At 37.2% G+C, this 72,089-nt stretch overlaps 1 long non-coding RNA gene across 1 annotated transcript; it reads left to right on the forward strand.

Annotated features, from left to right (window-relative positions):
* Positions 1-27,966: 27,966 nt before the first annotated feature.
* LOC311433361 lies at positions 27,967-33,502 on the forward strand. Its single transcript, XR_014690709.1, has 4 exons — positions 27,967-28,044; positions 30,269-30,356; positions 30,464-30,517; positions 31,134-33,502. It is a non-coding gene; the product is annotated as an uncharacterized lncRNA (long non-coding RNA).
* The last annotated feature ends 38,587 nt before the right edge of the window (positions 33,503-72,089 follow it).

The following is a 72,089-nucleotide window of genomic DNA, read 5'->3' on the forward strand; positions in this document are numbered from 1 at the left end:
ATATAGATTAGCTCAAAGGATTTTTGTTCCTTTCCACAGTTTTGTTTACATTGTAATTTTCAGTATTTTTCTACTGGAAAGTATGAATAGAAAAGGAAGGCAAAAGAGAGTATGACAGGAAAGAAGCTGAATAATGGCTGATAGCAGAAATAACATAAGTAAGAATAAGGCAGGCAATATAAGTGAAACTTCTGAGTCTTAATACTCTCATTTTTACAGATCCTATCACTGATTTGAGAGTGACATTCACTCTTTGTGATTTACTTCTGCCATAAAGAGAAGGCAGTGGTGACCTTCCTAATATTAGCAAAAAATACCATTTGAAAATTATTTTGAGGTCCTCACTTCTTTACTATACCATTATGTATTCATTTAACAGAGGCTTCAAGTAACAGTCCCAATAGTTAGAAGTTAGTGAGCACTTAGGCTAAAATAACAGTGCAATTGAATCTTTCTTAAAACTTGAACTGGACCTCTGATGCTTTGGTTAATTTTCTTTAGGTGATTTTTCATTTTTATGTGAGCTAAACTTCCTGGTTCCAGTGGGCCATAAAAACAGATGTGCTGAAATACAAACACTACCGGAAGGTTGCTTTTGTGGTATTTCCAGCCTGAAGAAAAGCCAAAGATGTTAGAAATCCTTTGAGAATGCCTATTTCCAGCCTATTTTTGCAGACAGATTTGTCTATTATTCATTTCTTTTATGACTGTAACCAAAGATGGACAGGAAATAGCAGAACTGAAACACACTCTGTCTGTTATTGGGTCACATTCCTACAAGGTGCTGAGCAGAACTGTGCGGACAAAGTTAATAATGTTTCCTGAAGTGTTACTGTATTTTGAAGCTAGGTAACAGTTTGGTTATTTATTTATTTATGAATGTATATATGAACACTCTCAGTGAAAACGGAAGGCTCCTTGTTGTATTCTGTGGGACTGTATGATAGAACCTGTAAGTGGAGCTTGCTGGAAGAAAAATGAGAGAAATTTTATCTGAACTTGATTTAGTTTCAGTCAGAATTTCACTGAAATCAAATAAATGTTGTAGAACATTGTGTTCATGATAAACTTGTAAATTCTGCAGGAAATATATCATTCTGGAATTTCTTTCACCCTATTGAGGTTCAGGCACTTCTAAGAAGATACAGATTTCACACTCACTAGGATTGCAAACATCAGCTGATTCAAGTCACCCTCCAAGGTTATCTAGATCTGGTTCATCTACCTAAAGACAGAAATATAGTTGTTTAAGTTGTCCATCTGATGTAGTGAGATATAACACAGGACTTATGGCATAACTGGGCCCATCCAGTCTGGTTACTTTTACCCATGAGACATGACAGGGCATTGCAAAAAACCTGTATTAAAGGTTTAGGAAGTTCCTGAAGTGTGGAAGATAGCTTTCTGACTTAGCTGGTTAGTGAGCCTAACAAGGAGATGTCCTGCTAGATCTGCTGTTCACGAACAGAGAAGGACTGGTGGGAGATATGGTGGTCAGGAGCTGTCTTGGGCAAAGTGACCACAAAATGGTAGAGATCTCTATTTTTGGTGAAGTCAGGAGGGGGGTCAGCAAAACTGCTGCCTTGGCCTTCCAGAGGACAGACTTTGAGCTGTTCAAGATGCTGGTAGGGAAGGTCCCTTGGAAATCAGTCCTGAAGGGCAGAGGGGTCCAGGAAGGCTGGATGCAAATCGAGAAGGAAGTCTTAAAGGAGAAGGAGCAGTCTGTCCCCTTGTGCCATAAGTTGAGCTGGTGGGGAAGAAGACCAATGTGGCTGAATGGGGAACTTTTGCTGAGTGTCCAGGAGAAAAAGAGAGTTCATGTCTAGTGGAAGAAGGGACAGGTAACTTAGGGAGAGTGCAAGGAAGTTGCCAGCATATGCAGAGAAAAAATCTGGAAGGCTAAAGCCCTGCACAAGCTCAAATTGGCCACTATGGTAAAAGACAACAAAAAAAGTTTTTACAAATATATTAATGGCAAGAGGAGGGCCAAGGAGAATCTCCACCCTTTACTGGATGCAGGAGAACATGACTACCAAGGATAACAAAAAGGCTGAGGTTCTTAATGCCTTCTTTACATCTGTCTTTACTATTCCAGGACCAGATGACCTTGGAGGTCTTTTCCAATCATTAAGATTCTATGATTTTATGAAAGCTACTGATTTGAGATCCTGGATCAAGATTCAGTTCAATAATAAGACACCTTAATCTAAGAACCTACAAATAAATATTCCACTGACATCATAATTGCCTAAGTTCCCATTAAAGAAAGTGAAGATCAGTGATAGATAATGACATAGATGAAACTATAATGGAACCTAGAGAGCTTTTAGCGGACCAGGCACAAAGTGCCTACCTTAGGATAAGGTGAGTTTCTTCCTAAGTGCCTTGACTAGTTTCCAGTGACAATAACAGGAATTCTGACATTGGCCTTGCCTGTAGATAGTCACAGGTAAATGCTTACAATTTTAAGTATGTTGATACAGAATCAAATTCTGTTTCTAATAGTTCATCAACTGAATTTTTCTCTCAGCTACCTTTAGTGTACTGATCTGACATTTGGTTCAGTCAAATTGTGACACCCAGTGCCATTTCAGATATTCCAGGTGTCCCTGATATCATAACTTCCTGCACTGTACAGATGATTAAGGCAACTTTATGGAGCATCACGTAGTACTACCTAAGTTTAGGTGGCTGAATAGTATGCTTGGTCTCCAGCAACCATAACATAAACTTGTTCTTTCAGTTATTCTCACCTAGGCTCCTAGAGTTATTTCAGATGCTATGTGAAAAATGTCTCATGCATCCATGTTGGACTTCAGATGTGAGATCTATGAGAGATCCTTATCTCTCGTAGCAGAGGAGGAACAGCCAGAAGCTAGTTAATAACCTCAATATCTTGGGGATTTTCAGAGCCCTGAAACATCGCTAGTTCCCATATAGTTATCTATATGTAGAACATCCAGAGCTGAGTTTCACTGTATGTCTTAAAAGCGAAATAAAAATTAAGAAGCTGACACTGAGTATTCTTTGATTCAGAGGCAAATTTATTTAATTTTGGGGCTAGAACATAGAATATTTTGCTTTAAAAATTAGGGCACTTCAAGTATTATTTGATTATACAGTTCTTTCTACTGTCAGTACTGTTTCAGATACTCCTTGATTTTACACTATGATCTATGCAGATCAGGAAATTGGGATATTTATTTGTTATTGCATGTAAAACATATGACTTCCTTTTTTTTTTTTTTTTTTTTTTTTTTTCCCTGTTCTAATTTTGCACTGTAGCTTGTAGTCGTTATTTTTAATTCCTCCTAAAAAAAAAAAAAAAAAAGCAAAGAACACTTGAACTCCTGATAGGCAAAGCTGGTAAGGTCTTTTTCCTTCCTTCCTTCCTTCCTTCCTTCCTTCCTTCCTTCCTTCCTTCCTTCCTTCCTTCCTTCCTTCCTTCCTTCCTTCCTTCCTTCCTTCCTTCCTTCCTTCCTTCCTTCCTTCCTTTCTTCCTTTCCTTCTTTCTCTCTCTCTTTCTCTCTCTTTTTTTCCTTAACAAATAAAAAAAAAATAAAAAAGCAACAACAACAAAAACACCCCTAAAAATATGGGCTGTGCAGGTGTGTGTGTTGCTTTTGGTTCATGAACAAAGCACAGGAAATTCACAAACATGAATTGTTGTGAAAGTTATGATTGCAATGTTGAAAGTATGAAAAGCTTACATGTTTATATTTTCTTCTTTAATGTTGATATTAGATACTGTGGAAACTTCAGTTGTAGAAAGACTGAATTTAAGATGCCATTCTGCCATTCCCAGAATGCCAGAAGGGACAATCTAATGATTTACTTTGACCTCCTGTATAACCTAAGCCATAAGACTTCTCTACTTTGAACTATAGCATAACTGTCATTAATATGCCTTATCTTGTTCACAAGGACTCATAATTTTTAGTAAAGCACTACTCTGGTAAATTATCTTCAAAGATAAAATGCCTCTCAAACAAACCTCCAACATTTTCATAAGCTAAATTTATGTAACTTTACTGTACAGGGACTGTTGTGGTGCTGCAGGTTTCTCTGAAATTGATTCTTCTACTGAGAAATGTTGTTTCATATAAATGTTTCTATGGAAGTGACACTAATTTTCTTTTAAATTAAGGGTATTAATGTCTTCAAATTCTTCATTGTAAAACATTGTTTCCAATACTCCAGTCACTGTTCTGTCTTTTCTCTGTGTTATATGAGGTATCAACATCTTTCTTTAAATGTGGACATACAATTGTCTGTAATACTCTATTTTAACTCATACCTATGCCAGATGCTTATGTAAAATAGCCTCTCTGCTAGCACTCTGTTGAGAGATGGAACACTGTAAACATTCCCTGTTTATAAAGGCAAGAATCATGTTAATTCTTAATGACTCATCATCAGAATTTCTCTAAGTCATCATTTGCATCTCTAGGTAGAATCTATTATTCTATAATCATGGTCTCCAACTTTGACTTGTGACTGTTTTTCAGTGTTTTCCTGTGCCTGTTTACCTGCAGTCCAACAAATCCTGTGACACCAACCCAATACAACTATGTTGATCTTCAGCACTTAACTAATCTTGCCATCTTTTGTTCCTAGCACTGACAATAAGCTGAAGATCCTTCATTTCTCTGGTCTGACTGCTCATATAATAAACTTGTCTGGTGCACGCACATTTCCTTTTGCCATATTCCTTTTAAAAACACAGATTTATAGCTAGCCACTTATATATTCTGCATGTGTGTATGAGGGCACATACATGTACATGGACACACATACACATAGACAAACACATCTCATTCTAATTGCTGACTGTTAGTGACTGTTGATTTCAGTCCTAGCATGAAAGTAACAATTCTGTGAAGTCAAACTGATGTATGAGTTCTGGCTCTTTGTGTACTATTTCCTTTCCAGTGTATACCTGCTTTGTCTCAATGAAGCAAAAAGGTCTTTGTTAGAAAATAACTCCTGTTTTGGTTCCGTAGGATATAATTAACATTTGTGGATAAGGAGATGTGAAACATGATTTCATGTTTTGAGTTATGGCCTTCAACCTAAAACCCTAGTGAGTTACATTCATCTTCAGAAAATAGGATCTCTGGTTCATGGAATAGCCATATTTTTGAAGGAATTGGTGATCAAATGCAGATGACAGTGCAGTATTGGTAGTACTGGTAGCTTATTGGATATTGGTAGCTTTTGCTAAGGCAGCAGTGGAGAAAAAAAAAAAAAAAAAAAAAAAAAAGCTGAACAAAGCAATGAGATTTAAGTACCTAAAGCAATGTTATGGTAGGTCACTAATTTTACGGCAAAGGTTCATATCCAGATTTGGTTTAAAATTGTACCTATCAAATGATGTCAGTTTTACGTCGTCATTTACTCCATTTTAGTAAAAGTATAGGCCATTTACCAAATGCAGAGAAGTTCCTGCAGATGTTCAGGGAACCTCCAGGCCAAACGCAACCACTTCACAGTGCATTTAAATACTTGATAGAAATTCTTCAGAGAGCAGAATCTGCAGAAAAATATTGTATCCTTTTGAAACTGAGCCAGAGGAACAGAATTTACTTATATGAATTAAAATCCTTCTCCTTCAGATGTTACCAACTCAGCATGAGGGCACATTACACACTAAGAGACCTTGTGCAATTACAGATTCAAAGGGAAAAGAGTTGCTTTCTGAATTGTCAGTGTTGCTTCCTGTTGTATGCATGATATTCCTTTGAGATTTCTGATCCCATTCCTAACCAGACCCAGTCCTGCTGAATTTATGAGATCTGACAGAAACACAGTTTGAGTGGCATATCTGCAAGTTATTAATATAAACTGCAGAAAATACATGTATCTAGTTGCCAATAGTGTGTATTTCACTCTAATACATATTTCATATATTTTCCAGTAAGCATATAGGTGTTTCTGTAGTATGACTTGTTCCTAAACCTGAAATAAATACCACCTTATTAATAATCACTAAAGTGCTTTCAGTTTGTGATGCAGTATTCTGACTGCTACTTGTGGATGGACTGGTATTTTGAATGGGCTGGATCACCATCTGTCTTGTATGCTATGATGCTAAATAGCTCTGTCCATTTGTAACAAGCTATTGAATTGCTGTTTGAATTCTAAAGGAGTTGAAGAATCTTGTGGTTTTCACTTCATAAAATTTAGGTTATCTAAGCTACTCTACTGAGCCATGTGGGTACAATAACTCCATTACTGGTGCAGAATGTCTATATTTTAAGTTATTATAGCCCTGTTATCTGTTTTCTCATCAACTCTACTAATACCAAGCTGAGACTAAGAAGCCTTCCTCTATAACCTGAATGTTTTCAATACTGCAACAGAAGAGTTTGCCTAAAAGTCAAAGACTTTGTGACTGGAGTAGCTTTACCTTGAAATAAGAAAAACAGTGTTGAAAATGGGTAAATCTCTATTTTGTAAAATCTTATATTGAACTTTCAACATTGAAGAATGTATTTCAACACCTTAGAAACAGGCATTTTGGTTGTTGTTGTTATGGCAATATTGAAATCACTAAGTGTTAGAATGTAGTAAGTGTATTGCAACAGAATCACAGAAATATTATTTTCCTTGTTCCCTAGTTTTTGCTTCTCTAAAATGTGCAAAAAAATATTTTAGGTTGGCCTTGTTGGTCAGTAAAGCTACAGTGTTGTGCATTATTTTGTTTAAATATTTTCACAGATCTGATACGAACCTGTGTGTAAGGAGGCCAGAATTAGTTTTAGAAGCCTATGTAAATTCAGTGGAAATAAATGAGTCTTAAACTAATCAAATGTTTGAATGTATCCTGTCTTAATTTTGCCAGGGCTGGATAAACATCTATGGTGGTTTTACTTAGGTGGGCAGCCAAGCTCCACCACAACTACTCTCTCATTTCCCCTTCTCAAAGGGAAAGGAGACAAAATATAATGAAAAGGACAGGGAGATCACTCACCAATTATTGTCATGGGCAAAACAGACTCAGCATAGAGAGATTAGTAAAATGTATTGCTTATTACTGACAAGATAAAGAAGTGAAAAACAAAGGAAAGAAAACAAAACCACCTACCCCCCACCCACCCTCTTTCATCTCCTCCCCCTGAGTGACACAGGAGAACAGGGGAATGGGGATTGCAATCGGTCTATTGCACCTTGTCTCCACCACTCCTTCACAGTCACACTCTGTCCTGCCCCAATATGGGGTCCCTCCCACGGATGCCGTCCTTCCTGAACTGAGCCTGCAGGGGCTGCCCATAGGCAGCAGCTCTTCAAGAACTGCTCCCACATTGCTCCGTACCACGGGGTCCATCGGTCAGGAGCAAACTGCTCCAGCACAGGTCCCCCACAGGTGGCAGCTCCCCCCAGACCTGCTCCTGCGTGGGCTCCTCTCCATGGGCTGCAGCTCCAGCCCAGGGCCTGCTCCTGTGGGGGCTCTCCATGGGCCGCAGCCTCCTCCAGGCCACATCCACCTGCTCCACTGGGAGCTCCTCCACAGGCTGCAGCATGGAGATCTCCTCCATGTGGGACCCATGGGCTGTCACTCCTCACTCCCAGTTGCTGTTGTGCAGCAGTTTTTTTTCCCCTTCTTAAATCTGCTCTCACAGAGCAACATGGCTTATTGGCTCAGCTCTAGGCAGCAGCGGATCTCTTTGGAGCCATCTGAAACTGGCCCTTATCTAACACGGGGCAGCTTCTGGATTATTTTCACAGAAGAACCTCTGCAGTACCCTGCTACCAAAACCTTGCCATGTAAACCCACTATAATATCTCATTGCCTTCTACAGCCAACAAGGAGAAATCAGCATCACCAGAGAATGATTCGGCTCACACAAGAACTGTAAAGATAGGCAGGAGGAATCTGAGTCCCAGTCAAAGTGCATGGACAAAATTAAATTATTTTAAATTATGCTATTGGTTAAGCAGTGTGACTCAAGGCCTGGTAGTTTCCAATACAAGTTAAAATGACAAGAAGATGTTAGTGATTATGTATCTAAAATAATGGATAACTTCAGTCATCAAAAGTAATGGTGGGCAATGAAAGCAGTAGGAAGAAAACGTCTACGTAGAGGACTTCAGCAATAGAAACATCTCAAGCTGCACATCTGTCCTGGTTTCAGTTAGAACAGAATTAATTAATATGTGCTCGCTTCGGCAGCACATATACTAAAATTGGAACGATACAGAGAAGATTAGCATGGCCCCTGCGCAAGGATGACACGCAAATTCGTGAAGCGTTCCATAAAAACAGGGGGATCTCAGCAGTTGACTGTATTGGAGGCTGAAGTGAGTCTGACTGGGAATGAGTGGGAAAAGCACCGCATTGTGACTGGCCCGGATGCTCCATGTATCCTTGGCATAGACTATCTCAGAAGAGGATATTGCAAGGACCCAAAAGGGTTCCGGTGGGCTTTTGGTATAGCTGCCTTAGAGACAGAAGGCATTAAACAATTATCTACCTTGCCTGGTCTCTCAGAGGACCCCTCTGTTGTGGGGTTGCTGAGGGTCGAAGAACAGCAAGTGCCAATCGCTACCACAACTGTGCACCGGCGGCAATATCGCACTAACCGAGACTCCCTGATTCCCATCCATAAGCTAATTCGTCAATTGGAGAGCGAAGGAGTGATCAGCAAGACTCATTCACCTTTCAATAGTCCCATATGGCCAGTGCGAAAGTCTAGTGGCGAGTGGAGACTAACAGTGGACTATCGTGGCCTGAACGAAGTGACGCCACCACTGAGTGCTGCAGTGCCGGACATGCTGGAACTTCAGTACGAACTTGAATCGAAGGCAGCCAAGTGGTACGCCACAATTGATATCGCTAATGCATTTTTCTCCATCCCTCTAGCAGCAGAGTGCAGGCCACAGTTTGCTTTCACTTGGAGGGGAGTCCAATATACTTGGAATCGACTGCCCCAGAGGTGGAAACACAGCCCTACCATTTGCCATGGGCTGATCCAGTCTGCACTGGAGCAGGGGGAAGCTCCTGACCACCTGCAGTACATCGATGACATTATTGTGTGGGGTGACACAGCAGAGGAAGTTTTCGAGAAAGGGAAGAAAATAGTCCAAATCCTTCTGAAAGCCGGTTTTGCCATAAAACAAAATAAAGTCAAAGGACCTGCACGAGAGATCCAGTTTTTAGGAATAAAATGGCAAGATGGACGTCGTCAAATCCCAATGGATGTGATCAACAAAATAACAGCTATGTCTCCACCAACTAACAAAAAAGAAACACAGACTTTCCTAGGTGTTGTGGGGTTTTGGAGAATGCACATCCCAAATTACAGTCTGATTGTAAACCCGCTCTACCAAGTAACCCGTAAGAAGAATGAGTTTGAATGGGGCCCTGAACAACGACAAGCCTTTGAACAAATTAAGCAGGAAATAGTCCATGCAGTAGCCCTTGGGCCAGTTCGAACAGGACCAGATGTAAAGAATGTGCTCTACACTGCAGCCGGTGAGAACGGCCCCACCTGGAGCCTCTGGCAGAAAGAACCTGGGGAAACTCGAGGTCGGCCCCTGGGGTTTTGGAGCCGGGGATACAGAGGATCTGAGGCCCGCTATACTCCAACTGAAAAGGAGATACTGGCAGCATATGAAGGAGTTCGATCTGCTTCGGAGGTGGTCGGTACTGAAGCGCAGCTCCTCCTAGCACCCCGATTGCCGGTACTAGGCTGGATGTTCAAGGGAAGGGTCTCTTCTACGCATCATGCAACCGATGCTACGTGAAGCAAGTGGGTTGCACTGATCACTCAGCGGGCTCGAATAGGAAACCCCAGTCGCCCAGGAATATTGGAAGTGATTATGGACTGGCCGGAAGGCAAATACTTTGGGATATCATCAGAGGAGGAGGTGAGTCGTGCTGAAGAAGCCCCACTGTACAACCAGTTACCAGAGAATGAAAAGAAATATGCCCTGTTCACTGATGGGTCCTGTCGTATTGTGGGGAAGCATCGGAGATGGAAGGCTGCTGTATGGAGTCCTACACGACGAGTTGCAGAAGCTGCTGAAGGAGAAGGTGAATCGAGTCAGTTTGCAGAAGTGAAAGCCATTCAGCTGGCTTTAGACATTGCTGAACGAGAAAAATGGCCAGTTCTCTGTCTCTACACCGATTCATGGATGGTAGCAAATGCCCTGTGGGGATAGTTACAGCAATGGAAGCAAAACAACTGGCAGCGTAGGGGCAAACCCATCTGGGCTGCTGCATTGTGGCAAGACATTGCTGCTCGGGTAGAGAACCTGGCTGTGAAAGTACGTCACGTAGATGCTCATGTGCCCAAGAATCGGGCTACTGAAGAACATCAAAACAACCAGCAGGTGGATCAGGCTGCTAAGATTGAAGTAGCTCAGGTGGACCTGGATTGGCAGCATAAAGGTGAATTATTTATAGCCCGATGGGCCCATGACACCTCAGGCCATCAAGGTAGAGATGCAACATACAGATGGGCTCGTGATCGAGGGGTGGACCTGACCATGGACGCTATAGCACAGGTTATTCATGACTGTGAAACATGTGCTGCAATCAAGCAAGCCAAATGGTCAAAGCCTCTTTGGTATGGAGGACGATGGCTGAAATATAAATATGGAGAGGCCTGGCAGATTGATTACATCACACTCCCTCAAACTCGCAATGGCAAGCGCCACGTACTTACAATGGTGGAAGCAACCACCGGATGGCTGGAAACATATCCTGTACCTCATGCCACTGCCCGGAACACTATCCTGGGCCTTGAAAAGCAAGTCCTATGGCGACATGGTATCCCAGAAAGAATAGAGTCAGACAATGGAACTCATTTCTGAAACAACCTTATAGACACTTGGGCCAAAGAACATGGTATTGAGTGGGTGTATCACATCCCCTATCATGCACCAGCCTCCGGGAAAGTTGAACGATACAATGGACTGTTAAAGACTACATTGAAAGCAATGGGCGCTGGGATGTTCACAAATTGGGATACGCATTTGGCAAAGGCCACCTGGTTAGTCAATACTAGGGGATCTGCCAACCGAGCTGGACCTGCCCAATCAAACCTGTTACGTACTGTAGATGGGGATAAAGTTCCTGTAGTGCATGTAAAAAATATGCTGGGTAAAACAGTCTGGGCTACTCCTGCCTCAGGAAAAGGCAAACCCATTCGTGGAATTGTTTTCGCTCAGGGACCTGGATACACTTGGTGGGTGATGCAAAAGAACGAAGAGGTCCGGTGTGTACCTCAAGGAGATTTAATACTGGGTGAGAATAGCCCATGAACTGAATTGTACCATGTTAATTGCTATATAATACTGTATGTTATCACTACTATGACTACTGTAGGTGACTAATTAGAATGTCTGGAAAAGAGTGTAACCTGAGCATGACATAAATGGTATGGAATAAGGGGTGGATAGATGTCCTGGTTTCAGTTAGAACAGAATTAATTTTCTTCCTAGTAGCTGGTGGAATGCTGTGTTTTGGCTTAGGATGAGAAGAGTGCTGATAACACCCCGATGTTTTAATTGTTGCAGAGCAGTGCTTATACCAAGCCAAGGACATCTCAGCCTTTCGCTCTGTCCTGCCAGCAGGCAGGCTGGGGGTGCAGTAAGAGCTGGGAGGGGACAGACCCAGGACAGGTGACCCAAATTAGCCAAAGGGGTATTCCATACCATCTGATGTCATGCTAAACAATATATAGGGGTGGCTAGCCGGGGGGAGGGGGGCCGGACTGCTCGGGGTTAGGCTGGGCATCGGTCAGCGGGTGGTGAGCAATTGCATTGTGCATCACTTGTTTGTACATATTGTTATTACTTTCCTATTATCACCATTGTATTATTATTATTATTATTATTGTTATTATTATTTTGTTATTATTATTTTCCTGTCTTATTAAACTGTCTTTATCTCAACTCACGGGCTTCACTTTCCATTTCTCTCCCCCGTCCCAGAGAGGGAGGGGGGAGGGTGAGCGAACGGCTGCGTGGTGTTTAGCTGCCGGCCGGGTTAAACCACGACAACATCTACAAAAGCATTTTATGTTTGAGCATCCCTGAAAAATTTTGAGAGAAGAGCCTGCTTTACTTCTTGAAAACAAGGAGGAAAATTTGGAGCAGAGGTGTGGATGTGGTGAAAACTTGCTCTTGAAGCAATGACCATTCAATGATTATTGAAAGTAAAGCAACTGGAAAGCTTGAGAAAACCCTAAGAAAAAAACCTCAAGTAGTTAAAAGTATGAGAAGCAAATGACAGACCTAAATAGGGTGCATGGAATTTGCTTTTTGAAAAAGTTCATTTCATTCCTTTTCCTGTCTCACTGTGACATGAGTCTATATTTATGGCTCCTTGCTGTTTAGATAATGTCATGGAGTACTGCGTAACCTCTCCGCTTTGAAGGTAAAAGAGAGACAGAAAGATAGAAAAATGGGGGCATGTGTATAAATGCTAAGTTTCTCTGAATGATACTTTTATAAATCTTTCTTAACAGGTGCATTACAGGAAAGATGACAAAACATACAATTGGTGACATGTAATTTCTTATAATTGGAGTGGTTTCATGTTTAGATAAAGCTTAGTTCATATTTACCAAAGAGGAAAAAGCACATGTATTTAATTCATACATTCCAGCTGAAAGAAGTTATCAAGCTTATTTCAGCTGACTTGATATTTTGTCCTGATTTGTGACTCATTTTAAGTTGGAAACTTGCATATGTGGCACTTAGAATGATTTTGAAGGACAAACTTATGAGAGAATGGAGTGGGTGACTAGTGATCAGGTACCCTGTCTTTGAATTATGCCATAGGATTTGCCAGTGGTTAAAAATATCGAATTATATGCTACATTTAATGGACTTCACCTTATCAAGAGGTCTGCTGCATACAAAAATCTGTTTCGTGAGGGAATAATATTCAAGAGCAATGCACTGTGAGTAATTTCTCTTTAAAGTTTTTCCATGGAGAAAATACAATTCATCAAATGTCAAACTATTGTAAGGGTAAATAAACAAGCACATTTAGAGCAAAGAACAGTCTTGATGGCTCAAAGCATACATGAATGGTAAAAGCCTTACAATTGTGTTATAAACAGAAAAAAAAAATGCTTCTAATAAAAACTTGGAGAGTTTTATACTTGTCTGCTTGGTGAGTGAAAAGAATATGTCCAATTCAGGAGCTGATTTCAGCCAAAAAGTTTCTTATAAAATTAAAGCTTGCAAAGCTGGAAATGAACTTTTTGTAAAAGGAAATAGAAACAAGTTATTTTAAGTTCAACAGGTACCTTTAAAGTGAGAAGACTGCATTGGAAAGGAACCCGACACATTCTTTTGTACAACATCTGTCACTTGTTTGAACTGATGCATAACATTTCTTGATCAATGAGTGTGTCTTCTATGTTCATCAGACAGAAAAATAGTAAATAAATACAATCCTTTGCATTCAGTAAATTTTTATTTCTAGACTGTGATATCAACATCTGCTCCATGAAAGAACAGTGTTTTGTATTCAGTTTAAGATTTTTGTTATAAGCAAAACAATAGTGTTGCAATTTAAACTACAAGTAAGCATGGAAGAAATGACATCACTGAGTTTTGAAATTAACTTCTCTTGGTTTCCATATTCAACTTCTTTCCATATTAAGCTAAGTCAGTTTGTAAGCTAGAGGGTGAATATTCTGTAGTACCATGCCTGCAAACTGTACTTACAACCCCAAAATCTAGCATATTTTCTCTCTCTTTCATCCTCATGTGATAAATTTTTTTTACTGTTCATTGGGGCATAGTTAACAAATTGTTAGATGTAGGAACAGAAGGGAATATAGGTTACTTTTCTGTAAACAGGCTCAGTGACAGTGCTGAAAACTTTTTTTCTTATAGGAAAGTACATATAGAAAATAGATGGGTGTATTGCATATCTTAGATAGGAAGAGGTACTTTCATTATGTATTAGCCTACAAAGATATTTTCTTGTGCTTATCAAGCTCAATAAACATTGCTTGGAAAATCAGCATGGTTCAGTGTTAGAAATTATGGACATCTGAATAACAGAATTAGTATTTGGCAACATATGTCCGTTATCTACTTGAAAAGATTATTGGCAAAAGAAACAGGAACACTTTATTAACAAACAGCTTTCTGGAAAGAAACTTAACAGCTATAGTCTTCTCAGTGAGAGTACTAACACACTTTGTTTCAGTGTATCATCGAGTTACTATTTGTATGAATATTTCTGTTTGACTGGGTTTTAGCATGTATGAATGGTGCCAGACTGGGAGCTCTGGAAACCAAGTTTATTTATCCAAAGAAAGCCTACAGCCTCAGCAACCGCAGCAAGAACCAGTGTTCACCTCCTCACACTGAGAGCCTGTTCTGCAGAACTACTAATAAAGTCAGAAAATAGGTCAGCTTCCACATACATTAGCCTTTGGCCTCTCCGCAGAGGCTGCCAACAAGAATGCCAATTAATGACAGCTGTGTTGGACATTTGTTGACTGGGAACAAAACTGAGATTGCAGATTCCTTTCACGCAGCCTACCAAACACCCATCAAATAGCAATTGCTTTTTGACCTTGGACAAGATTAGAAGAATTTTCCAATGAGGAAAACTTCTCAAATGGGGTAGGCTGATCAGTATGAAGAAAAAAATATTTTTCCTCTTTGAAGGAACAAGTTCCTTTTATAAAGATTAACCAAAAATATGTATATTTATAGAAAAAAAAGTATGTAGGTATGTCTGGGAAATTTGTTCTATGTGACAGAAAAGTTGTTTTCTTAAAATTATTTGATTCATTATTCATGCAAATTTTATTAAAAATCTGGTTTGTTTTGAAAGGGATTTTTTTTTCAAGAATATTTTGCACAACAATTTTTCTTTTTTTATTTTTTTGTGTTGGATTGAAAATTTTAGTTTGAAACTATTGAAATTGCATTATATCAGAATGCAACAGAAGCTCTACAAGTGACTTAAAATATCATTTTCTGAGAAGGCAGGCAGCAATTAATTGCCTGAGGAATTTTCAGGACCCTTAAAATGTGTACTCAGCACAGTACTACTTAGGTGAAATATTAAGTGTGGAGTTTAAAAAGATTTTCTTTAAATTATGTTTAAACATATTTGTAATCAAATGATATCTAAAAATACTGCTGACTTCAAGCTGACTTCAGTGGGGCCAGCATCTATCCACATTCTCAGCAAAGTTGTATCTCTGATGCTGTAGTTATTACTTCACATATGAATTCCTACCGATGCACAGACATAAAGTGTAGTTATTACTAGTGCTTTTGAATCAGATATTTAAAAAATTGATTGGTGTTAATATTTGTCCCTTAACAAGACACCTTTCTAAAACATGGCCTAGCAATATGTTGTTTTGAAAGTCTAAAACTAAGACTTTTTCTAAGTCTAAGACAGACGAACACATTACAAAGCAAACTCTAGGGGAGAAAAAGAAATGACAAATAAAGTTGACTATTTTGGAAGTGCAGTTCTGCCTACTTGGAAACTTAACAATTCCATACCATCTCCAAGACGGTGGGTTATATTCAGTCACTTGCTGGAGATCCAAATCCTTATGCCCTAAATCAAGAGCACGATCAACACCATTCCCTAGGGAGAAAGTACATGGCCAAGAGAAAGGAAGTCCTTACAGAATTACATCACGGAGTTTCCTCATTCGTTTGCCCCTCTGGAACAAATGGGGTTGCTGATAAATGACAGTTCCCAGAATATTCTCTGAGACTTCTGCAAATTCACCACAGTCCCTGGGGTGATCAGAAACTCATAAAATCACTTGTCATTCTTGTATTCAACTTCATCTAACTAAATAAAAGCACAAGTATTGGGAGGTTACCTTATTTTTACAGATACTCATCACAAATGTCTTGTTTTCCAAGGAAGTGGAAAAGTGTGGTCAACTCACCACATCTGCTGGGCAATCCAGGCATGAAGAAACAGTCCCATGCCAAGAGATTCTTTCTAGGTTAAAGAACTATTCTGATTAATGCAGGAGAATTATTGTGTACAGCTGAGGGAGAAATATTGAGGCAATATTATGCCAGTTGCATTCATTAACGTCAGTGTATATTATGCTTCAAAAAGATCCTAAGAATTCACAGCAAACTGTAAATATATGAGTCTAGTACAGGAAGGTTGCTTCTATTTTCTATAGAAAATTCTGTTAATTAACAGAAATCTTTTCCTTCCAGAAAACAGTTCATTCCTCTAAAAATGGACAGAGCAATAAGACTGAACAGTGAAGAAGGAAACTGCCAGAAAGATGAATTCCAAGAGTGTGAGGTATACCTCTTGAATCTACTCACTAGAACATTAGGTAAATTGGTGCCGAAAAGTTCTTGGCTGGAAAATTGATTCTTCATCTACAGAAGGCACTTTTGCTAGCATCATGACTATGCAATAAATAGCTTTCTGTTTCTATTCTTATGTTCGTGCTACATTTGACTGAATGCTTTTTTTCTCTGTATCAAAAAGATGCAGTATCTATTGCACTAGTTCAATTTTAATGTCTACCATTTAACCAATAGAGAAAGAAAATATAGAAAAATGAACATGTTATTTTATGATGGCAACTAAATAACTAACTGACAGATGTCATAGTCTTTTTGATGATTTTGGTTAACTAAATAATAAGTAATCAACAGATGGCATAGACTTTTTGATGATTTTTCTTCACGTGACAATTTTAGACACTATCAGATCTCTCTATATGATGACAATACCACCACCAACAAAGAAGAATAACATGAAAAAGTACCCTCAATTGCAAAGACCATATTTGTATATTGCTCTAACATGTGCCGGATTAGGAATGAATGTATACTAAATTCAGGATAAAAATCTGACAATAAGAATTTTAGACTGATAAAAAAATCTTAATGGGTTTATTAGGATACAAGTTATTGATCACTAGATATCTAATGTTGGATTTACTGAAAGCAGTAGATGTTTTACTGTTTTTAGAATGATATCGCTATCTTCTTCTGGCTCTTTCAAGGAATGTGTCATTATCTTACATTTTTTTCTCTTTAATGACAGCTTCCAATTTTAGCAATACATAAAACATAAAAAGGAAAAAAAAAAAAGATAAAAATACATTATAACCTTCACAAACCACACTGAATGTAATGGCTTAGCCGGCAAATACACCCTTATCATGAAATTCATCACAATAAGTAATTAATAAATTTTTACATGTGTTCAGTTATATGATTGTGTATATATATATATAAATAAAAATCAGAGGTTATTCTCTTAAATGTTCCTGTTGTCATGAAGCAAGGAAAATTTTGACACGGCCATGAAGCCCTGAATTAAATTAGGGGATTTTGTGAATTTGGAAATAGTCTATGCTAATCTAACTAAAATTTGTCCTAACCATCCTTTTTGCTTACAATGCTTTGCCAGTTTAGACTTGGATTCATTGTCTTGTCAAGCACCCTTTGACTCTTTCCTGCTGACTAAGTGTATGAGAAACTCTAAATGTGACTAGAGAAATTTTAAATTACTGTTATTCATTCCTTCCAATAGTGCTACATCAAACTGTAAAATAAGCATATATTTAAAAATAACTTAAAAATAAGCATTTATTTAAGGATTTATTTATTTACTCATTTATTTATTTATTTTACAGCACATTTTCACAGACTTTTATAAAATATTCCTGGAATATATGTCAGTATCTCTTTTCCTTAATAATAAGAGTAATAAAAATGCTACTAAGAGTGCAAATTAATCCTTAGTCCATACATGCTTAATCTATCACTGAATGTTATATATGTATAGAAAATTGGATTTTAGGTTGAGGTTCCAAAACAATACATATTTTTTACTGAAGAATCTAGTATCATATTTCAAGATTCCTACTTTTTTTTTTTTTTTTTTTTTTTTTCTTTCCCCTTATTGAAGGTCTTTGCACTGGTTATCAATTAAGGTTGCAGCAAGATGAGAAGAGTTTGAAAAAGCTTTTTATTTTTAGTTCACTGCACTGAAATCACTTTTCTAGGTCAAAGTTTTCCTTAGTATATGTGACTCAGTATGAAGCCAAAAATTCTTTGTTAGTTTTCGGCAGAGGAGTGATGTCAACCATTTGGCTTTTGGAAAGATTTTCAATGGATTCAAGCCACTGGTGGATATGGGAAACTTATTTGGAAAGATGATCCATTTTTTTCATAGACTACATCCAACTTTTCAAATTTCTAATGGTTAATTGAGCATAGCTCATCAGATGGAATTTGTGATTATTAGATCAATGTTGTGTAGCCTGTGCAGAAGAGCTTTTGTCATCCATGGTATATATTTGGTCAAGAGCTTCTTCTTCAAATGTGCTTGGTGAAAAAGATTCTTCAGGTCCCCTTAGATGTCATACTAATCACTGTTTTCAACACTAAAAATTAACACAAGTATTAAAAAAAGTAATTCTATGCAAAGACATTATGCAATAGAGTCTTAAGACACTATCCTGTAGCTCCCCCAGCATCAATAGAAGTTGAGTATTTATAAATCCACATAGCATGTAGCAAAAAAAAAAAAAAAAAAAAAAAAAAAAAAAAAAAAAAAACCACCTAGGAAAAAAACTTTATTTATTTATTTATTTATTTATTTATTTATTTATTGTTTTGATTTACAGAGTTGCTAGTAAGTGCATGACAGTAAGTGTAGTAAATGTAGCTGATGGCTTCGAATTGCTAATGTTAAATACATGTTTAAACCTTTACAAAGCCAAGGCATGTAGAAGTAAAAATGAGGAAACTAAAGGATTAAATGGTAACTTTTTTCTTTTTCTTTTTTTTTTTTTTTTTATAAATATGTGCCTTATAAAGACAGACATGCCATATTATGCCTACTTATTTTAATTTCCAGAAAAGTGAGAATATTCACATCCTTTTTAATAACAGGCTCTAGACAAAGAAACAGGAAAGTAATATACTATCTACATAAGGCATAGACCAACAAATAGTTAAGGAGCTATAACCTGAACAGGGTAGTTTCCAAGTGACAGCTCAAATTATCCTTCTTTTTGATACAATCCAAAAAGTAAAGATAAAACTATAAAACAATCAGATATTAGCTGATGCAAGCAATGCCTTTGAGAGGGAGATCCTGTTAGAGGCAGAGACTGCAGTGAGACTCCAAGAACATAGTTGTCTGGTGAAGGACAGATTTGTTGAATAGAATCTGTCTTAATTTGCAAGAGAGTAAAAGGTTTAGGTCACGTTGACTTGCACAGTATGCCTTACTTTAACAGGCTTCTCTCATTATGGAAGTCCTTTGGAGAAATCAAGAAGACATTAGTTTCAGAGAAACTGCTTTTCTTGTTAGTTACTGGCCACTGTGTCTGGCCTGAAGCAGAAGGAGCCTTGGGACTGCTGTTTTAGAGATGGAGGATAGACTGCAAGCCAGAGATTACACTGAAGAGAAACGTCTTCTCAGAAATGTATTGAACAAGGAACATAAAATAGTCAAGAGTACCACCTGTTTTTAAATTTCAGAAAGCCAAAACCACAAGCAATAAGCAGGATACAATTATGAAGAAGAGACACAGCTGATTGTACTTTATATTTTAAAAACAGAATTTCAGAATTAGGAGAATAAACTCAATATTTGCCTGAGTCTGAGGTTAAATATATTTGTAGTAACATTTCTATGTCTCATTAAATTTCACTTCCAATTCAAACTGTCTTAAATCTGATTGAAAACAGGCTGAGGAACAGTATTTGGGACAGTTGTAAAAGTAAGTAAAAGCACAATTTGTTGGACTGAGGTGCTTAATGGGTTTCCTCAGATACTTTCCTTTACTTAACTGTATTTTATTTTTCTGTGTGTGTTCACATAGGATAGGGAACAAGTCAAAATTAAAGTACATATGAGTCAGGGCTGTCCATCTTGTCTTCTGCACATTTCTAACTTCTGTGTAGATATTTGCAGCTGTCTTCTGTACTTCTGATGTGTTCAGAATATATCAACCGAATTTTCAGTCTGCTTATACTACTTCTTAGGAAGGAAGGGAGGAAGGGAGGAAGGGAGGAAGGGAGGAAGGGAGGAAGGGAGGGATGAAGGGAGGAAGGAAAAAAAAAGGGGAAAAAACGCACATCGTGTCCCTCTTGCTATGCACTTATATTTCTTTCTAGGAGAAACTGGCATGTATGGGGTGGATGCTAGATGCCCACACCACATGGAACCACGACACTCTTGAATGGCCACCCACTCCTGGCAGCCCGACAGCATTCTCATTTGAAGAGTTCAGACTTCCCTGGGATAATTACACTCTGGAGAGAATAAAAACAATGCCTTTCTGATATGGAGAGAGGAGAGAAAGGTCATGTTGAAGGCAAGATTTCTGTCGTTTTGATTATGGAGATTATATTTTCACATCACAGTTTATTTATATCTCCACAAGTCTGTTAACCCATGTATTTCATCCTGTTACACTATTTAGCTTATCAGAAATTAATTTTCACTTACTCTTTTGATTTTACTATATAATGTACTGTGGCTTCTACTGCTTATGCTCTCCTTATACATCTGCTGGCAAACAGACATTATATACAATGTCTTTAATGTAACGGATGCCACGTGAACCCAACAGTACCCAGAAGCATGGACTCATTCAGCTATCATGAAAATTAATGAAGTGGAATGAAAGCCTTCCCAAGGAAAAACTGAATGAAGGGAAAGGGTTTTATTATTATTATTATTATTTTCTGCAGTCATTGAATTCTTTCTGAAGTGCTCATTAGCTACACTTAGTGGATAACACTGCATTTATTTTGGCACAAAGCTGGTGGGCAGAAAGAGTTAGAAGGCAATTTGAAGGATTTAAATAGTTTTAATGCCAGTGGAGGGAGTGCATGGTCTGAGCAAGTGCAAAGGAGAAAACACTGAAGAAATTAGCACACTATTTCCTTTCTGCACTACAGGTGAAAGGGGTGAACCCCGACCTGCAGTAAAACAAGTTTTCTTTTTATATATACATTTTTTTTACAGTTAGTTAGTTCTTGTTGTTTATAACGTTGCTAAGAATAGCCAAAACTTCTGGCTTTTATAGTTGGAGCCAAATGTATTGTGAATAAAGGAGGACAGTGAGTGAAAGATCTCAGGTACCTCTTGTCTGCATAGTGGTGCCATTTGCAGTTACTCATTAATCTTAGGCGATGCAACCTATATATCTCTTTGAAACAAGCAACATGATCCCGTGTCATGTAACATTGCTGTAGAAATATGGATTTACAAATAGTAGAGAGATTTTGGAGCAATGTTTGCATATCTGCAATATTACAAAACCTTGTTAAAACTGAACATAAGAGATATGAGGCATAAGAAACATACCATCCAAGCAAGCTACACTTTGCTGTGTCTGTGCAAAAGGAATATTTAATTTTATGCTTAACAGGCTTGGTCAAATGTTTAATGAAGCCAAAAGGAATTTTTCCATTGACTTAACTGGAATACAGGTCCAACTCAACCTCCTTCAGACTTTAGCTGCAGTCATAGCCAGAAGCAAATCAGTAATACTGCATAGACAACTTAATTCCGTTACTGGTCTGCCAAACTAGACTTCTTACCCATTTCAGCCTCTTCTTAAAGGCATTTGTTGGGAGGCGTAGAAGCTGATGGAAAGCAGAGACTTAACATGACTGCCCATGACAAATGGCAAAAGAGGTTAAAAAAAATAGTTTTTTTTTTTTTTTTTTTATGTCCAGAGCATGTGTGTCTTAGGTTGATTGTGTATGCAAGTATGAAGTAGCAAGAAAGAACACCCTGTAGTGTAACTGAATATTTGATATAAATGTTCACCAAATCAAAACAATACATATAGCTTCAATTCTAAGGTCAAAGGTGAGGACAAGAATTGTAACTGAATGCATATTGATAGCCAGGTAGCCAGCAGTGCAATGGTTTTATTAAAATGTCATTGAACAGCCGTGGGGCTCTGGCAGATTATATCTTTTCCTCTCAAAACTACAGAGGGAAAATACTCCCATCATGTATCAGCTTGAAAAATATGTTATAATGTCCCCCTGAGTACACTGACTCAGCAGAACATTATGTTGTCTGAGCTAATGAACCAAGATACATTTATGGTATGAAAAACAGAGATTCAGCAGTTCATCTCCATCAGGTGTCTATGAATGCAGTGTCAGGAAACACAAAATTTGCTCAGTCAAGGTACAATATTGAAATCAGCCTGAGAAGTGAAGGAGAGTTGTGAGTTCTATAGGTCAGGCCAGAAGTATCACTTTGGGAAAGGCTATAAATTTCGCTTAGTTTTATTGGCTGCTTTCCTAGTTTTTACTGAAGCCTTTTACAAGATCTGACATACATGACATGCCACTAGCTAAAACAGAGCAAAAACAGAGCAGCTGCCCTCAAATACAAGCAAGACTAAGGATTCATTTTAGTTATTAAAAACAAAGCATCCATATTTTTCAAAGTCTTACAAATGTATAATCCCTAATAAATATGTTTCTTTGTGTGATTTTATCTTTGCAATCTAAACAAACACTTTTTTTTTTACTTTTCTTTTTTCGGTTTTTAAGTGGCATCATTAAAGTTAGAAATAACAAAATAACTATTTATGAAAAATAACTTTTAAAAGTGCTAGCACAAAACACATGCAAGTTGTCTTCTGTTTGCGTGGTGAAAAGAAAGTTTTCAAATGTGCCTGAGATATTGGGGTGCCAAATTTCCTTAACATTAGTGGAAACTAATTCTATGTAGCTTCTGAAAATCCCACACCTCCCATTCCCTATGTTTGTGGAATAGATGGAATTTTCTAATGTGAAACATTGTTTGAAAAAGCATATATATTATGCAGAGCACAAGTTTGTATTTCTGACTCAGTAGTCATTTCATCTATAAATAGCTGCTTCAAAGAGAATACAAATCACTGGAGGATTGTGTTGTGATGGGTTGTGGTTTTGAAAACAAGGTTAGTTAACACAAGATAAACATGGAACAAACTGTTCAAGCTTTAAAACAGTTGTCAAAACCTAAATTTCTGAAGAAAGCAAGTGGGAAGATATTCTTTCCAGCAAAAATATGTAAGAGAATATGAGGAAAGGAACGCCTTACAGGCAGTATAAAAAATAGTTCAGCATTCAGTTGTCACCAGAATTCACAGTAGAAACAGGTGTTATAGTCCTTTCTCTAAATACAGTGCAATACAGTTTCTCTAAACACAGTGAAAAATCTGAGGGATATGTGAAATCTCCTGTACATGGTGAAAAAGATAGACTTTTCACAATCAATGCAAAATTAGAATGGTCATCTACCGTCTCTATGTCCAAAATAAATAAACAGATAAATTGGGTTCCTTGTGAATTCCAGAGCTGTCTGAATCAACATCGTTAAAAATACTTTCCCCCACACATGGTCAAGGATCCACCAATATTCCTGGTAAGGAAAGTTACATTGCTCTCAAGATGATCACCATACTGTAGTCTTTTTACAAACTGGGATAATATCAATCCAACTTACGTAAGGATTGCAAGCATTGAAATACTAACTCCTAGTGATTGTTTGCAAATAAGCAGCTTTTGATGCCTTGTGAACTACTGTGACACTCTACTAACTACTACTAACTAACTACTACTAACTCACTACTGTGAGTTGGGGTTACTTTGTTTGGAATGACATTTCAAGAACAGCAAGTGGCTTTCTTTATTGGATCTGAAACATCATTTTTGGGAATGCCATGTGCTGTGAAATATTTGTAGCAGATGATTATCAAACAACTGCATACAAGACAAAAAGGGCTGACCTGACTTGAAACATTATGTAAAATAGATATTTTTTATGTTTTATGATTCTTCCTTAAAAAAGGAAAACATATCTATTTTTAATATTTTCTTCCTTGGGTATACATCTATGTTGGGTTTGGCCAAATGATTTCTTATCGATTTCCTTTTTTTTCTTTATCTTTTAAAGCTTATTTCTTGTTATCTATTCCTGGCCATGCCCTTTTTCCCTGCTATGTGTTGCAACTACTCCATTAAACCCTACTGACTGTGACAGCACTATCCTGTTGCAAGACCCAACATACATTTTTTATGTTCCTGATCATTGCCTGCCATGTCTTCCAGCAAAACAAAGACCTCTTTCAAACTAACATCTCTTATGAAACACCTCTTTGTGATAATCAATTTAGTAATGGTATAACCTCACCTCAGCACATCAGACTTCTGAGCTATGACAGTACAGAAACTCCTCAGGGACTGCATTTTCAGATTGTAGACATAAAACACAAAATCTGTAGCTTAAGTCAGCACACAGCCCTCTGAATGACCAAATTGCATTATCCTGATGATTAAAAAGGAACACATCTTCCTTATTCACAGGCAACAGGTTAAACACCTGAGTTTAAGCCAACAGGAGTTTATCATGAAGAGACAGAAAGCCAAAGAAAACAATGTATCATTTTAATTAGCTGTAATGACCCATAGGTAGTAAAACTGATCCACTTCACCCCTTACACAGCTGCAGTGGTCCTAGTCAAGTCCTTCTCAGGAATATGAACTGATAGTCCAACTTTTCTCTTGTCTACACATTGCTCATATTTGACAAAAGAGTGTCCCAATCAATCCGTTATTCTTAAAAGATGTTCTGCTCTTTGGCTTTTACATTCCCTCCCAGTTCAGTCAATGTCCTGTGCTGAGCATAGGAGTTGCATGAGAGTCTGCACAGTAAATAGCTGAAGATGGCAGAGTGGGTCTTTTACTCCCTTTGGACTCAAAACCAAGAAGCCCTGTTTACTAGGCTTGCTACTGGACAGTCGCATGATGAGTCTGATGCCACCCTTTGTGTTTTGGCTGTTTAGAAAATGATTGTCGATATTCAGATTAGGTGTTGGGTGAGAGCCATCATTGCACTGTACATGTTCTGCAATATAGCCAGGCTGTTGAAATGTTCAGACAGGTTTTGACAGCCCAGTTGCTGATCAAGCCTGAAACAGTGAACATCCTAAAAACATTGTAGAAGGCCCAATTTTTACTGTCTAAAAATCAAAATAAAGGAAAGGAATGGATGACATTCAACTTTAGCATCTATGAACATGACCTGTGCAGTTGTGCTTCTCTTAACTAAATTGCTGGAATGCAGAAGCAACTTCATAAAGTAGATCCATAAGCTTGAGTTGCATAGCTGTCTAAAAAAGTGAGAGAAAGACCTTAAGAAATAAAGGAAAGTGGCTGAAACCTTTCTTATTTATTCTGCAATCCCCAATTAGTATTTTACAATATATCTATTATGATTGTTAGTTGACAAATAAGCAGCATATTACCTACATAGGAAATTAAAAGAAAGGCAAATGAAAAAATATATCCTTTTATCTAGCTAAAGATACTAGAATAAATGGTCTCTGTGATTACCGAACAACAATTAGTTGAATAATCCAGTGAAGAGTTCTTTCTCTTTTGCAGGCTTATTTTTAAAATCCACAGGAAAATTCTTCCTAAATATTTCATGCTAATGTGGAAATTCAATTGCTTTCTAAACCTACAGGCTAAATTAGCTTTACTCTATAAGAAACAAGCTATGCCACGTAAGGAACTAAATATGTTAGTATGTTGCTAGTATGTTGCTTTTTTTTTTTTTTTTTTTTTTTTTGGGGGCGGGGGGGTGTATTTTTTATCAATGTTATAATCTCAGAACTAGTGGAGTGGATAAACAACGCTTATTCACAATCACTAATTTTAAACACAGAGACCAGTCTAAATTAAGCTTCTCTCCTGAGTCATTCTCCAAAGAAGACTGTCTCTGTCTCTTTCCTTCTCTCTCTCTCTTTCTTTTTCCCTAAAGAGTCTGGGGAAGAGATTAGCCCCCATGAATGCTTCCTTTAGTACTAAGTCATGTTTTTCCTGAAAAATTGACTACTTGTATCTTAAACAAAGGCAAATAGGACCTTACTAAATAAATAAATAAATAAATAAAAATCACCCTTCAACTACAAGGAAAAAAAAAAGGAGGTGACCTTTGACAATAACACTCAAACTTGAATACAGCTGAGACATATTATTCGTTTAAATAGGGCATAGAATTAAAGCGGTTATCTGTATTTTTTCTTGTTAATAAAAGTCACATTTGTTTTATTAATTTCTCTCATTTCCAATTTAACTTTAGTAAGGTTGGAAGAACCTAAAGACATAGTAGTCTTGAAAGGATTCCAACAAGTTGTGCTACATACGTGCAAATGTTTTGTCTTTTTTGAAGTTTTTCTCCCTTTTTTCACCAAGCTGTAATAAAACTATGTGCAAAATGTAAATATAAACAGTTGAGGGAGCAGGCTCCTAAATGTGTGCACACTGTTTCCAAACTAGGAGATAACCCATCAAAATACGTTCTGGAATTGGGGTTACTGGTCAGCAAGAGATAAATGAGATTAGAAACTTTATTACATAGTGACTTTTTAACTGTATAAAAAAAATTAAATTAAATTAAATTAAACTTTCCTGTTTTGAGTTGGGGATTTCTAAAGATTTGCTGGAAAACACCCAGAGCCAATGACAGTTTGAAAAAAAAAAAAAAAATCTGCACTATAAAACAGAGACAGTTACATAAATCCTGAGTACGTTGTGTTTATGTACTCTGTTTACATGGTGAGCAACAAAACCTTCCTTAAAGTGTATAGTGTTTAAATGTCTTGAGATGCAACATAGGTTGCATTTTAATCCCTAACATTCTATGATGCTGTCCTGATCTAGGTGTTCTGCCCCAGCAGGGAGACTGAACTAGATGATCTTTCAAGGTCCCTTCCAATCCCTAACATTCTGTGATTCTGTGATCTTAACACAATATTCCATATATCTATGGAGAAAATATGCAAATGTTTCATAACAGTAAAATGATAGTAAAATAACAGTAGAAAGATAATAAATGTCAGACTTTTTCTCCTGAAGTATTTATTTGGTGTTTTAATAAGCAAAATATCAAAAGCTAGCTTCTCTTGTAACTAAATTTTGATGTTTATTCTGGTAACTGTCATCTAAACAATTTAAATATTTAATATTATGTTCACCATACATAGCATTGGAGCAGCATACTAATAAATAATAACAATGATTCGAGTTTACAGCTCACCCAAATCTAATAAAAGGCTCAAAATAAATTAGGATCAAAATATTCAAGCTGTGATTCAGTAAGACCCTTTAAATAAACACATGGGAAAACTATTAGAAACAGGGAGAACTCAGTTTGATAATACATGACATTCCACTTATGGAAAAAAATGCTTTGCTTTATTGCCTAACACAGGAAGCTTTCTGCTACTAGTTAATACCAAAGCACATTCAAAAAAACAAAATGTCAAAACATTACTGTTTTTCCCTATTTGAACTATTCAGATATACAGATCCAAGAGAACTCATGAGTGACAGCAGTGACTTAGAGGAGAAATATGCCATTTTCAGTTACCATACTTGGAATAAGAGATGAAAAAAAGTGATTGTAGCAATAAAATCTGACTCAAGTACTAACCAAATATAAAAGAACGCAGTGAATTTTATTTGAGCAATTTAAAGCACCTTCATAAATATTGATTATGTAAGGACTGCAATTTATGGAGGCAAGAGAGATTAGTAATATTATGCTTACCTTAAAAACTAACACCTGGAAGTGTCTTTACCACAGGAATTTGAATGCAGATATTAAAACACCCAGACTCTTCCCTGTGTCTTCACAGCATGTCAGTAGGAACCATGTGTTATCTAGCTTTATGAATGTAAAAACATTTGTCTGCTTCCAGTGCTCCTTAACTGAGATTCAGTAGGGTTTTCCAGATTTCTAGAATTAAATATTATCAGTACTGTTTGTGTTGTACCATATGGAATGATCACAGCAATGCCAATAGCTCACAGTCAGAAAAGTTACCCAGAAGTTATATGTATACTTATATTTACTATGCAAATCAGGAATAGAAAGTGTTGCAAGTAAACTTTTAAAAAGACATTATTTTCTTTTGTAGGGTGGAATAACATCTCCCAAAATATGTTTGTTTCCCTGTGAAGAATGTCAGAAACACCACACCATCTTGGCAACAGCTATTTCTGAAGGTGAGCAGTGAATATGGGATGAAAAAAGGGAGTGCTAAAAGCTGTGGTAAGCAGCTGGCAGAAATGAATCTCCTCTTCTTGTGCCTCAAAGCTGTGAACTTCTCAACCTGAGTAGGCCAGGGAAGGCAACATTACCTTCTATGCTGAAAATGCCTGGCACGGCCTAGAGGAAACATCAGTAGCAGGAAGCAAAGCAGATTGAAAGTGAAATTTTAACAGGTGATTTGGGAATTGGCTGTGATTTTAACAACTAATTTAACTGACCAGGACCAAATCTTTCTTAGTACTACCCTGAAGAGAGTAATAAAATTCAGAACAAGCAAGTTTGAAAGCAAGGACCATAAGAAGTAAAACAAACTACCATGTCGTGTTGAGCTAAAAACTGTCTAGAAATTAAAATGAGATTAAATACTCTCTGGAAATGTTCCCAATGCAATTAGAATTTCCTGTTGCAACTGAATTGCCACTGATCAAAAAACCTTGGATTTGGCTGTAGAATAAGATAAATTTGTTTTTTGTGTTTATAACCATGATTGCAGAAATCAATATTAGCCAAAGAATATTAAGAAGTAATGTTTTATTGTGGAATGTATGGGAGAGTGGGAAAAAAGATAAGTTAGAAAACTCTGAAGGAGAAAAAGTGTTGTTAATTCTGACAATGAATTTCAACATAGAAAAATTACAGAACTGTGACCTTTTGTAAGTTTTTCAGTATAAAGCCCTTTAAATTTTGCATTAAAGTTGACTATTCAGTTGTCAGCAGGTGTTAAGCCAATTGACAGCAGTAGTAGCTAGAAGAGGCTAATGTGTGCATATTTCTGCCTCTTGACAGCAGGAGGTTTACTGGCTGAGAATCATTCTGACTAATGATTTATAAACAGAAATAATATTAGCTTAATTCTTTTGGTCTGGAACTCAGAAACGATTTTGTTTTGTTTAGCAAATAAAGAATGAAGTAGTGTTCAAAGGTATTTCCAGAGAGCATCTTTCTTTAATTAAAGTGATTGCAATGATCACGACATTTTCAGGCAACATACATACATTTCTACAGAAATTAAAACAATTTGCTTATGAGGTTCTTACACTTTTCTTTTTTCAAAATGTTATCAAGGAGGGAATGGGTGGAAATTGATATTATCTCTACTTAGTGAAATGAGATGGTAGAGAAAGATAGAAGCCAGTGACCATATCAGTATACCAAAATGGAAGTAATTTAAAGGTATTTAACTTTTGCACGTTTCTGCAAAGGAAATATTTTATATGTGTATATATATATATTCCTGAATATAATAGATGAGTTGAAATATGTTTGAGGTTTTTTTCTCCAATACTTTTGAAAATGGAAAAATAAAAAAAAAGAGAGAGCATACCACTTTCAAAAGAAAAATGCAGTTATTTGAGCTTAAAAAAAGAGACAAAATAATCAAGCTATTTGCCAGACTCACTTTTTTTTTTTTTTTTTTTTTTTTTTTGGTCAAGCAACATCACAATTAGGGAACTCAGAACTTTATGAATTAATTAAGTAATTGCTGTTAGTTTTTGCCTTATACATTATAATTTTAAAACACATGCTATATTTACAGTGTATGTCTTGACATCACTCTAACAAACCTCTTCATTTATTTCTTTAGTCATGAAGATAAAATAATGAAAACTTTAAATATAAACAATTATGTAGTGTAGATCTCTAAATATTTCACTTCAATCCCATTGTGTACAGCTTGGTTGCAACCTACCTAATCTGTTTCAGTGTAGAATGAAGCACTTAATGTGGACCCCTTAGTGGATTTACTTTTGAGCATAATGCTTCTAAACTCTGAGATCAGTTTGCAAACTTGGAACAAAAAATTAGAGGCTCAGTATACCCTCTGCTTTTGCACTTTTACCTCTTCTTAGTACATCTTTCTCCATAATCCCTGCAATAATCTCCCCACTTCACCATCAGTCCATGTTCCCATGAACCCAGGATCGTGGCCACCTGGTCTCAGACTTCTGAATAAATTGCTTAGTCATGAAAGAGCTGTGAGAGAGTCTGTTGAAAAGGTATAGGTGTGGTTGTTGGAATTGAATTGTTAGTTAAACATTTTAAGAGGGGAAACATCAACTTGGAAGTGTATATAATATTCATGGAAAAAAATGAGGGAGTCTGCTTAAGGTTGGTTAGAAAGGTTTGGGTTGAGTTGTCAGAGTTACCAGTGTTAATGGATCAATAACAACTCAACAGGTCTAAGGGCTTGTCCCCTGAAACTGCAAGGGCCAACCTTCCCCTCCTGCCTGGCCAGCAAAGACTTTTTGGGTGCTGTATTGGACTGGTAAGCACATGGATACTTGATCTAACTACTCATTTAATCCTAGAGATATTTTATGTGCAATAATCAATTAAAAATTTACTTTCAAATTGTATATATATTTCTTGCAGAGTCTCTACACCAAGTTCAAGATGATTGGACAAATTATCCCAAAAAAGGGGGAGGTAATATTAATCTCTATTCATCTACTCCTCTTCATCCTTTTCTTCCCCTCCATGATGTCACTACCTCTTTTCCTAGACTGCACCAGGTGGTAAAACTTAAAGCTGTTTGTCCTCTTTTGCTGTACCTCTTTTTATTCCCATGGCACTGATACTACAGAAATAGTAGATGGGATTAATTTGTCCACTCTGCCTGCATGGATTAACGCAATCTGTTAGGAAAATACTAATTACAGCCATTAAAACCCATTTTAGCTAATGTATGGAAATGTCATCCTCAATTAGGCAGATATTTTTCTGAAGTTGAAACCAAATATTCTTTTGTAGAGTTGTATAAATGTAAGATGTAACTCCAGTGTTCCAATAGCTATTGCTTTTGTATAAACTTTGTATCGATATCAGATCAAGAACACTAATGTAGCCTAAATGACATTAAAATGAAACCTTCATTTCCCTACTAATAGATGTGGTGGAAACAAGACACAGACAGAAAGATTTTGTGAAGTTCACTGCTTCACAAGTGAAATTTAGACTGATTCATTTAATAGATTCCTGAAGGTGTGAGGATGCTTGCCTTTAGTACATAATTTTTTAATTTAACACTATCCATATTTTCCAGGTAACTTGGTGTCAACCAAAGGAAAACATGGATCTGTTGCAGGAGAGGATATGAAATATTGTAGAACTTTCAGGACTTCTTGACTGAATGTTATGATATATGGAAAGAGTTACAGATAAAGAGTATAAATCTCATTTGGGGTGAGTGAGGTAATTTGTTGTTGACCAGGACAAGTGTTTTTGAAGAGTGGAATTAAAATTCTTCATTGAGTAGGGACAGGACATTGATTTGTGGTCATTACAGCAAAGAAGAACGGTGCTCTTGACCTACTGCTACCTACACTTTGACATAAGATAACAGGAATTTATTGTTGCTTTTTGTTCTCTGCTGCTTAAAGTTCTGCACTGGAATTCAAACCTGTTTTCATGTGGCTTCAAGTACTCCGTATTTCTTAAGAAGCATGGTGATCTGTGGCTGAAATTCTGGTGGAAAAGACATTTTGCTGCCAGTATACCAAACATACTGGAGTTATTCAAGTCCTTAGTACCCTTTTTAAAACTTTCTGATTTCATGAGCCATTTTCCTGGCATCTCAGAATGGCTAAATTATGGTTTTATAAGGGAAAAGTACTGGATATATTTTTTTCCATCTTCAAATCCACTCTATCTCAAAGGGGCTTTTACGCGGGTAGTTTTGTTACTCAGTGGGAACACAGACTAAGCAGATGTTCCTATACAACGATGATGCAAAGAAGTATTTGTTTCCTTTTTGTCTATGGCTGGCTTTCATAGCGTGCTGTCAGCTGCAAAAATATTAAATGTGGCTAACAATTTCAGGTAATTGCTGAAAAGAAAAGATTATTTATAAAGAATGAATTTTTCCAAATAGAAGTCAAAATTCAGTGTCCTTTCTCTGGGCACTGTATGTGAAATTCAGCTGACCAAACACAGATTATTACTCTGCCAGTATCAACATCTGAGATAGTTGTCTGCATGCTCTTTACAAGTTAATAGAGAAAAAACAACACTAGAGTGAGATGTGGTTTACTTCATCCTAATGCAGATGTCTAAATCAAGAAGAACTTGTTCCCTAAATGTGGTTGTTTCTTTTTATCAAGTGTGAGGGGAAATGAGGGTAGTTGATCACAAATAGACATCAGCTTTGTACTTGGATAGATACAAACATGAACTCTTCTTGCTTTTTGGCTCTGCATGCAACTGCCCATCTCTTCTCTAGTCACTTAGCTCTGGCAAACCTTAGCTTGACTACCTGTAGAGGAACTATCACCAGGTCCTAGATCATGGAATCATTTAGGTTGGAAAAGATGTCTAAGATCATCTAGTCCAATTTTTAATCTAGTACTGTCAAGTCCACCATTAAACTATGGCACTAAGCTCTACATCTACATGTTTTTTGAAGACCTCCAGGGATGGTGACTCAACTACTGCCCTAGGCAGCCTACTCTAATACTTCACTACCCTCAACGCTACTTTGGACTCTAGACCCAGCTGCAGATATCCCAACTCTTTTCCTCACAACTGTGTCCTAAGATGACAGTACCTCACCTCCCTACAGCATCTCAGAAGTTTGGAACAGGAAGCTGATGCCAGTGGCAGACAGGAACTGCAGTGTATCCTCAGCACCTTGAGGGTGCTCTGATCCTACCAAGGGCAGCAGAGTAACATCATCTGAGGAAACAGATACTGGTTGGTTAAAAAACAACTGTCCTCTGTTATGTGAATATTTGGTCAACAGGAAGAATAGATTGGGCACCTCAAGAAGCAAGAAAGGGTGAATTTAATGGCTACGGTAAGAGAACACATCATAGTCACACTGTTTAAATAAGATCTTTATCTTGTATCATGAGAATTTGTATGTTGATTGTATGTTGTAGCCAACCATGGGACTTTCTTGGACACAGGGGAGCTATTTCCCTCATTCAAGCATTCATCTATATCAGAATGAACCTGTAAATGTTTGTAATGAGGACATACACCACTGTCTTCCTGGAAATAAGCAGTTAACAGACTTCAGAGGAAATGATAAGGCATTAACAGACTTTAGAAGGGAGGCTTTACTTTGAAGAAATCACCCATCCACCTTTTGCTTTTTTAGGGAAGACAGAAACTGTCAACCATAGGATCCAGAAGGGAACTGTAAGATTGAATACAATGTCAGAGAAAAGGGATAGGTGCTGTGATGATTTTGTGCAATAATTTTAACTACATTATTACAAGGCTTTTTGTATTAATTTGTGATTTGACTTATCTGGTTGTTCAAAATGGGCTGGACTGGTAATAAATTAATAGCTTCTTATGTGTGATATGTTCTATTTTACTTATAGTGACATTATGAGAGTATTATCATTGGTTGAAGAAAGCAGCAGATAATGAACCTAATAGGCCTGTTTACATACAAGGGAATGACAGAAAAGAACGTTAAATAAAATTAAATAAATAAAGCCAAAACTAGTTGTCCCTGGTGAAGAGAGAGGAAAAGTATATTTTAACATAAAGATAGCCATTTAGAATAATTATATTATTACAATTATAGAAAACACATAAGGAAATTCAGAGTTAAAACAAGGAAAAACACAGAAGCTTTATCATGATGTTTTTTGAAGAAACTGGAAAATAAATTAAGTGCTTCTAACTAAATGCAAACAGTGAAAGAAGGTCAATGGTGGCCACAAACATGACAAATGAAAGTTAGGACATAATAACTATTACAGAGTCCTGGTTTATCCCAAAGGAAGAGGCTGGGTAATAGAGTTACAGGATGTTCCAAATGAAAATGTTCAGTATAGAAAAACAGAAATGGAAAGGGAGTATATCTTTGTACTGCAGGAAAGTTAAAAGAAATCTTGAATGAAAAACAAAATCTATTTGGCAAAATTAGTGTGGAGCAAATGTCTAAGCACCAAAAATATAAAATGGTAACTTAAAGACTTTTTATTGCCAAATAAGTACAGAACAGAGAACATAAAATTTCTCAGCTGCTCTAAGTTATTACAGTTCACTTGCTTTCACTGGAGCTACGATTTGAATCATCTAAAGATAAATGAAAAAACAGTCTAGATAGAAAGAGAAGATGAAAGATGACAGCTGTATTCCTAAGCAGGAAATCATAGAGGAACTTAAATGACACCATCATAGATGAATCCTTTTGGGGCTGGGTTTTATTAATTTTATCTGATCTCAGATTCACTTAGGCTTCGGAGCACTTAAGGCTAGATTCCACTTAAAAGTTCTTTGAACTGTTTTTTTCTCATAAGAAATCTTGTAAAAGTAGGAGTAGGAAAAACTAAAAAGGGAGTGACAGCTGGAGAAAAAAAAAAAAAAAAAGTGCATTAGGAACTTTGCATAATAGCTTAGTAAACCTATTCTTCACTCTTTTGAGTCAGAATGATGTTCCAGTCCTGATCTATCTGTGACTTTCATTGGCTTTGTGGTCATCTCTAATTGTATGGGGCATAATCCTTCATGAAATGTAACTGTGAAAAAGAACACTACTAAATTTGCAAATCTCCTATAACAAAAAATAAATAAGATAACTAATATGTATATATATACACACTGTTCTACTCTTGTTTACCTGCATTTGCAGGTTCAGGCTACGAATTAATACTGTGTTTCTTACCATTTTATATTAGAGAGCATGTTGTTAATTCCTATGCAATACATATATAGTTTAAATGAACATCATTGTGATGGAAAGGTCAAAAATAATAAAGAAAATACAAAAATAATAGATGGCTTGGGGGTAGGGGTTATGTGTAAGTACAGAATATCGTACAGACTCAGAGTTTGAATTCCCCACGTGTGTTGGAATTTACATTTGGAAATATAATGAATTTCAGATGCTTGTTAGAGTTGCACCTTTGTCCTACTCTTTGACCCAATCCCTGCTGACAAGATAGGTTTCACTGACCTCTGGTGTCTGTACACATTTTTTCTCTACTATGTAACCCATTTTGGTTCCAAATAAAGATTGCCTTGCAATGTTTCAATTTTTTTTTTTTCTTTCCTCAACAGAAATAGTCAAATATAATAAAAATACTATTCTCATACACTAAATCCTCTGAATTCAGCAGGATGTAGTCAATAGCTTTTAATTTATATTTTGTGTTTATAGTTTTAGTTTTTAATGAATTCACTTGACATCAGAAAATATGAAGGGGGAAAAAATGTTGCAATTGCTTTTATACCTTCTTTATATATATGTGTATATATATTTATATATATTTTATTTGACAGAAATAGTTGTTTCCATGACAGAATAGTTTTACAGGCTAAACATTGGGTCACATTTTAGGCCTAGGTCATAAAATAGATAACTCACAAGATCATGAAAGTACTCTTCAATGAAATTTATAGCTATCTTTGTAAATACAAAACTGAAACAGAAGCTAGACTCAAGCACCCTCGGACTTGTGTAGAACAACCCCTGCTCTCCGTCAGCTGCAGTGGATCCTGCTTGTGCTTCTAAATGAAGTTTTTTGCCCAATTAGAAATCTGTCTTTATTTGTTTCTGCTATCAGAATTCTCATCCATCAGACCACTTAATGTGCAGTGTAATTTTCAAACATTTGTTTTCTGTAACTAATAGTTATACTAATATATATATATATATAATATATATATTAGTATATATATATGTATACTAATATATTAGTGTATATATATGTATACTAATATATATATATTAGTATATATATATATACTAATATATATATATTAGTATAACTAATAGTTATACTAATATATATATATATAATATATACTAAAATAGTGAATTAAAAAACACACTATTATTTTGAATCAAAAGATGCCTGGAAATACTGGCAAGCATTAATAATTTTTCAAATATTTAAAATTTGCTGGCAGGAAATTAATATGGAACGTATATTTGATTCTTCCCTGCTTTATTTACAGAGCTTCTACACATGGCAGAGGGCATGTCTTGGAGGACAAGACACAAAAAGATAGCTGTGGAGTCATAGAATGGTTTGGATCTGAAAAGATCTTAAAAGATCTAAGGTCTGAAAAGATATTAGTTCCAACCCCTCTGCCATGGGCAGGGACAGGGACACCTTTCACTAGATCAGATTGCTCAAAGCTCCAACCTAACGTGGCCTTGAAATACACAAGGTCTATCTATGCCTCATGAAAGACACTGCCTTTAAGGTATACCATGACCATAATGTAACTGATGTCTTATTCCTGACAACCTTATTCTTTGTTACAATCCAACATAGATGGGAAAGAAGCTATTTTTAGATAAACAAAATCAGTTATCTCTGTTGTCAATGGAGAAAGAACAATGTCTGAAGAGGACAAATCAAAACAGCAAAGTTAGTTTATAAATAACTGATTTTAAGAGTCATCTTTGCAGAAGTATACGTGTATTTCTCTATGTTGACCATAGAGGGAGCCTCATCTCTTAACCCAGGTATGTGTTAGATGCCTAAAGAAAGATGTCATAAATAACCCTCTAAAATAGCTTTTCTTAATGAATCATGTATAGTTATGAGAGGTAGTTTTTGTTTTGTTTTGTTTTGTTTTGTTGTTTGCTTTTTTTTTCTGCTAATTTTCCTTTATTATATATATATATATATATGGCAGTAAAAACCAGTATTTATTTCCAAGCCACAAAATACCTTCCAAACTAATTTCCAGTACATTCTCCAAAAGTTTCATCTGGCAAGAAATAGAAATTTCCAACCTTTTAATATGTACAAACACAGTAAATTGGCCATATAGAAAGAGGAATTCTCATAAGCCCTTGTAGTGACTGGAACAGACCTGCACTATTATCTTCCCTTCACAGGCTTTGAAACGTAAAGGAAGCACATGCACTCTCTGTGAGAATTTTGTCTCACTCCAGTTTATTGAGACTCCCACTAGCAGGTCCAACTTCTACATATGCTTAGACAGAAAATCAGAGTTTTGTACTTTGTTCTCTCTGGTTTACTTTTTTTTTTTTTTTTTTTTTTTTACCCCTTCTTGTACGCTTAAGGAAAATTCACTTTTAACTTATACCTATTAGAGTATTTTGTGTGCAAGTAAACAAAAAGCTATGCTGAAAAAACATGCAAGACAGGAAATTCATGTTGAAAAACACACACAAGTGGAATGTCCGCTAATTAATTCCTGTCATGGCGGAAAGTATCTGTTGAAAACACAGAAGCTTGTAACCCTGTTAGATAGAGATAAACTGACTATCTGAAACATCATTTTGGCTCTGCACTAGGCTCAACCAACATCATCTGCAATTGCAGTTTTCCCCTTTATATGGATCCACTTTTACAAGCTTGTGCATGCTATGAGTTAACAGCAAGAGCATGTACTGAAAATCTCTTCAGGATACTCTGAGCTTCTTTTCACAACCTGTATACGTTTTCAGCTGCTTAGCAGTTTTCAACACTTAGCAGTTGATAGTTTGCCACACACCAGAGCAAGAGAGGGGAAAAGAAAAACCTCTTCCCCCTACTCCTCATCTACCCACTCTCCCTCCCTCCCTCCCCCCCGGACCCCCAGATATTTTTTTCAATTAATTCTTTTTTTCTGGTCTCAGTTAAGCAAGAAGAGCTTATCTGTTTCACAGATTGGTATTTTGTATGAAAAAAGATCACATTATGAATCTCAAGAGGTATTTTCTGGAGAAGACAAAAATGTTCCTTTTAGAAAGAGAATCTCCTCTATGCTTAATCATTATTTAATGAAAGGAACAATCTTACCAACTGCAGACAAAATCACTCAGATTATGCAAGGAAAACTGTAAATGAGCTTTTGTGTGTGGTTCAGGTTAGATAGTCATATTCTCCTAAAGTTCATTAAGAGAGGTATCTTCTAGTTTTGAATTTGGAGGAATGTGTACAGATACAATGTAGCTCTAGTACGTTCAAGGCATCAGAAAAAAAATGCATTTTCTCAAGAAACTTCGACATTGAACTTCATAAGTTAGTAAAAATAAACAAGATTTTATTCAAAATGAATGCAACATTTAAACATTAACCAGATTAAGGAGGGAAAAAAAAAAAGAGAAAAAAGAAAAAAGAAAGCATTGTTTCCATGACAGCTCATTGAGAAGGTTGAATTCCCATCTGCAGCCAAAATATACGGCACAGCTATGTAATTATAATCCATGACTTTAACGTACGTTTAAGAATGCTGTGTTAAAACAGGGTAAAATTAAATATTTTTGTTATGACTCATAAACAGGGAACATACTATATTTTGCATTTGTATCTGCTTCCATTAGAATCTGCTTTAAAAAATGAGTATGGAAAATGATTATTTTCTTATGGAAATTTTGTTAATCTCTTACAGAGTTTCCTGAGATTCAGCAAGAGATCATATACACTCAACACATACTCTCATGGAAGAGAATCACTTGAGAATCTAACTTTTTGAAATAGCACCTGGTGTCTTTGGAATTTAGCCTTATTTAAGCTTTCCCATCCTTAATATTTCTCTCAATTTGCTTTTTTTTTTTTTTTTTTTTTTTTTTCCCAGGTGCAATGGAATGAGAGCAGCGTCACAACCAAAGGCTCAAGAGATTGTGCACAAAGCTAAAATATTCCTTGAACAACCTACCCTTTCTTCTACTTGGTTTTGGCCATGCTGAGATTCAGCCAGATCACAGTCCCCTAACTATACTTTTCTGAGAAAGCTGCTTAAACTTAAACACAGCTAAACTTTGTTTGAGACTCAAATGCGTGCAAGATAAACTGCAGGTCTTCATTGTAAAACACAAAGAACTTGTGTATCAAACAAATATTTTGAATGAGAGACTTGCCCTAGTGTTTAGCTATCCTCCCTATTCCACCCTATTCTACTGTTAGCTTTCAGAGAATCACAGAATCACAGAATTTCTAGGTTGGAAGAGACCTCAAGGTCATCGAGTCCAACCTCCAACCTAACGCTAACAGCCCTCCACTAAACCATATCCCTAAGCTCTACATCTAAGCGTCTTTTGAAGACTTCCAGGGATGGTGACTCCACCACTTCCCTGGGCAGCCTGTTCCAATGCCTCACAACCCTTTCTGTAAATAAGTTCTTCCTAACATCTAACCTAAAACTCCCCTGGCTCAACTTAAGCCCATTCCCCCTCGTCCTGTCACCAGGCACGTGGGAGAACAGGCCAACCCCCACCTCGCTACAGCCTCCCTTGAGGTACCTAAAAAGAGCGATAAGGTCACCCCTGAGCCTCCTCTTCTCCAGGCTGAACAAGCCCAGCTCCCTCAGCCGCTCCTCGTAGGACTTGTTCTCCAGGCCCCTCACCAGCTTCGTCGCCCTTCTCTGCACCCGCTCAAGCACCTCGATGTCCTTCTTGTAGCGAGGGGCCCAAAACTGAACACAGTACTCGAGGTGCGGCCTCACCAGAGCTGAGTACAGGGGGACGATCACCTCCCTAGCCCTGCTGGTCACGCTGTTCCTAATACAAGCCAGGATGCCGTTGGCCTTCTTGGCCACCTGAGCACACTGCTGGCTCATATTCAGCCGACTGTCCACTATCACTCCCAGGTCCTTCTCTGCCTGGCAGCTTTCCAACCATTCCTCTCCCAGCCTGTAGCTCTGCTTGGGGTTATTGCGCCCCAGGTGCAGGACCCGGCACTTGGCCTTGTTAAACTTCATGCAGTTGACCTCAGCCCATCGGTCCAGCCTATCCAGATCCTCCTGCAGAGCTTTCCTACCTATGATACAGAATCACAGAACCATGGAATCATCTAGGTTATGAAGACCTTCAAGATCACCAACTCCAACCATCAAGCTGACCTACCAAGTCCTATCACTAAACCATGTTCCCTTGTGCCATGTCCACACGTCTTAAGTAGCTCTAGGGAACTCCACCCCTTTGGGCAGCCCTTTCCAATACTTGACCACCTTTTCTATGAAGAAATTATTCCTAATATCCAATCTAAGTCCCCTCACCCTTGGTGCAATTTGAGTTTCCTCTAGTCCTATCACTGGTCACCTGAGAAAAGTGACCAACATCCTCCTCCTTGCAACCTCCTTTCAGGTACTCATAGAGAGCAATGAGGCTTCCCCTCAGACTCCTCTTCTCTAGACCAAACAACCCCAATTCCCTTAGTCACTCCTAAATCTTTATAATATTCTCTGCACATGCTCAAGCAACTCAATATACTTCTTGTAGTAAGATCCCCAAATTGAACACAGTATTTGAGGTTTGGTCCACATACAGTAGTGCCACATATAAGGGGACAATAATTTCTCTAGTTGTTCTGGCCACACTACGTCTGATGCAGACCATGATGCTATTGGCTTTATTGGCTGGCCCATGGTCAGCCAGCTGTTGACCAGCACCCTTAGGTCCTTTTCTGATGGGCAAATTTCTAGCCATTCTTCACGAAGCCAAAACTGCTGCCTGCAGTTGTTATGACCCAAGTGCAGGACCCAGCACTTACCCTTGTTGAATGTCATGTGATTGGACTCCATCTATCCAGCCTATTCAGATAGAGCCTTTCTACTCTCAAGTGGATCAACAATCCAGCCTAACTTGGTGTCACCTGCAAATTTATTGAGGGTGCACTTGATTCCCTCATCTAGATCATTGATAAAAACATTAAACAAAACTGGATCTAGCCCTGGAGAATGCCACTGATGACCAGCTGCCAACTGGATTGAACTCCATTCACTATGATTTTTTGAGCACAGCCATCTATCCAATTCTTTGCCCAGTAAACTGTGCACCTGTCCAAGCCACAAGCAGCCAGAAGAATACTTTGAGAAATGATGACAAATGCTTTAGTAAAATCCACAGCCAAAGAACACCCACAGCCTTTCCCTTATCTGCTTAGCGGGTCACCTTGTCATAGAAGGATGTTGAGTAAGTCAGGCAGGACCTTTCATAAATACATGCTGGCTTCTTCTGGTCACTTGATTGTCCCTTATGTGTTGTGTCACTCAGGATGATCTGTACCATAACCTTCCCTGGTACTGAGGTCACACTCACTGGCTTGTAATTCTCTTCATCCTTCTTTCTGCCATTCTTGTAGATTGGAGTCACATTAGTTAACCTCCAGTCAACTGGGATCTCCCTGCTTAGCCAGGACTGCTGCTTGATTGAATACTAAAAGAGAAATATATACTCAGGGATAAAGGCGGAGAAGGAGAAACAAGTGATTTAAAGCTAAGAATAAGATCTCACCAGATCTCCAGCAAGTAGATTGTTGACCTTTTAAAAGTGTGTGGGTTTTTTTTTGTCTAGTAGCTTCAGCAACATGACCCTTCTCCTCAACAGACCAAACTGGTGTAAATGGGGACAGGGGAACAATTGTTTAAGTAGTTGTTCTTCAGTAAATTTATCAGTTAGAGTAGATCCCAGTCTGAACATCACTTAACAATGTTCTATGGTATTTTGTAGGAATGTAGCTTGAAAGAGACATGAAATAAACTTCTGCTTTGTCAACAACAGGAAGGCATCACCTGTAGCTAGTTTTGAATATGTCTTGCAAAAAGATGTAGAGAAAAACAAGATTAAAACAAACAAACAAACAAACAAACAAAAAGTAAAATACAAAGGGTGAAAGATGAAGGAGAAGAGGAAGCACTTAATAACTTTTAAAAACATAAACTTTAAGAACGGGAAATGGAACAATATGCCCATTTCAACAGATGGGATGAACAGCAGCAGAGAACATCTGTTTTCATATTAGGATATTTTCTTACCCTAAGGAGACAATGTGTGCCTTGGAGAGCTCAAGAAACCAAGAAATGTCCACAGTTGTAGGAGTCCTAGACAGTAGGTTAAATAAACTGTTTTCTGAAGGGACAAAGGTATAAATGTTTATGGATGCAATGGAGGCATGGACTGGAAAACCCCAAAAAACACATTTTCTGGATTCTATATGGATACTTTTTTTTCTTTTCTTTTTTTTTTTTTTTTTTTCCCTTCCTTCTGTCCGGTGTAAGACTCTCAAATATCTTCCTATGTCATTTTCAAAAGGAAGCAAACTGTCTGTTTCAAAGAACACATATTGTTACCCAGGTAGCAATCGCATAACCGAATACTTGGCAGACTTTAGGACAATAGCTTGAATGTTTTGGCTGTGCGCGTAACAAATCAGAAAAGGTGAAACAAGCAAACAAACAAAAGAAAACTGCCAAGAAACAAGAATAATTTGCAACAGAAGGATGAGGAGGAGTATTAAATACATTACTAGCTGGGAATGTTCAAAAGAAATTGTAATAAATATAAGAACAGAGATTTAAGCCCAAAACAAACACTTGGTTTAAATATCTTTCACTTTTATAGGTTTTGCACATTCTGATAAAGTGGAAAATCTTCTGATAAAGCAGAAATCTTCTTTAGGTCAAGGTCTTAAGTTTCTGACATTCTGTTAAGACTAATCTTTTTACTTTTTATAATGACAAACTAGGCTTAACTAGTGATGAGCAAGAAAATCACTGGGCATACTAAAAATCTGCATCATGCTGACCTTTGCTAAATTGGCACTTCTGATCTTCCAGAGACATGACTTCCCTCACAGAGTAAAAGAATTTTGGCAGTACTCTATTTACTTTTAGCCAGCATATACTTTTTTTCAAATGTACTTCAAATGCATATGTTCTTTGTGGAAAATACTTAGATATCCAACACTGCTGTTTGTATTCAGTGATAGAAAAGTCAAGCAGAAAAAGAAAATCTGACTTACAGTCTGGTTGAGGTACTGCTGCTTTATGTTTCAGTCTTTTTATAACATCATCTTGTATAAAGAGAAATTTTATTATCTTTGTTTTTGTTTCTTAGCCAAAGACTTTTTTTTTTTTTTTTTTTTTTTTTTTTTAAATTAGTTTCTCTCTGTAGGCTCAAGATGGCTACAAATGTTCTGCAGAGGAAAAGCTCAGGGACAGTCTTTCTAGGGTGACTGTGGCTGCTTCCAGCCCTTCATGGAAGTAGAACAATCAGACATAAAGAGTGGCAAATAAAAACAAAAGAGTTAAACAAAAAGGTTTACAGCAAGAACAAAAAAGTTTTGGCAGGGAAGAGGTTGGTCTTGATCAACATGGCTAAACAAATGTGAGCATTACATTTTCTGTCACCTGGATGAAATAAGTGATATTTCAGATCTCATTTGGACACTGATTACCAAACCTCCAAATTTATTTTAACTGTTTGGAAGTACTTTCCAGGTATTCTGATTCTGTCCCAATGTGCAATTTACTGAATACTCTCCCCTGAAGCAAGACAGTCAGGTGTGTTCAGCCTGGAGAAGAGGAGGCTCAGAGGTGACCTTATCACTCTCTATAAATACATGAAAGGAGGCTGTAGCAAGGTGAGGGTTGGTCTATTCTCCCATGTGCAGGGAGACAGGACAAGGGGGAATGGGCTAAAGTTGTGCCAGGGGAGGTTTAGGTTGGATATTAGGAAAAACTTCTTTAGTGAGAGGGTTGTGAGGCATTGGAATGGGCTGCCCAGGGAAGTGGTGGAGTCACCATCCCTGGAGGTCTTTAAAAGATGTTTAGATGTAGAGCTTAGTGATATGGTTTAGTAGAGGACTTGTTAGTGTTAGGTCAGAGGTTCAACTCGATGATCTTGGAGGTCTCTTCCAACCTAGACAATTCTGTGACTGTGATTCTGTCAAAGAAAACTTTCAAACAACACTGACAGGCCCATCAAATACAGAGTATACATGTATATAACTTCCATTGCCAGTGTTATTTAAGGATGAAGCAGTCTATCATAAATGGAGCTTACATATGGTATCCACAGGAGTCTTGATATTTTCAGAAGTATCTTTATATGAAATAAATTGAGAATCTTTGTACTGGAGAACAGAAAAGGAAAAAATGTGTATATTGTCACAAAAATGTCTTTGATACCTCTGTTAGAGTTCACATGCTGTTAATGCCTCTGAAACAGATCCACTGCTGCAAATATAATATTTCTGTCAGAACCATGACATTCCCTGGATTCTTAAACCTGGAAATCCTTCCTCTAGGAAAGTGTGTTCTTTGTGCCAGAGCACAAGACAAGTTGAAAAACAATGCTGACTATTCCTGAGGCAGATTATCTTCACAAATGCCAGGAATGGAACAATAGCCTCAAGATAGAAAGGTAAGATTGTTCTTAAACCAAAATTAACATCTGCATCTTGAGAAATAAATTCTTCATTGTCACCTGTTTATTGTATCTCTTTTAAAAGATAGGAATAGTGAGTATTATGATCATAAAAACACCTCAGCAACATCCTTGCTTTAACAAATATTCATAAATCTTAGGGCATACTTAAATCCAATGTATTCATCATAAATAACATGGCACATATTATTGAAAAGTAATCATTTTATATAGCATTGTTGCATGTTGCTGTTTATGTCTGTGAGAGCACAGACGTCCTAGGAAAGACCAAAAAACACTTGTAGATGACCAGATATGTATACACAGGCATAATGGAACTGGAATGTGGGATTATCTTTACCCTAGCACTCCTGTTCATACAGCAGTGAAGAACAGCCTTGGCTATTGCCAGTAAATAGCATGAAATAGAAGAAAATAGGAGAAAAGCCCTATTTAATCTTGCAAAATGGATCACACTCTGGGAAGTTTAGAAGAATAGAATATGCAGTGTAATTTCAAAGTCACATCTGGCAATGTCACTGACTCTCAGCTCTTTCTGCACAGAGACTGACAGGCTTATGGACTATACAGAGCAAGTCAGTGTAAACAAAATATCCACTTTCATAAAGCTTCTATGCAGTACATGTTGAGATGAACCATATAAGGAAAAGGAAGGCTTTGGATATTGGTATGTAAATGTTTATATCCACATTTCAATTTTCCTTTTTAGATTTCAACATTCAGACCAAAAGTTAGGGAACAAATATCTTCCAAAAGATTGCAGCATAACTAAGAGCAACCTGGAAATACTACAGCTGAATTTGTCTTAAAAATCTGTCTAAACTTAAAACTATTTATAGGAGGAAAAAATAAAATGGGTGATTACATTTCATTTACAGGAAAAAATGTAGCAGGAATATACAGACAGAATATTTTGGTATTCATCCACCATTTTTACTGCAGGATTTAAATGTTTCTTCTGAAAGCAGTTGTAGTAACATCTGATTCTTCAGAGATATGGCTCAGAAAAGACAAGATATTATTCAGATAAGACAAAGTTTTTGTCAAAGAGATAAAAGTTTAAGTTCATTCCTTAAATTGGGAAATTTAAGTGTTACTTTTTGGAATAACGTAAAAATATTTAATAAAACTGTACAGACATTATGGGTTCAACATATTTTATCAGTAACTGATCTGTTAGTATTAACAGATGCATCATATATTTTGTTAATTCTACCTTCTCCAGGAGTCAAAATTTTGTATTTATCATGTTCATGCTGAGTCAGAGACTATTAGAAATTAAACTAAAAGTAGGATTCCCACTGACATCAGTGGGGATGGGACATATCACTGCATGCATTCATGATGTGAATCATCATAGCATAACTGTCGGATGATCACATTTCCTTTATGCTTCTGTTCTTAAATAACTAAATTATTAGGATGAAAGGATTATAGAATAATTCAGGTGGGAAAGTACCTTGGGAGGTCTCTGTTCCAGACCATTCAAAGTGGCTTCAGCCACAATATCAGTCCAGCTTTCTCAGGGTTTAATCCTGAGAAACAAACAAAATATTTAAAAACTCACTGTAAAAAGCTGTATTTGCATCTCAGATGCAGGGTTCTTAGACCAGAACAGAATATTCTGTAGGTTCCAAGGGAGTTCAGATCCAGTCTTGCAGACATCTGGTTTGTGTTAAGAAGCCTAGTCAAAATCAACAGCTGAAAAAAGACTGAAACCAGTCTCTCACACATTAGAAATCATGCTGTAGGAAAAAGGAAGGAAGGAAGGAAGGAAGGAAGGAAGGAAGGAAGGAAGGAAGGGAGGGAGGGAGGGAGGGAGGGAGGGAGGGAGGGAGGAAAAGACAGAAAGACAGACAGAAAGAAAGAAAGATGGTTGGAGCTAAATCATGTCACTGTTGTTAGAATATAACAGTCTATGAATTTTGGTCCAGAGCTCCTATGTGACAGATGGAAGATAAATGCTTGAAGGATTTAGAGAACAATGGTTTCAGTTTTGTACCTCAGTTCCATATCTGTTCAATAGGGATGTTTAAAGTATTTCATTTATACTGTTGAATGCTGTAGCCTTAAAAGGAATTAGGTATATATTATGCCTACCATCTGGATGACTGGAAAACAGTTCAATTCTAGAACTTGATATCTAGACCCAGGAAAAGTTGGCCTATGTCTTTTCTGGGACAAGACTCCTGGATTTCTCTGTATGCCCTGTCTTCCTGACTACCTTATGCTGAGCTGAGACCTGTGAACATGCCATTTCCAGGCAGAACAGACTGAAGGGGAAGTCTGATGCATGTCAGCATCTTCCAGATTTGAATAACCAAAACACCAGGGCTGCGGTAAAGGTGCAGGCTTAAGAATCTCTGAAGAGGATTCACATGTAGAAGTTTAAATGCGTAAGTATCCTATGGTATTCTGTTCTCTCTGATTTCTAGGGCTGTTCCTAGAGTACTAGAACTAGAACACTGTTGACTGTTCTGATGAGAACAGTTTCCAACATGTTTTATGCATATAGGCTTGAGGAGATAAAATGAAATTGAAAACAAGGGAAACATATAAACAAGCTGTCGGGCAAAACAGCATTGTCATCGCTGCTAATCACTCACTAATCACTCACTTTTCAATCACTAATCACTCACTTTCAAAGCTAGAAATGGTAGTGGATAGGAACACACTCTCCATTCTGGACTTCTCCTCAGTCTGCCTTCTCTCTTAACAGTCTGATCTCTGTTCTCGAGTTTATGTCAAATGAACAAATGTACACTGACCTGCATACTGGTGAGTCTGCTTTCACCACCATATCAGCCAAGTCAATGTTTGCTACCTACTGACTTCTGTCTCAGCATCAACACATAATAAGTTTTACTATCACCTGCAGTTGACTGGGAGTGTCTGACCCATGCCGGTGGAAATCATCTAGACCAGAAAGCTATAGCATTTTAATAGGTTTCCTTCCTTTATTAGAATCACAGGTGCTAAAGTTACAAAATATAAAGCTACAATGTAGGTATACTGAAGCAAATCCAACTAAAATTAAAATGTCTAAGAAATGGTGAAGGATGTTAAAGCTCCAGGAAGCAGTTCCATGGAATACAAATTTTGATCATAGTTCAGATTCTGTCATTGTGAACTTCATCATTCCGCAACACACAAAGCAGAAGGACATACAATTACACTATTTTCTCTGAATCAAGCCTTGTACTGTTGGCCAAATTAGGTTGGTGCCATTTATTCCACTTCCTCATATTGTTGAAGGAGTAGGTATGACCTACAAAGCTTTCATACCCACCTCAGGCCATCATGTTTTGCAGCACTGTTTCAATGCTTGTGATAAAGTAACTAAGGTGTCCCTATTTTTTTTCTGTTCAGATCTTCATGTCAGATACTTACAATCTTAGTGATCTTCCTGATGAAACATTAAAATTAACATTAGGATATGAATGCATCATTTTTCCTTACAATGAATTTGATTTATATTCTTAAATCTTTGCATTTTTTTTTTTTTATTTTTAATGTTGTCCTAAAAAATTCCACAATTTTTTTTCTGAGTGCATCCAGCAAATTTATTAATTTAAAATTCTATTAAATTAAATTTATCATAACAGATTCTCAACATATGAAACTTTTTTGAGAGATTTTTTTTTAAAGTATAACATATATTTATTATTCATAGGATCATTTTCCAGTTCTAAAAAATATTTGTTCAATGATGAGTTCAAGTTTTTCTTTACTTTTCTCTATTTTTCTTCATTTTCCATGAACATTGATTTTTTGGACAATAAGTATTCGTTTTTGTATGTCTTCATACTCAGAGGATTTTGTTGCTGAGTGTGAGTTTTCCTCAAGAACAAGTATCTCTTTAAAATAATTAATTTTAATTTCAAACATGCATTTTTTTTGGTTTGATTCCTATAGCACAAAATAAACAATGTTATCAGTTTAAAATTTAAGATGAAAACAAAATACCTGTAAATACCTGTGGGGAAAAAACAAACAAACAAACAAAAAAACGGGTAAAGATAAAGACTATGCAAATATTGTTTGTTTAAAATAGATAAAGAAAAAGATTTAATTTCATTTACAGATTCAGATAGATACAGCAATGGTAGTGTCTACTTGAATGTAAACAACCATTGAACACAAAGGTATATGCTGCAAGATATGTAAGTGTGAAAGCAATGATTTGATCTTTTCCCCTCAACAGCATAAGTAGTCTACAAACAGATCTCAGCCCTCAAGTTCATTGTCTAAATTCAAGTTTCCTCACTAAATTTATGTAGATAAAGATGAGAGATAGGCACCTCAGAAGGAAATCTCTCTCAGAAGGTAAATTGCTTTTTGGCAGTCTGTACTGGATGTTGTTTAGTGAAGTCATTTTGGAAAAAAAAAAATAAAAATAAAGTAGTCTTGAGTATATTTACCCTACAGTGCTAGGAAAAATGCATAAAAATATTTTTTTCAGGTACTTTAAAACTGCCAGGTTTGACTAGACATTCAAAAAGCAATAAGGTTTGCATACTTCAAGATTCATATTAAGGTATTGGCTGTAGTGTTCATCCTGTCAGCTCTCTCTTGGAGAAGCAATCTAGGCTTGGGCAAATAACATTATGCATCATGCATTTTGTCTGCAGGAGTGATTTTGAGGACAGATTGTCCCTTGGACTGTTGTTACTGAAACACTTGTCTACTTTCCAATTATCTTAGAAGCGACAGTCTGGAAATGTCTCCAGAGAGTTTTTGAACCCATGATCAGAACTTTCATTCCTGGCTGAGCTTTATGCTACCATAATACTCAGAGAAAGACATCCAAATGCATAAGTAGTTTAGAGCAGCTTTAAATTTACTTGGCATTAAGGTTCTGGCTCTAACCACAGTAAGAGATGTGCAAAGCAGGCTAAAAAGTACCTTTTTGTTTCAAATTCAAATTAAATATCTACTTAGCAAGCAAATCTTGTGATTGAAATTTTCTTTTCTTAGCAGTTAATTGTGGATGTGAATACAGCATCGCTGGCTTTTCTTAACAATTGTCAGTTCAGGAAATTCCAGAGCTGCAAGGCAAGGTCTGCAAAATGAAGATGCCTTTTGGCTTACCTTTCTGCTCCCTACTCATTTATCTTACTTTATGAACAAGTGCTATTGCCAATAAAAAGCTTCACAATCTGTCTTTTGATTTATATGAAGTTCTGACAGAATTTCTCTTGGAAAGATGCCTGTCTTTTGACGTCAGAGCTTTTAATACATTTGCTTTTCATCTGATGCTTGGGTTAAGCAAGCTGCCATCTGCTGATGCCTGTGCTTCCCCCCATCACATTTCTTGAATGTTTGATCCCAGTGACACAGGCTTGAAGGTTCCTCTCTCAAAGGAATGGCATTTACTGCAGAAAGTGGGAAATGTAATTAAAGGATACAAATAGGGTCTTTCCAAATCAGAATGGTGAATGTTTCTGGGAACTTTTAGACACCATCTTTTGAACGCTGATACGGTTCCATTGAGTCCTCTTATCTTCCATAATCACTCCAGTATATATTGCTTGGGACTATATATCTGTATTCTTATCAGAAGCAGTATTCACACTCTCTACTTCAATTACATAGGGCATTTAACCAAACACCTGTAAAATGAAGTGAAGAGGCCTACTGCTTTCCGTTGATTCAATGGGTAGCTAAATGTGTACCTCTTGTCCTTAGAGCTGTAATAATATTAGGAGGCCTAAGACAGTCCATTTCAGTCCCTTCCTTGATTCTCAGATTATATGTGTCTCAGATGGTCCAGCTTCCTGTATTAAAAAGATTAATTAAAATGGCATGCTCTGAATAAAGGCATTATACATAATGGTTAGATTTATTTTCCTTAAGCATGTAAAATTCCCAAATCAAAGCAGCTCATGTGGCAAATGGACAGATTCACCATGCTGAAATATATCCAGAGTTGAATTCAGTTACACTCACAAAACTAAATCAAGCCTGTCTGATTCTTACTATCACATTCGTAACATTTTATGTGTAGCGTCAGATTTTTAGAAAAAAATGCCAATAATAATTTCAGCATTGCACTACATTTCATCACTGTGTTACATTGTCTTGTAGAGGCTTTACTTCATAAACCTGTGCCACTATCTTGTTTAACAGGCTGTTTTTAATTCTTCAAATTAAACTTCCTAAACTTGATCTCTTTTAATGGAACATGGAGGTCTCATAGCACCAGGTACACTCTAAAAGTCACAGTCTGGTTAATATTAGAAGAATGGGAAACATCAGATTTGAATTGCAATTTCTTTGAGGCCAAATAACCACAGGTGAGAATCAAAGAAATTAAGAGATTTCAGGGCTTACTACTTGCAGTCTCCTTCTCTGAGGTGGTGTCAAACATGGCCATACCAGTCCTGACATGTTCACTCTGAAAATTGAGTGCAGAAGAAAATTTCACTTATTCTGTGATCCACAAGTTTTAAATCAAAAAAGACTAGATTTAGAAGGAAGAAATATTAGGAAGAAATTCTTTACTATGAGGGTGGTGAGGCAATGGCACATGTTGCCCAGAGGAACCACATCCCTGGAAATGTTCAAGTTCAGGTTGGATGGGGCTTTGAACAAACTGGTCTATTGGAAGGTGTACCTGCCCATGGCAGGGGAGGTGGAATTATATGATCTTTATGGTCCCTGCCATGCTTCAGAAACCATTCTGTGACTGTGATTTCAGAGGAGATGCATAGGTATGAAAATAATAAAAAGATAATCCAGGAAAAAAAGTAGGATAGAGTTTTTTGTTTTTGTTTTTGAAAATTCATGCATAAGCGTACACGTGAGTTTGGAGGAGCTATTGAAAACTAGCTCCTTTGAAAGATTATAAAATATTTAACATTTCTAAGACCCCTTTAAAAAAGTTTTCAAATACTTTTCCTTAGTTGCCCCAAGTATTAGCTATGACCACTGTTTATACATTGGAAAATACTCTGTGTGAATTTGTGCAGGTATAAAAACTTCTTTGTGTGTGCTTCTAGGATCTCATCATTCTTTGGATGAAGTCTTGTATGTTTTAAGGCTGAGGAGCTGTTGTAATGGATCTATTGCTTTTAAAAATGGATATAATCCTTAAAAAGAAAAAAAAAAATTAAAGGGTCAAGATTTAACTAGATCTGATTTCTCATATTAGTGTTATGACTTTTTTTTTTTTTTCCTTTCCCACAAAAATTCTTTTTCAAAGATCTTAGTATTTCAGTTCAAATGACCTGACTAAATAGCAATGAGCACAACTGGGGTCACATTTTGCTATTTGTATTTGTCATTGGAAAATTAAAGAGAAGAAATCCCTGCAGAGTTAACAAGTTATTGGGAAACTGTTGTTGAGCATAACCCATTAGAAAGAAAAAGAGCGTCTTTTTGATATTTTGGCACTAATTCATGCATATAGGAAAAAAAAAATAAAAAACAAACAAACAAAAAAAAAAGAGGTTGTAGTAGAAGTGTCAGCTATAAGTTGTGGTACTTTTAAGATGAAGAATTATACATGTGGACTTCCAGACAGTTACCAAGGCCTTTTCAGTTCAAAAATACATTTATGTGTCTACAAAAGTAGCAAAACAGGCTTGAATGTTCTAAATATCCTCAGTATTCATAAAGTAGTTAGGTCTTTTGTCACCCTTTCATTGACAATTCATGAATTTATGAGTCTCAGCCTACTTTTTCTAAAAATATCTAGTTTGGGATTCTACAAGATCATAACTTAACATTCCTTAAAGTACTTGCACAAATTTGTTTGCTTCATTTGTGTTGGTATGTCAATAAAACAAGGTGATATTCAGCTGTGCCAAGTTCAGCAGTGATACTTATAGTGTTTTAAAAGTCCATAGTTGCTAAATGAGTAGCATCACTATGCGATTGCCTTTTGCAATGCTGGATGTAAAATGAAGATAGCAGTCAGTTAAACCCACAAAAAGACTTCAGTAGGCAACTAAGATATATGTTAGTATCACTGATAAGTCTAAAGTGTTCATTGAATTTGGTATAAGTATTGGAGATTCAGATGCTGCAGATTTTGATCATCATTTAATGTCCAGTAATGTCCATCTATATGTTCCAATAATAAGTTTTAAGTATGCTAAAAGATACATTAGAGTCATTAGAGTATTTTAGAATCAAAGTAGACTTGTTTTCAACTATCTTTTTTCAAGTTTTGAAAGCAATATAGTAAATACATATCTCTTTTGCTGCTCCTAATTTCACAAAACCTCAGAAGCTAATATTTTGAGTTTCTGGCTGTGTTTCTGTACAAAAGACTTTTGATATGTGGTCAGCCCAATTTCTTAATATGCATGTTTTCAGAATCCAAATCTGGCACAGAAAATTGTGTTCTAGGGTTCATTTGATTGTACCTACCAAGCCACTATCAAAAGACACTAAAGGACTAAAACTGAAACCATTCACTTGTGCCTGAAATGAGAAAGGACAGTCCTGGAGCTGAAGAGGTCACTACTTTCCTTTAAAGATTGGGTAAATAAAGAACCATCTTCTTGCACTCCCTTTCTTATGTGCTTCTCTGAAGGGCAACCCCTTCTCTGGTATTCTTTCTGGGAGCTCTGAAGATGTGTGAGGAACAACCATCATAGGCAGAAGAGGCAGGTCTGGAAACCTCATTAACCCAGCCAGCAAAGCTGGCTCCAAGTAAGCTGGGGGCCAGTTTATATGTCGACCAGAAAAACAGGAGATTAAGCAAAGGCAGTGCTTCCACTCTGCTGCTGCTTCATGTGGAAAATATCACAGTTTATTTTCTGACGGAGGAATAAAAAATATGGTAGTTGAAATATTTTCAATGATCAGTAATAGCTGGTTAAATGAGGAAATTTGTTATGGTGATTTTCTCCTTTCTCATGTTAATATAATTGTCCTGAACAGTTTCTCCATGCAGAAAATAGTTTGTAATTAAAGTTGATGGACAATATGAAACTGGCCACACCTTCTCTGTCACTTAATGAGTTCTGGAGTTCTTTGACAGAGTTGACACTAATGCTAACCAAGAGACTAAAGGAAAGACATGGTCTGCGTTCAGGCCAGAGGATCACTGTAGTGCAATGCTCCAGGAGTAATGTCAGCATAATGCGTTGAGAAGCAGCAAACCAGAATGCTTCTTCCCATTAGGCATCATTTGCTTCTTCTCTCAGAAGAATCACAGAGAAGAGAGATGTGGCTAAGGCAGTTCCCAGTTAATTGGTCAGGTTGCTGCAGGAGGTAGAAGTCTGAGGCTGCTGTGAGTTGCTGAGCATATCTGTATAAAGAAGCTAGCATTAAACTGTGGAGAAGCTGAAGGAGAAGCCTCTGCAGGACAGACTGCAGACATTCCTGAACCAGCAGTGCTAAGGACAGGATTGATTGACATAGATAAGACCTCAACTATAAGCTGAGGTCTCATAGTTGAAGATCTCATAAGATTATTCCAGATGTGCTGGGGTTTCTGGAGTGTATAACATACCTTTCTGCACCTCCACAAGAGCACAGCTGTGTGATGGACAAACCACTAGCCTACAGAAGGAAGTGTTCTGTCTCTGGCAGCAGGGTAACACACAAGCTTGGGCACTGTCTATGGTGCATCCTCGGCAGCTCCCAGCATACAGTCACTGAAAGAGGAATGATAAGGTTATGTCCTTCTCTTTGACATCTGTCAGCCTGATATCACCAAATCTACTCAACTAGTTTTTGAACTTTCTGACACAGTCTGTCTCCATGACCTCTTATAGCTACAAATTCCATAAATTCACTGCCACTTCATAGAGGTGTGTTTTTATTTGTCTATTTTAACTTGATTTTCTCCTAGGTCTTATTTTCACTGCTTCCCACCTGACGTTTGTGGTATACATGTAAGACACTGTCCATCAAGAAATCTCTCTACTTTATGTATATCAGTCCAGGAAAGGTTATGGATAAGATAAATCCTATTTGAATAATGCATTAATGTAACCTGAAGTCCTCTTTCTGTTACTTTGGTGGTATTAACGGACCTCCAAAGCTGAGGATTCTGGCTTTTAAGGTAATCCTTGAATAGTTAAACATACTTTCCTCAGCCACAGCTGCCAAATTTTGTGCCAGTTTCCTTTTCTTCTCTTCCTTCATATCCAATACTTTCCATCTCCTTCCAGCTAACAAAGAACTTGAGATGATTCACAAGCTTTTAAACAACAAAACCAAAAGCATGTTAACTAATGTACTGAAATTGGGTGTTTTAAGGTGCTTGCTCACATGCTCTGTTCGTCATCAATTTATTTATATGTTTTTGTTTGTTTGTTTGTTTGTTTAATCTTTTTGGAGGATTAGTTTTTCAAAGTATAAATTTTTACATCCATTTGCCTAGTAACTTTCTGGGTCATATTCTAAGCCCCAGTCATTTATGTCCTGTGCATGAAAAATAAATTAAAAGGGAAAGGAGAAATACTGTTGGGAAACTGAGGTAGAGCACTCTTCAGACACAAAATATATATCATTACTCTAACTCGATATAGGAATGTCTTCTGTTTTCTCAGAGGTGTGCAAACATGTCTATAATTTAAAGAGCTATGAGTAACACGTGGATATTTCTCTTTAAACATGATCAAGATCTAAAAAGGCTAGTGCTTGCACTTGATTTATGCATTGCACATCTTCATCTCCTCATTATGGTAATCCTTGTTGTCAGACTGCAATGATTTAAATGTTAATCGTATTTATGTGCGGTGTCGAGAGTTGGACTTGATGATCCTTAAGGGTCCCTTCCAACTCAGGATATTCTATGATTCTATGATTCTATGATTTAGTATCACCTGCACTGTATATTATACTGCTTCATAATTTCCAGAAAATACTCTTCATATAAAGAATAGTAATAACCATTAAAGAACAGGTGCAGACACTGATATATGCAGTCAAATGTGCTCAATTCCCCTAAACACACTCCCATGAGCAGAGAACACCAAAAACACGTGTTTTCTCCAGGGTATAAAGCACAACTGTAATATTAATCTACTTTCATCATTTTTCTCATGTCATCTGTCTTTCCCTGTGTCTACAAGGTAGGAATGTACTGTGGAGTAAATTTTTTTTTTATTATTATTATTATTTTATTTTTTTTTAAGAACAGGAGAAAGCAGTATTATGATACCTGTCCTGCACTTGCTACCCATTGCTTTGGAAAATCTGAAGAGAGCTCTGCCTCAGATGAGGCTATATAGGCTATACAGTGACTACTGTATTCCCTGTGACTAGACTAAAAAGCTTAGTCTAGAACAGATGGATCTTCAGCACAGTCATGTACCTGTCTGGGAAGCTTAATGTCATTTCTGCAAAAAAAAAATAAAAATGATATTTTGAAAAGGCTTTTTGGGGGGAGATGAAAAGCCAAGACCACTGTTTCCACTTACAGGAATATGTCCATGTTTCTGAAACACACCTTGCTCTCCAGCATCCCTGGCTTCTGTAACAGCTTGCCACATGAGATACTGAGGAGTGCTGGAGCTTGTTAGCCAGGATGTTCATGCTTTTCAGAAACCTGCCACAGGACAGCCCACCCTGAGAACTGCTGAAGCTCCAGCTCCAGTCGGCTGCCCTGGAGACTGGTGGTCTGAATCTGCCTGACATGTCATAGGAGCAGGGACCTGCAAGGGAGACAAAACAAAACACAAAACAAAAATGAAAAATAACAAAAACAAACAGAAAAAAACAAACAAACAACAACAACAACAACAAAAAAACACTTCTTTCAATCCCTACATGTGTGTCCTGTACCTCTGAATGACCATGGTGGCCTTGCCCTGGACCCTTAAGTTTGTCAATACCTTTCTTGTACTGGGAAATCCAAACCTGGACAATTCCAGATGTGGTCTGACAAGGTCTGAATAGAGGGAAATGAACAAGTGATCATTTTCCTTATCTGCTCGCTATACTTTTGATAACATGACTCAGTATGTTGGTCTTCATTGCTGCAAAGGCACACTACTAATTAGTGCTTGATATGTTGAGTCCCGGGATCACTTTGTCCTCTTCTGCAAAGCTGCTATTCATTTATTTGTTTGTTTGTTTGTTTTTCCAGATGACCCCCAGCCTGCACTGCTGCATAGTGTTTTTCTGTCCCAGATGTAGGACTTCACACTTGCTTCTATTTAACTACATGAAGTTCTCATCTGCCTATTTCTCCAGCCTGTCCTTATCCATTTGAACAGCAGCCCTGCAGCCCTGGCTTCTTTCATGTTGATTGGTCCTCATGATGTAGTTTTGCCCACGGACTTGCAGAGTGTGTATTCCTTCCCTGCAGACACTGAACAGTATTAACCTCTGGGGAACACCATTTGTGTCTGTCTTGTGGTTAGACTTCATCTTGCAAAACCCTCTGTGCCAAGCACTCATATGCCAGACTGTAAGAAGTGTGAAGTATTAGGGGTTATTTGCCCACTACCGTTATTTCTTCCTGGTTTGTCATTGATTGTTCCTGAATATTGTATCCACTCCAATTACCTTATCCTCCAGTTCAACTGACTCTTTCAACACGTGCTTTTGAACACTTTCCATATCTGACGTTTAGTTTTCTCTTTCTACTAGCTGTAACAGAAGCAAAACTCATCCACTTCTGAAAGTGCAGTATCTGCTACAAAGAGATATCACAGGGCACATACACACACAATAGGACAGTAGACAAGAAAAATCTTCTGGCTGTTTGCAAACGTGCATTGTCTCTCAGAGGCTTACATTTGTTCTGCCAATTTAACCATGAATGACAAACAGTAACAGAAAGTATTATATTGTACTGTATTCTCAAATGCTAAGTACATATATGGATTTCATTAGGTTTTCATTAGTTCAGTGGAAACTGAACTAATCTGTAGCCCATCTGTGAACTCCAATGAACATGATGCAGTAATGTGGAGTCCAAAGAGAACATCTGGTAAACTCTAGAGCAAGTTCAAACAGAAACTAGTCTGAAATCAACTTTGAAAAAGAAAATCTAATATGGAGAAAAAGCACTTTTCCAATTCATGACTCAATAAAAAACAACCCTGTTCATTAACATGCACTCAGTGTGATAGAAATTGTATAATTAAAAGAGAACTTGTTTACATTCATTAGGAATAAGCTCTGAGTATTTCATTTTAGTTATGTCCACCATTATGCAAAATATGTTGCTTCACTTCACTGAGAACCTCATCATCTTTTTATATGAGAATTCCATTATTTCCAACTTTTAAAGTACTTCTAACACTAACTTTACTGTATTACAGACATGCTCACAACAGAATTCCTTTAGGTTTCTATGAAGCACTTTATGACAATTTCAATCAGCTTAGAGACTGCTGATTCTCTGTGATGGAGTATAAACTGGACTCAAAAACTGTGGTTAAGGATGACCAGAATTGCTGAGCACTGAAGTGACAAATGCAGTGCTTAAACAAGCTTTTGTTAATAACTTGTCTATTCTGTTATGGGACCAAAGACCAAGGAGCAGCAGCCACATGCTGCTCATCCCCACCAAACACCATTGTTCCCAGCGTGAGATAACTTCTACTTGGTAGACTGCTGACAGCCTGAAACAAGAATTGATGATATTCATCAGGAAAACACCGGCCTATATCAGTTATAGCAGTTTAACAGAATATTCAGAAACTCAACCTATGTAAAAGCTGAAGATAGATTACAATGTCTAAGCATCTAGATAGTGCTTTTTCTTTTTCTCGTTGTTTTTGTCTATGAGCATAGACTGTTTGCTGGGAAGACATTTCTTGTAGAAAACAAAGGTTTTAAAAATGCCAGGTTCATACAAGTAGCAGAAGGTCAAAACACATATTTAACTTATTTTCCATGGCTTACTCTGTGCCTTAAAGTTTCATACTCAGCTAATACAGGAGAACTCAAAAATGTAAGATTTCTCTCACTCGTTTAGACAGTATAAAATCAGAACAACGCAACAGCAACATTCCTAGGAGTAATGATATCCATAAATCTTCATAGCAGGAAAGAATGAGGTGTTAAATTAGGTACATTTATATGATAATTTTTCCATGAAATTTCAAGATTACAACTGAAGAGAATGATTCATATACACTTATTTTATTTAAAATTATGAGAGCAGATATTATCATAAAACTCAAATATGTTTCTCTCTATTTTTAGGCATATTAAGGCCTAGAAAATGTCAATACATATATATATATTTATATACATTTATATAATATATATATATATATAGTGTTGTTTTTTTTTTCTGGAAAAATCATTATGTGTGTAGAAGAGGTTTCCTGTGTTTTTCCCTCTTGTGCTACATGATTAAGATCTCTGATCTTCCTTAATCCTATAACAAAGAAGAGTGTTACAACAATTTCAAAAGTTCATTAAATTTTTATCTTCTTGGGGAAATACCAAAATGAGTAAGAAAGTGGATCATTTAGTCCAGTAACTTCTCTTTTATTCTTTTCCATCTGAAAAACTTGTGTAGAGGTTGAGTGTTCAGACACTTAACACAGGCATTGTATAAAAAAACATCTGCTTCTTCCAAACTTTAAGAATAAAGAAAGGGTTAGGACATCCACAACATGTACAATTCTAGTTGTTCTCAGTTACAGATTAATTAGTCTTTTTTCTTACCTTGTTACATTTTTGGTTTCCAGATTTCTTGTGATATAGATGCCCCCAATGCCCTTTTTCTTTTGAAAATTTTAGATTTTTTTCATCTTTTAAAACAAATTTTGTTTCTTCTGAAAGAAGAAATTATGATTCCATTTGCCATTTTCTTAGTTGCTGGTTGTGTTTTTAATAATGACTAATTATTTTATCTTTCTTGGAACAGATACAATATTCCAATATCTTTGCTGGGTTGTCCTGAATTAGTCCTTCTATCCACATTCAGTCTTCCTAGAAGGGAAGCATACCCTTGTGCTTCTTCAGTTGCAGGAGTAGACTATATGGCCTTCAAAATACTGTGATACAGTATCCATCACTGCAGTGCAGGGAGGACAGAAACTCCTTCTATCTACTGCTGTACTTGATGACCCATTCGTACCATGCCATAGGATTAGAGCCCACATTGATGTTAATTCAGAAATATTACAAAATTGGATTAGCAAGTTATATCTGAAGGTCCAGTAAGTAAAGAGACTTCACTGTTTTGATGTTGCTGTTGTTTGTTTGTTTGTTTAATTGGTTTTGAACATTGCCTAACAGTAAGAAGCACTGCTTCATACTGAGTAAACAACTCTTCAATGCTTGACCAAATATATTGATTTTATTGCCAGGTGAGAACTATGTGGAGTCAGAACTCCACATCCACATCCAGCCAGACCAGAACTGAGTCAGTGACTCAGAAGTCAGACAATTCAGAGATTTAATTTGAATCTACCCACAAATATTAAACTAGCAAAGGAAATGTGGTTCCCCAAGTCTGTTTTATAAACATGCGAATAAATAGGATTATATGAGGACAAGCATTTTCAGTGGAGAATTCTGAGATGCCTTTTTTGTTCTGGAAGCCCAACCACATGGGATGAGGCCAACTCATCCATGTGCTAATTAAGGAGGTGCATTACTTTCTTTTGTTCCTCTTCACTTTTCCTGCAAACTTTGTGACTATGCAGTCTGTTTTAAATAGCATAAATGTGTGCTTTTATGTGCGTTAGCCTTGGCTTATGTTAAAAAGGATTTTGAGACAGCTGGCAAAGCTTTAAGGCATGCCATTCCTCTAGGACAATGATCAGAAAAAGTAGTGTTATAAAATGTTCTTGAGGTGACCATTTTAACAACTCCAATTACAAAGAGTAGCAAGGAGTATTCCCTAACCCACCGAGTTTCAGAGACTGTAACAGAAGGGTCTGAGAGAAAGAAGTGTCTCCCAGTATTGATTCTGGAAGTATCAATACTGGAGTACTGAGACAACACAAAAGCTAAAGGGATGAAGCAACAGTGTAAAACACATCACATCCCAGAAACAATAACAAAAGTCAGGGAACTTTCCATTCTAGAGAGCTGATTTCCTCTTGAGTGTCTTGAGTGTCCCATAATGCTGACAACAGTTGCTTTGTTTTTATAAAGTCTGAAAACCTGTTAAACCTAAAGATGGAGACATTCATTTTGTAGGCACAGGGGTAATTCCTGCTAGTGACTGATTATACAGCACAGACAGACAGACTGTGGTTAGAAGTCTCTGGTAATATGAAAGAGGTCTACATAATCATGAGTGGCATTCAGAAGGTAAACTGCTAGCTCTTCCCACACAAGAACAAAGGGCCTATAGATGAAACCATGATTAGTCAGGGTCAAAACAAGATGAGGTGGTTGTGAATCAAGAACAGAGACCTCCATGAGACAGAAAGCCCATTAATTTCCAAAACTTGCATGATTTTAAATGGAAATTTGGCAAGTGCTGGAAATACAGATCTACTGCAGTTACTAGATAGACAGACCACATCAGGCTTTAAGGGATGATAAAAAATAATGGCTAGCAAAATACTTAAGGGAACTGTCATATGTGTTGGCTCTGTTCTTCCTTCATGCCTATATTTAAGGCCACTGTTAGAGAAAGGTAGAGAAAGGGTAAAATAGACCCTTAGTCTGAATCAGTTCAGACTTTCTCCTATTTCTTTTCAGCTACTAGTCACTCATCTACACCTTAGTATTTAGATTCTTATAATTCAGTATTCCCAAGATTCCTTCCAAACTGCTTTCAAAGACTTCTTCAATGAGGAATATGTGTTCATGGTAGATTTCCATGTTGTCACTGTTCTGGGGAAGATGCAGATATGTGATTGAAAGAAACAATGTATCGTGCTTTACGACCATCTGTGTCATCTGTTTGAACACTCTCTTCCTCAACCCTACCCGCCACTTTATTTTTTTTCCCCAAGGATCCCCCTCCTTTTTTTTTTTTTTTTTTTTTTTCCCAAGGATCATATCTCAATGCAAATGTAAAAATAAAGCATTGGTTTATTGGTTTATGTCACTGTTCATCATATTTTTGACACTGACATCACAGCTCATTGAAATATCTAAACAATCTCTTTGCCTTTTTATTTTTATTTTTATTATTTTTTATTATTATTTTTTGTTGTTCTCAACAGATTTTGTTTCTCTTGGCTGTGCAAGTAGCTTGGAACATGAAATAATCATTTAGACTTTTTACTGAAGCTTTGTAAGAAAGCTGAAGTGGTAAAAGTACTATAAAGCAAGGAAATGAAGAGGAAAATTGTTATAAAGAGGAAGAGAGAAAACAGAAAAGGTGAAGTTCTCACCCACTGAAAAAGGTGGTGCAGATTCCTTCAATGTGCACTGGATAAATGTTTCCTTGACTGGTAGCTTTCTGAAAAAACTACTTCACAATAACTATTACATAATGTCTCCCTTTGAGGACACTAATTCATAACTAATTCATATATATATATGTGCATATTATATATGCATATATATATATATATATATATAAAGTTTAATCCCGAATAATTGATTAGACTAGCTTATCTGATTTAGCTTTAGCATGGAATAAAGCTATTTTTATTCTGAAATAACGTTTTCACATTGGAACTTGTCTGGAACTATTACACCATTGGAATACATTCTTGATATGAGCTGTTCATTTCCTCCTGTCTAGATGAGGTTTCAACATGTTTCTTCTACATGAGGATGGTTATCAAGGTCTGATTCCGATTTCATTTATGTAGCATCATTTTATATCAGCACACACAAATAATATTATTGGAGTCATTCTTGATTTTGTCTGGTATGAGATCAATATCAGGACTTTTTGGTTGTTTGAATAGATGCTTTCTCTGTTTAACAGCCAAGATGGAAAAAATGTTTGGATCAAACTATAAATATTTTGTGTTTCTCATCCTTGCTGAAATGAAAATGAAGCAAAAATAGTTTAATGCAATGCAACACATTGCATTTGGCCTGGGATAAAACATTTTATATATTTTAAGTGAAACAAAGTGGGGAGGATTCACAAAATAAAAATTCCTGTAACTGCTGCTATTTCATTCTCTCCCTTCTATTCACAAGTTCAAGGTTAAACTTGTCTCATACTCAGAAGAATAGGTCTAACTACTACATTTTTGAATCCATTTCAAGAAAATGTCTTAGCTATCTGTTTATATGCTATTCTAAGAAGAAAAGTGTTTTTTCGTTGTTGGTGGTGGTGGTCTTTTTGTTTTTGTTTTTGTTTTTGTTTTTTTTTTTTGGGGGGGGGTGTTGGGGACTGATGTTTTTACACTCACTTTAAATAGCATTCAGGATTTAAAACAAAACTCAGGCTCATCTGATTAAATTCAGGTGTCTACATCTAAATATTCTCAGCTACCTTTAAATAAGTGCAAGAAAAAGGAAAATAGGAGCTACTCCTTATTTTATGATCTAAATTAAGCATGAAAACTGTCTCTGACCTTCAAGACCTAATTCTGCACCCACTTCTTGTACCAGAAAACTCTTTTACTGTGTGCCAAACAACTTTTAATGTCACATTCTGTCTACACTGCCCTCTAAATGTCAGTTCTGCACCTGTATCATACAGATCATATGGGGACTGTTAATCTTTAAAATCAGTGGATGTTGAGCTGGGAAAATAATCTCATTTGTTCAAGCATCCCAGATGCCCAGTTAATATACCTATCATGCTCTTGAGGGAGGAATGATTTGCTATTTTCAAGTTAGACTTAAGGTAAATAAATGGGGCTGCAATCCTTTTTTCTTTCCTTTTCTTTTTTCTTTTCTTTTCTTTTCTTTTCTTTTCTTTTCTTTTCTTTTCTTTTCTTTTCTTTTCTTTTCTTTTCTTTTCTTTTCTTTTCTTTTCTTTTCTTTCCTTTCCTTTCCTTTCCTTTCCTTTCCTTTCCTTTCCTTTCCTTTCCTTTCCTTTCCTTTCCTTTCCTTTCCTTTCCTTTCCTTTCCTTTCCTTTCCTTTCCTTTCCTTTCCTTTCCTTTCCTTTCCTTTCCTTTCCTTTCCTTTCCTTTCCTTTCCTTTCCTTTCCTCTATAATTATTTTTTTCCAGCTAACAATGTAACAATGTCAAAGGGTAAATTCTGGTGTCTGAGTTGTATAGTTTCGCTCAAATATGCATTTGAAACCTATTGGTTAAAGGAAAGAAAAAAAATCTGTATGTACTAGTACCCAATCTAACAGAGAAAGTTGGTACAGCAAAAACTTCTTTATCCTACACAACTATGTGAATAGAAAAATAAACCGATCAATAAATTCAGACTGTTTGTAATTTTTTCAATAATGATTGAAACCATAATCAGATTTTAAGACATTCAACACTTGAAAAAGAGCTTTAACTCCATGTATAGCATCTGGGATGCACTTGAAAAGAATTTGTGAGTCAATAGCTGCAACACTGAAAGAGTTGAACATATATACATGCCCAAATTCATGTGCATATCATGGAAAAATTATATTTAATGGGTTTCAGAAACAAACTCTGAAATTTGCAAAAAGCTTAGAAGCAGCTCTCCACAAAAATGGACAGTTTGTTTAGTGTCACTCTTAATTCCCTCAGCAGCCTATGGGATTCTTGGCAACCTTAAAAAATCATGTAGTTACTGCTGTGCAGTCGTAGACAAAACTGCAGAGTAGAAATGAGAAGCCTGAGCTATTCTGAGAAGCCCATTCTGTGACATGAAATTCATACTGTGATATATTACTAAGTCTGATATCAGTGTCCCAATCAGTAAATGCAAAGTTAGCCTACGTAGTCGGTATTAGACTATGGTCACATCTATGAATGCAGTGTGGATATATATGTTTCTTCCTTCAATTGCCTGGCAACAGGGGGTCTTCTGTGCAACACACTGCTGATTCCAAACACAGTATACATATTGTTAAGGAATTCTCTAATTGAATACTTTATAGCATCTCCTTCCTCTGCCTCAGCTTGTATAAATCATTACTAGAATAAGAATTTGGTATGAACCAAGTGAAAATTCAGAGTAAATTAAATCCCCCCCCCCCCTTTTTTTTTTTTTTTTTTCTAAGTAGATCCCTGTCTCAGTAGAACAAGAGTTTATAACTGATGCCAGGAAAGAAAAGGAGGGTGAGAATTTTGCTGGAGAGGATTTGTGAGGTGTGGAGTTATTTTAATATTGCTGGATGAAAAATCTGTTACTAAAATAAGAGTAGGGAATGAATCCACCTCCACCAAAGCAGAGGAATGTTGGCTTCAATTGATATAAATGCTCCAATAAAAATGCTACTTTTTCATAATTCTATGTTCACTCTCAACTTGGTCTCAATAAATTGCTGATATTTGATGAAAGCATTGCCCTAAGTATTTCATTTTCATTATCAGTGTTTTGTGTTGGATATAGAGAGCCAGACATTACATCCTGAGGAGAAAAAAAAATAATAATAAAAAATAATAAAAAAATAATAAAAAAGTCATGCACAAGAAGGATACGTGTTATATGTCATGGAATGTCACAGTTCTAGGGCATTCCAAGTGTGCAAATGTAATAAAATATTAATTAAAGGCTAAGACATAAAGCAAATCTAAAATGTCAAAATACTGTGCAATGTGTGCAGTTAAATAAATTCCTTATTAAGAACTAAATATTTCAAGATATACTTTCATGTTCAGCTTAAAAAAGCAATATGTTTCCAGGAAGAACGTCTTCACTTTATTAGAACAGCAACAAAATGGGTAAATCTTGACTGGATTATTCATTATGGGAAGGGTTGTAATGTAACAGAAAGAGTATTCTGCATTGAATTGTTAGTTGTTTTCTCCTTAAAGTTGCATACAAAAGCCTTTCATTTAGTGATAAGATAATTTTAAGTATGCCTTGCACTGGCTAGCAGTGACAGTGCCATATTGAATGTAGTGGAGAACTCAGTCCACAATATCAGATTCCAAACCAGGCTGAGGTGTGGAACTGTAATTGACACCTCCACAGGCTTTTAGAGTATACAGTTCTGATGTATACAGAATCACAGAATTGTTTATGTTGGAAGAGACCTCCAAGATCATCGAGTTGAACCTCTGTCCTAACACTAACAAGTCCTCTACTAAACCATATCACTAAGCTCTATATCTAAACATCTTTTAAAGACCTCCAGGGATGGTGACTCCACCACTTCCCTGGGCAGCCCATTCCAATGCCTCACAACCCTCTCACTAAAGAATTTTTTCCTAATATCCAACCTAAACCTCCCCTGGCACAACTTTAGCCCATTCCCCCTTGTCCTGTCACCAGGCACGTGGGAGAATAGACCAACCCCCACTTTGCTAAGCCTCCTTTAATGTACTTATGGAGAGCGATAATGTCATCCATGAGCCTCCTTTTCTCCAGGCTGAACAATCTCAGCTCCCTCAGACACTCCTCATAAGACTTGTTCTCTAGACCCCTCACCAGCTTCATCGCCTTTCTCTGGACTCACTCACGCACCTCAATGTCCTTCTTGTAGTGAGGGACCCAAAACTGAACACAGTACTCGAGGTACAGCCTCACCAGAGCTGAGTACAGGGGGACAATCGCTTCCCTAGACCTGCTGGCCACACTGCTTCTTATACAAGCCAGGATGCTCTTGGCCTTCTTTTTCTTTTTCTGGGTCCAATCCTGTTTAACATCTTCATTAGTGATTGGGATGATGAGGCAAAGTGCACCCTCAACAAGTTTGTAGATGACACGAAACTGAGAGGAGTTGCTGATATACCTGAAGGTCTTGTTGACATCCAGAGGAACCTGGACAAGCCAGAGAAATGGGCTGACATGGACCTCCTGAAGTTCAACAAAGAGAAGTGTAACGTGCTTCACAACTGAACTACGTCCTACTTTTAACTTCGTTTTGAAGAAGGATATTGTGGTTAGTTAAAATATATGGTAATTCCTGAAAGCAATTGTCAGACTTCCAAAGCACTTGAAAGTGATGTTTAATAAGCTACTATAATACTTGGTAGCATATCCACCAGACAAACATGCATGATTTCAAAGACTAAAATGCTACTTTCTTTGCTTGTGCTGGAGGTCTCCATTTGTTCTTGAGAGAGATTACTTCCAGCAGGAAACTAACCAAGCTGAGGTTTTATATAGCCTTGAGGTTCTACTGGCCTTTCCCAGTGAAGAGCTCCCCTGAAGTCAGTAGGAGTCCTGTCTAGGTAAAAGACTGAAAACTGGAGGAAATTCACAGTTTTGGGGATTTTGAGACATAGTTTGTATATCAGACATTAATGGCATGAATCATGAAGATTAGAAGCAGAAGTGTTGCCAGTACTGTAATTTAACATAAGGGTATGCAAAGAACAAAATGAACTAACTAGTCACTAAAATATTTTTTTATATATTGTTACTGATTAAAGTAACTGCCTACCCAGGGTGTGTCTCACACATGTACTTTTAATTATACTTAAATAACATCAGCTTCTACAAGTTGATTTCTGAACATTCTGCCATGGTTGCATTTCCTGAACAGCATGGCTATAAAGTAATATGAGAAGAACTAAACGAAATTATGCTTTAATAGATAAGATTTTGTTTGGACTCATGGGAAAAGGGCTGAAACATCATTCTGCTTTTATTAATTTTTCCTTTGCCATTTTACTCAATATATATAACGCAAACTCATCTCCTAATACTGACCAACTTCATCTCCATCCTGACCAAATTCATCTCCTTCTATGACCAGGTAATCCACCTGGTGGAGGAGGGAAAGGCTGTTGATGTAGTCTACCTAGACTTCAGCAAAACCTTTGACATGGACTTCCACAGCATTCTCCCAGAGAAGCTGGCAGCCCATGGCTTGGACAGGTACACTCTTTGCTGGGTTAAAAATTGGCTGGATGGTTGGTCTCATAGTGTGATGCTGAATGGAGTTAAATACATCTGGCAAATGGTCATGAGTGGTGTTCCCCAGGAGGTGGTGTTGGGGCTCATCCAGTTTAATATCTTTATTGATGATTTGTATGAGGGAATTGAGTGCACCCTCAGTAAGACTGCAGATGACGTCAAGTTGAGGGAAGTGTCCATCTGCCAGAGGGTAGAGATGCCCTGCAGAGGGACCTTAACAGGATGGGTCACTTGGCAGAGGCCAAGGGGATGAGGTTTAACATGGCTAAACGCCAGGTCCTGCACTTTGGCCACAACAACCCCATGCAATGTTACAGGCTTGGGGCGGAGTTTCTAAAAAGCTGTACAGAGGAAAAGGATCTGGGGTAGTTGGTCAATGCTCACCTGAACATGAGCCAGCAGTGTGCCCAGGTGTCCAAGAAGGCAAATGGCATCCTGGCTTGCATCAGGAAAAGTGTAGCCAGCAGGAAAAGAGATGATCGTCCCCCTGTACTCTGCTCTGGTGAGGCTGCATCTCAAGTATTGTGTTCAGTTTTCGGCCCCTCACTACAAGAAGAACATTGAGGCTCTGGAGTGTGTCCACAGAAGGGCAACAAAGTTGGTGAAGAGCCTGGAGCACAAGTCTTGTGAGGAGCAGCTGAGGGAACTGGGGTTGTTTAGTTTGGAGAAGAGGAGGCTCAGGGGAGACCTTATTGCTCTCTACAGCAACCTGAAAGGGAGTTGTGGGGAGCTTGGAATCAGCTTCTTCTTGCACATAATTAGCAATAGAACAAAAGAGAATGGATTCAAGCTGTGCCAGGGAGGTTTAGATTGAAAATTAGGAGACATTTCTTCTCAGAAAGAGTTGTTAGGCATTGGAACGGGTTGCCCAGGGAGGTGGTAGAGTCACTGTCCCTGGGGGTATTTAAGAAAAGGACGAATGTGATACTTAGGGACATGGTTCAATGAGTATTATTGGTGGTAGCAGGACAGTTGAACCATATGATCTTGGAGTTGATTTCCAGTCTTAATGATTCTTTGAAGAAATTCCAGAGAGGTGATGTACCATGTGAAAAATAAAAAGCATGTATACATTGTATTGTGGTAACAGAGGGTTTATAATCATTTGCAGCAGTCCATGACATGGGTTTGGCATGTGATCTGAATTCAGGTCAGATCTTTGTTGCCATCATGTTAACCATAAGTGACTACCTGCTAGATGGCCTGTAGAATAAGAACCAGTTATATGTCAATTCTGACTGCATCATTCCTGTATATGTCATCAAGGGCAAAAGGTTTTCAGCCCATATGTCAACCTTTAATGCTCAGATGAGGCTTGACTGATGTGGTATCACCACAAATGCCTCTTTTTTTCCTCTTCAGTTTACAGGATTTTCTGGAATAAATTGCCTTCTCCTTACCCATACTCACCCTTCTCATTATTTCTTCATTTAGTTTTCTTCTTCCAGTTGTCTGAAGCATTCCAGTTAAAACCTAACAGTGCAACAGATATCTTGAGACTAATGAGACATTTACTAATAATATCACAGAGTACGGGCTGGATATATGCAATGGCCCTTTCCTACTGTTGCATCTATCAAGTCTATTCAAGGCATTATATACTCAGAGGAAGGCTCCTGAGTCACTCAGTGGAGTACAGAGCTTAGCATATAGGTCTTAAAGCATGTTTTTCAATAACATTTAAAACCTCTCTTGATAATCCAGATGAACTTTTTTCTTTTTTTTTCAGTCCATTATTCTGTCTTTCATATATTTCTTTGTTCTTCCACCACACTTACAGAAATTAAACAACAACAACTATACGAAACAATGTTTCCATATTCATTGTAGTTTGAACTTTTGGGCCTCTTCAGAAATAACTTTCTACTTTTAAAGGTATCGAAAGTATAGAACCATGACATTTTTTTTCATATATATTCAGGCAGATGAGATATATATTATTTTGTCAACATCTATCAGCCATCTTAGAATATAAATATTTATGCACTAAAATGAAATCAAATCTCATTTTCAAAGAATAGCTCACCAAAGTATGAATATAAAAGCATCACATGGTAATCTATGTATCTCCTGACATTTTTGATGATAGACTAGTTGTCTGTGTTATCTTTTCCTTTAAAATATATGCCATCTTATAAGAAATTAGATATGGTAACTGATTTCTAATTCTATAGTGTAATGGAATAAAGAAACACACAAATCCACTGAAATGAGCCTTAACAACTTTTAACTATTCTGTGCCATTTCCTTCATTTGCAAGATTGAGTCAGTCCTGGCATGCTGTATTTCCTGGTGGAACATAAGCGTAATGGAAAAGTTTTTTGATGCTCTGCAGTAAAAACCTCCCTAGACAGAAGTCATTTGCCTCTACAGAACAACATACCAATTCTTGCAGAAAAAAAAAAATAATAATAATAATAATTAAAAAAAAAAAGCCATTATCTGTTATAGACACTCTAGGAGGACTGCAAGGAATTAAGCTCAGAAAATAAAGGAAAATGTATGTGATATTCATTTTCTATAGGGCTGAAAGAAAACTTGGCCATCACCTATTAGGAATACAGTAAAGTTGGAGAAGATAATATTATGATCTGTGCTTAAGATAATCGGTATAGAAAGAAAACAGTATGTCTCCTTGAACAACAAATGGTGCAATTACAGCAGTGAGTAAAACATATCAAATGAGCTAGCCTGTTTGCCAGCAGTGCATGAGTCACATTGTAAAGGGGAAGGGGAACAAAAGAGTATGGATTATTGTAATTGATAGCAGATGCTAGTCAGATGTGCTTTATTGGCTACATTTGGGCTGGTGTTATAACTGAGTTTTGACACTGCTCCCAGTCTACTGAGTACTTTGGGGGGGTGTAGGGGAGGGGGGAGGTGTAGTGGGGGGTAGCGCGGAAGGAAGGGGGTAGATTTACAGAATCACAGAATCAGAATTGTCTAGGTTGGAAGAGACCTCCAAGATCATCGAGTTAAACCTCTGTCCTAACACTAACAAGTCCTCTACTAAACCATATCACTAAGCTCTATATCTAAACATCTTTTAAAGACCTCCAGGGATGGTGACTCCACCACTTCCCTGGGCAGCCCATTCCAATGTCTAACAACCCTCTCACTAAAGAATTTTTTCCTAATATCCAACCTAAACCTCCCCTGGCACAACTTTAGCCCATTCCCCCTTGTCCTGTCACCAGGCACGTGGGAGAATAGACCAACCCCCACTTTGCTAAGCCTCCTTTAATGTACTTATGGAGAGCGATAATGTCATCCATGAGCCTCCTTTTCTCCAGGCTGAACAATCTCAGCTCCCTCAGACACTCCTCATAAGATTTGTTCTCTAGACCCCTCACCAGCTTCATCGCCCTTCTCTGGACTCACTCACGCACCTCAATGTCCTTCTTGTAGTGAGGGACCCAAAACTGAACACAGTACTCGAGGTACAGCCTCACCAGAGCTGAGTACAGGGGGACAATCGCTTCCCTAGACCTGCTGGCCACACTGCTTCTTATACAAGCCAGGATGTTCTTGGCCTTCTTGGCCACCTGAGCACACTGCTGGCTCATATTCAGCTGACTATCAACCAATACTCCCAGGTCCTTCTCCACCAGGCAGCTTTCCAATCACTCATCTCCCAGCCTGTAGCTCTGCTTGGGGTTGTTGTGCCCCAGCTGCAGGACCTGGCACTTGGTCTTGTTGAACTTCATGCAGTTGATCTCAGCCCATTGGTCCTGCCTATCCAGATCCTCCTGCAGAACCTTCCTACCCTCAAGCAGATCAATACATGAATCTAACTTGGTGTCATCTGCAAACTTACTGAGGACTGAGGGTGCACTCAATGCCCTCATCCAGATCATCAATAAAGGTATTAAAGAAGACTGGCCCCAGTACCGAACCCTGGGGAACGCCACTGTTCAGTGACTGGCCTCCAACTGGATTTGACTCCATTCACCACGACTCTTTAGGCCCAGCTATCCCGATAGTTGTTAACCCAATGAAGCGTACACCAGTCCAAGCCACGAGCAGCCAGTTTCTTGAGGAGAATGTTGTGGGAAACAGTGTCAAAAGGCTTACTGAAGTCAAGGTAGACCACATCCACAGCCTTTCCCTCATCCACTATGCTCATCACTTTGTCATAGAAGGAGATCAGGTTTATCAAGCAGGACCTGCCTTTCATAAACCCATGCTGACTGGGCCTGATCACCTGGTTGCCCTGTAAGTGCCGCGTGATGATACTCAAGATAATCGGAAAAAATTCTTTACTGTGAGGGTGGTGAGGCACTGGCACAGGTTGCCCAGAGAAACTGTGGCTGCCCCATCCCTGGAAGTGTTCAGAACCAGGCAGGATGGGGTTTTGAGTACCTAGTCTACTGGAAGGTGTCCCTTTCCATGGCAGGAGAGTTGGAACTGGATGATCTTTAAGGTCCCCTCTAATCCAAACCATTCTGTGATTCTATGATTCTCTGACACTGATAAGTATGCTAGCATTTCAGAGAATGGGTATTTTCTGAAAATAAGCTTTTATTTGGAAAAAAAAATCATGATCTGTCCTAATAACCACTAAAATCTTGATACATAATTGAGTTTGTTAATTCTTAATATTATTGAATATGGTTGTTCAAATAAATTCTTTATTCATTCACTGAGGAACTCCCTGCTCATGGGTCTCCCCATAAGCTCATTATTTGTCAGATCAGCGTGAAATTAATACAAGAAATAGTGGGGTACAGCATTGAAAATAAAAAGGAAAGACAACCGTATTTATTTTATTTTAAGTAAAAAAGAAATATGAAACTGTGGAAGAGTTTGAGCATGACTGTTCTAGGCTGAAGAGCCAGATTCATAATTTCACTGGTAGGTCTAACCTGAATTCAGGGTTACAGAATTGAGTTTGATTGAGATCTGGCAAAAATAATCCCAGAGATATCATAGTATAAGTTTCAGAATTAAAACTCTGTAAAAATTATCAAGATTAATTTAAGAAAATCATTTGATTAAGTATTCGTGTAGTAGAAAGATCGTTAAATTGATCTTTTATATGCCTTTAGATACCATGTTGGGAGCATAGTCAGCCTAAATCAGAGGGTGTCCAAGTGGTGAGAATTTATACCCAAAAAAATCCAGTGCATAACATTTATT

The sequence above is a fragment of the Aythya ferina genome, assembly GCF_964211825.1.
Source record: "Aythya ferina genome assembly, chromosome: 3".
Lineage (NCBI taxonomy): Eukaryota > Metazoa > Chordata > Aves > Anseriformes > Anatidae > Aythya > Aythya ferina.